This window comes from Lygodium microphyllum, chromosome 8 (genome assembly GCF_053477565.2).
Source record: "Lygodium microphyllum isolate KBCC chromosome 8, Lygodium_microphyllum_v1.1.10, whole genome shotgun sequence".
Classification (NCBI taxonomy): domain Eukaryota; kingdom Viridiplantae; phylum Streptophyta; class Polypodiopsida; order Schizaeales; family Lygodiaceae; genus Lygodium; species Lygodium microphyllum.
In genome coordinates this window covers 16,654,504-16,726,592 of record NC_141142.1, presented here as the reverse complement: position 1 = coordinate 16,726,592, position 72,089 = coordinate 16,654,504, and the positions used below count along the sequence as shown (strand labels likewise).

At 40.7% G+C, this 72,089-nt stretch overlaps 1 protein-coding gene across 2 annotated transcripts; it reads right to left on the bottom strand.

The window, feature by feature from the left end:
• Window positions 1-35,991: 35,991 nt before the first annotated feature.
• LOC148032019 (UMP-CMP kinase 3-like) lies at window positions 35,992-40,932 on the bottom strand. Of its 2 annotated transcripts, none has more exons than XM_087682641.1 (10): window positions 40,709-40,932; window positions 39,701-39,775; window positions 38,849-38,950; window positions 37,917-37,980; window positions 37,568-37,685; window positions 37,337-37,493; window positions 37,096-37,176; window positions 36,883-36,990; window positions 36,724-36,801; window positions 35,992-36,286 (listed from the first exon to the last, which is right to left on the bottom strand). In XM_087682641.1, the coding sequence occupies exons 1-9, from the start codon at window positions 40,781-40,783 to the stop codon at window positions 36,724-36,726; spliced, it is 858 nt and encodes a 285-aa protein (XP_087538767.1). In that variant the 5' UTR covers window positions 40,784-40,932; the 3' UTR covers window positions 35,992-36,286. The 2 variants fall into 2 exon arrangements, with proteins under 2 accessions (XP_087538767.1, XP_087538768.1); XM_087682642.1 differs by having other exon boundaries at window positions 35,998-36,286; window positions 38,849-38,938; window positions 40,709-40,930.
• Between the last annotated feature and the right edge of the window lie 31,157 nt (window positions 40,933-72,089).

Sequence of the window (72,089 nt, the reverse complement as noted above, 5' to 3'; positions counted from 1 at the left end):
AAAACAGAGGCACATTCCCAAACAGTGGGCACTGTAAGCCAACTCCCGAAAGAAGCAAAGTATTTGTCAATGGGTGAATACCTCCTACCTGAACCCGAATTGACTTCTGAAGTCACCTCTCTGACAGCACAAGATAGAAGCATGGATGTATTGTTCTCCCTGTTACATGGTTGTAGAAGAGCAAGATACAAACATAGAGGCAGAGATAGAGACAGAGGTAGAGACAAATGCAGAAGTAGAAGCAAAAGACATAATAGAGATTCTATTTTTCTCTTTTTAAAAAGACCCCACAGAGGAAGAAACAGAATATGAAGAGGACGAAGATGACAGTGATGAAGAAGTTTATGAAAGAAAACTATAAAAGTCTATCCTACTCGCAAAAGGCACAGATAAGGAAGAAGTTTCAAAAGCTCCAAAAGCAAAAAACCCATGTTGTTAGACAGAATAACTTTGGTACCTTTTGGACTGACTAATGAGTCACATCATGTGCAACATATCCATAAAAAATAGATTAAGAAGAATAAGCATTCCTTCAACAATGGTTCTTGCTGCCCTAATCCACCCTTCTCATGAGAAGTTGATGATGATGCATCTTGCCAACAACCACCAGTTCGATAGCTCAAACAAAACTCAGAAGGTTCATGTTATGTGACGTTCTTGGATGCATCCTCGGAAGACAAGTCCTTGAGCCAAGAAGTAACTAATCCCCAAACCAAACCCAAAACAGCAATGATACCCTTTCAGCTTTCCAAGGAGCAATCTAAGTCCCCACTGAAAGAGGAAATCGGTTCCAAGGAATCATCAGAAGAGGAGACTACTCCCTTGAAGGAGTTGAAAGTTATACGCGGAACATTCATCTGTAAAGTGGAAGGTGAAAAGAAATTAATGTTTGTGAATGAAGATGGTATCGAACGTCACCTAAAGGTGGGTATCAATCTTCCAGAAGAAGAACTATTGGTCTTGCATGACCTACTAAAGGAGAACTTGGACATGTTTGCATGGTTGTATAAATATCTGAAGGGTATTGATCCTACAATGTGCCAACATCACATCGATGCCAAGCCTGTGAGGCAAAGACAAAGGTGCATGAATCCAAATTACTCCACCCTAGTGAAAGCCAAACTATTGAAGCTCCTTGAAGTGGAGTTCATCTATCCAATGGCAAATAGTGAATGGGTTTCACCCATAGTGGTAGTATCCAAGAAGAATGGAAAGCTACAAATATGTGTGGACTTCTGAAAGCTAAATTCCAAGACCAAGAATGATCATTTTCCTAAACCTTTCATAAACCAATTGTTAGATATAATGGCATGCCATGAACTTTATTCTCTCTTGGATGGATTCAATGGATATAGTCAAGTCCAGATCACAAAAGAAGATAAATCCAAAACAACCTTCACACTAGAATGGGAAACCTATGCTTACAGAGTAATGCCATTTGGGTTATGTAATTCTCCTGCTACATTCCACAAGGAGTGATGATGGCCACATTCCAAAACCATTTGCATAATTTCATTGAGGTGTACCTAGATGACTTCTTTGTCTATAGCCTAATCCGTGAGCATTAGGGACATCTAGAGCAGTGCTTTGATAGATGTCGAGAGTATGGGTTCTCTCTCAACCCTGACAAATGCACCTTCATGGTCTCTTTAAGAGTTCTTCCATGCCACATTGTGTTTGCACAAGGGATCGCAATAGACCCTACCAAGATTGAGAAGATTGACGCTTTAACAGTGCCAACTAACCTCAAACAACTGAGGGGATTCCTTGGCCATATGGGCTATTACAGAAGATTCATCCCACACTTTGCCACAAAGGCAGCCCCGCTGCATAAGCTCCTCAGAAAAAATGCAGAGTTCACATGGACCACTGATTGTGACGAGGCGTTCAATACCTTGAAGTAGTGTCTGATTGAAGCACCCATGTTGCATCCTCTTGATCGGACGAAGGAGTTCCATGTGCACACTAATGCATCAGTTGAAGGCCTAAGTGTGGTCTTATGCCAAAAGGGCCCCTCGAAGTTAGATCAACCTATCTATTATGCAAGCCAAAAAGTAACTGATAGAGAAAGGAACTATACGAGCTTGAGTGTTTGGAAATGATGTTTGCCTTGGAGAAGTTTCGACACTACCTACTGTCAATGCATTTCAAATTCTATGTGGACCATGAAGCCTTGACCTTCTTGATGAACAAGGCCAATGTGAAGGAAAGAATGATGAGATGGCTCCTTTTGTTTCAAGATTTTGATTTTGAAGTGGTTACCAAACCCAGTCGCTCCCATGTCCTGACTGATTATCTGTCACAAATCCCTCATAGTGACGAAGAAGAGCAGGATGATCTAGACCTTCTTGATGCTTCTCTTTTTCTAATCAAAACAATTAACCCATGGTACGCAAACATAGCCAACCTCTTGGCAACCCAATAGTATCCCCCTGATATCTCTAGCATGAGAAGAAGAAGCTTCTATTGGAATCAGCCCCCTACACCCTATTAGGTGGTGCTCTGCAAGAAAGGCAAATAAGAAATATTGCACAAATGTGTTGCAGGAGAAAAGATTAGAATCGTATTGAAAGCATGCCATGATGAGCCCTATGGAGGACACTTCGCAGGAGAAGCGACACCAGAAAGGCTTTACTTGTAGGATATTGGTGGCCGACCCTCCATAAGGATGCCTATGACTACTGCAAATGTTGTGATGATTGTTAAAGAATAAGAAAGCCTACCAAATCTAGCACCATGCCACTGTAACCTATCCTTCCTCTAAAGTCGTTCAAGAAGTGGGGAATCAACTTCATGGGCCCCAATGATCCGCCAACCTGAAGGAAGCAGAATAGATACATCTTGGTGTGTACAGACTATGTGACAAAGTGGTGTGAAGCCAAAGCTCTCAAGCGGGATGATGGAAATAGCATGGCCTTGTTCCTATATGAGAATGTCATCACATGTTTTGGAAGTCCCCTAGAGCTTGTCAGTGATAGAGGTACTCACTTTCTCAACAAGATTGTGGAAGAATTGACAAAGTTGTACAAGATTCGCCATCGCAAGTCTACACCTTACTACCCCAGATCCAATGGTTAAGTCGAAGTTACCAATCACATCCTCTATTCAATCCTGACAAGGACGATTGCCACACATCTTCATGATTGGAAATATCGACTTACAGAGGCCCTCTGGGCATATAGAACCTCCCATAAGGCTGCTATAGGACAAAACCCTTTCTAGTTGGTGTATGGTACAGAAGTTGTCTTCCCTATTGAAGTCAAGCTACTCTCTCTGCGTGTGGCTATCAAAGAACGCTTGGGAGATGACGAGTCCCTACAATGCCATCTCTTGCACCTAGAATGTCTAGATAAGTCTCGCATGATGGCCCTACAATGCATGGAAGCCACGCAAGCTCGCAAAAAGGCCAATCATGATAGCTTTATCAAGCAAAAGGAGTTTCAGGAAGGTGACTTAGTCATGGCCTATGATTCCTGATTTGGCAAGTTTCTAAGCAAGATTCAATAACAATGGATGGGTCCATATAAGGTACTTGTTATTAGCCCTAATGGCTCTATCCAAGTATAGATAGTCGATGCTTCTAATGATCCCTTCCTGATTAATGGCCATCGCCTCAAGACGTATTATCCTCCTTGGGGATCCCGATGACAATCACCGTCAATAGCTCCCTCCTTTGCATATTGCTCTTGTTAGCCCTCCTGCTTATCCTAATGAGGTTATCTCCTTCTGTTAACCCCTCACAGCCACTTTCCACCCCAATGTGGTTTCCTTTCCATCTGATCCAGCAAAGGTGGCGACAATGGTTCTGATACATGGTGTTCCTGCCATTCTCCTCTTTCAAAAAAAGAAAAAGAATATTTTATACACACACACACACAAATCGATCATGGGAGGAAAGGACTTCAGTCCCCATCATGCCGACCTATTCTTCGAGAAAATGTGAAAATATCCTCTATATATATATATATATATATATATATATATATATATATATATATCGATCATGGGAGGAAAGGACTTCGGTCCCCATCATGCTGACCTATTCTTTGAGAAAATGTGGAAATATCCTCGAGAATAGGGAAAAAGAAAAAAATCAAATCAAAATTGTTATGGGAGAAAATGAAGAAATTCCATGTCATAACATGCCTTGTTCCAAGAAAAGGTGGCACACACCCTTGGATGGAAAGCTAGCTGTGGAAAAGTGGTAACACCCTGCATTCCAGGACAACTGAATTACTAGCAAAACTATTCCAAAAGTAGTTCCAAAACCACTTTCCTAGGTGGCCTAAATCTTGTAACCCCATCAGTGCTTCTAACTCCTCCAATAGATGATATTTCCAATATGCAATCCAAGTACCAAACTTGTTGGCTATCTCTCTAGGTACACCTCTTCATCAAAGTGATACAAGTTGACATCATCAACCAAACAAAGCCAATCTTCATCAATAAACCTTGAGCAATGAGAGCTTTCATCCTAATCAAATGGGGATGTGAGTATGGATTGCCCTCTGTAATTATCACTAAAGCATGAGACACAGGGTGGGGCGAGTGACCAGTCCTTGCCCTATCTCCAACAGAGGTGAGATGTGTGAATGGAGCATTGCATGCACGGATGGGCCTCTCAATACACAAAGCACGAATTGTTCCTATGCACAGCACTAAAAGGTCCCCTGGCCTTCCTTCTCGCACTGTATGCCAGCACAGGGTGGAATGCACAATTGCACCATTAATTGCGCACAAGGCATACAATCTTTGCACAAATGGCAGTGAGGATTCAATCAACAGGGTGTGAGGAACAGGTTGCCCTCCTGTAATCATCAAAACAAAGCGTGAGACAAAGGGGGGGCTGAGTCTGATTGATTTTCCTTTCCTCAACTAAGCGGTGAGGATTGAGGGACGTTCCAACACTTGGAGATACATATGTTCTCATTTCCCTATACATACACGACAGGATGAGCCTCCTCTGCCATCACTATACACACATCATCTTGTTTGGTGCATTGCATAATAAGGCTCCCTAGCCTTAAATGGGTTGGGACACATTAATGCACCATCAACTGTGCACATTGGCATGCTCTCTCTAAACCATTCTTCCTGTCCATCTCTCAACCAGATGTGAGTTATGGGTTTCAATCTTTATTTTTCATGTGAAGTGAGTCATGGTGCGAGCGACTTATCTATCATTTCAACATGAGTGACTATCAAGAAACCGAGTGATAGATACCTCGCCACTGACAACCTAACCAACGTTTCATCAATAAAGTTATTTCTTGGGTGCTACTACGTGGTCTCTACCATGTTGGACGAGTGTGATGTGGTGACCCATGGTACCTCCTGCCGACGACTACAACTTTGCACGCATAGCAACAGTTCACCTCAACCATCTGCAAATTGGGACCAAGTTTTTCTAACCCTACCCCTTTTGCTTACTAGAGTCAGTTATGTTTTAAGTGTGGGGATATATGTGTACAAGTTGTGATCAAGTGTTTGATCAAGTCTATCCGATTTATTAAGGTCTTAAGTGTGGGGGCACGTCCTTCCGCATCCGCTTTACATAGCCTCTTGAAAATCTCCTTATGAAATGATTTGAGCATACCATATCTTGGCCATGCCCTGATGGGGTCCCTTTGCCACCCACTGATCCCATTTTAACCTCGTCTTGGGGTCCTTCCTTGTCAGTGTGGCTTTATCATTTATTTTGTCGCTTTTCCATATGAATGCACCTTACGTTTACCAAAACTAAAATCTGACCTACATCTCTATTTGTCCCTTCAAACTAGCTACTTTTCCTTTTTACATTCCTCAGTTCTAAGCCCCAAATCATGAGTTATTAATTTTTAAAGGATTTTATATCCATTTTACATGTCTCCATGCGAATGAGCCTTTTTCACTTCAAAACAATGATTTGATGATACATTCTGACCTATACCTTTCCCTTGACATTCTTCTTTTTTTTTTCATCATTCCAATTTTTGGTTTATCCATTTTTTTTTGTATTTTCGAGTATTTTCATGTACATTTTTTACTCTTTTTTCATGTGCACTTGCCCTACACACTTTGGAATTCAATTCTAATTAGACAACCTTATACGGCTTACTCTCTTGCACAGTTTTTCTTTTTCCTCCATCCTGTTCCAGTCCACTGATTTTATTTTATTAATTTCTTAGTGCATTTTTGTGCTCATTTTTTCCCCATGTGAATGTCCCTTAATGCCATCGAAACTATGTTCTGACCTCCCATCCCTATCCCATAAGTCTCCCCTGACATTTTTCCTTTTTATTATGCTCCATTTCAATGCACAAATTTTCTCGTATTAATTTTTCGACTCTTTTTATTTATCTTTTATCGTTTTTTCCATTCAAACGTACCCTACCACCCCCAAAACTACATTCTACCTTCCTTACCCATCCTGTTTGTCACTTTCTTGCGGATATCTTTCATTTTCATTCTTCTTGGTTTTGACCGTCGTATTTTTTTGTATTAATTTGTATTCATATTTTCAAGTGTGTTTTGTCCATTTATCCCATGCAAACAAGTCTCATCCCTGACGAAACCGTGTTTTGATGTGACAACATCTACCACATCATCTCAAATATTTTGCTTTTGGCTGCCCCTCATTTTGACCAACAGATTATTGATATTAATTTTAGTATATGTTTTAGACTCAATTTTTGCCTTTTTTCCATGCAAACACCCTTAATTGTCCTCGGACATCCGTTACATATTTCTGCCCTCTTCCTCTAATACTCCAACATATTTTTCATTTTTGTTGTTTGTCCATCCGATGCTCGCTTAATTGTTATTAATTTTACCGTACTTAGCATTTTGACATTTTACGTGTTTCTGCGTGAACATTTCTCCGTGAATGCTCGCGTTTTCGCAATTTCCTCACATTGACGCTTCTGTCCCGACATCCTTCTCCCGCGCACACACCCCAATTGCTATGTCAAACCCGCTGTCGCAAATCCCCCCGACCACAATGGTGTGCAGGCTATAGGAGGGCGATCCTTATGTTTTATTTTTTATTTTTTTTAACAAACCAAAAACCTTCCCTCCTCCAACCATCCCCTCTCAACCCTCCACCCTCCTTGCCTCTCTCTCTTTCTCTTTCTCTCTCTCCCCCCACCCGCATACCCTCCATCTCCATCCCTCCTTCCCCCACCCTCCTCCTTTGCCTCCTCTCCTCCCCCCACCACCTACTCTTCCCTCCTCCCCTCCCCCTCGATGGTAGCCACTCCCCACCGCCGGCACTGCTACCCCCACTCCGCCAATGGTCGCATGGTCACCGCTAGCTGGTCACATGGTCGCCACCATCAATGTTGTCACGGCACCGGGCAGCTGGTTGTGTGTTCGCCGCCTCGGCCGCCCCCGGCTGGTTGCATGGTCACCGCCTTGCCCAATGACGCCTCCACCTCGATTGCTGACGGCTGGTCGCATGGTCACCACCATCAACATGGCGGCCGTGCCTACAAATTCGATGACCGCGGCCACCGGTGCGATCACCTGCTGCCCTGCCTGGGCTGCTACAGTTGTTGCCTCCTCCTACCCTACCTCCCGCCACCTCCTCTTACCCTACCTCCTACCCCTGCCACCTCCTCCTACCCTACCCCCCAACCCTCTCACATTTTTGGATCGTTCGATATAATTTTTTCTAATTGAAAATGCCAATAAAAAATTAGAGAACATTTAAAAACCTTCAATTTCATAAAAATTTACTCAAAAAATCCTTTAAATATGTTTTAAAATCAAGAAAAAACCCTAAAATTCCAAAAAAAATCACACTAAATTCCTTTACATTTTTGGATCATTCGTATATACTAAAATTATTAAAATTAATTGGAAACAAATTAATTGAATAGTAAACCCTTATTAAATGTATATATCTTGGAAATTTCTTTTTGAACTCCAAAAAATGGCTAGATAAATTCTAAATGTTTTTGAAAAACATATTGGACTTTTGTGCTTAGCTTTCAACCTACATTGTTGAATGAACAAAAGAAAAAAAAATTATCACACATCCATATCAAAATCAATTAAGAAGAAAGACAAAAACTCATCAAAAAAATCCAAATTGACAAATAAATTGAAATACACATAGTACAAATAAATTCAACACACTTCATGGACATAATTAAATGAAAACTTAACAAAAAAACATATCACAATTTATTGAAATTATTTGCCATGGTGTTTGGTTTATTTCGCTTACATTGACAAAATTTTCCAACTCGTTGGATTTTCTTTTTGGAATCCATTGTGGTTGCATCATCTCAGTTTACTGATAGTGCATTTAGACTCCTTCAAGTACTCCGTTCCTTTCCTTATTTTTTTTATTTTCCTTTTTGCACAAACATCACAAATAGTATTCTTCTTCAAAGGTTCCTAGCTTTCTCTCATAATCTCTGACTCATAAATAGATTATTTTGCATAGATTTGGCTATCTTTGACACACACTATTTCTCATGCTCTCTCTCTCTACATTACAATCAGAGAATCAAGAATAATCATCCATAACCCCTCTTTGGTCATGGATACCCCTCCCAAGAGGTATGTATTGTATGAAAGGTCACTAGAACCACTATAGTGTCCCTTAAGAGCTCCTACTGTCGCTGTCACTTCAGTCTTTACTTCAAGTCTTCAGCAGTTATTTCTTCGAGCTAATTTGAGCTTATATTCTTATCTTTCCCTTTTTGGAAAACTTCCCCAAGCTACACATTCATCCCATATCACTCTTACATAGGCATACAGAACAGAACAGAACAGAGACATGGGCTCTACAGACGGTCAACAAAAGGTTAACAGAAGGCATCAGAAAGTCCTTAGCTCAACTTAAATCACTCAAAGCCATCAATAATCAATCAATAAACTTCCAAAAACTCTCAAAATTCATCAATATTATTCCAGCCCTTCATATAGAAGAAAAACAGAGCAAAACATAAGGTCAACAGACCCAAACAAAACCAATCAAACACTAACATGGCATCAACAAAACATGTCAGAACATCATATCTCCAGTATAAAACATCATGAGCTTCCAAAACATAATCAACCTCATCCAAAAAACTCCCAAATAATTCCAAAACAACTAAACATCATTCAAAATCCATCAAAAATCAAACATTCAATCCACAAAAACAATAGGAATCAATGAAAAAATCAAGTCATTTCAACCCTCAACATATCGCCACACTTAATCAGGGAGGGTCCTCGTGACCTTTGAAAAAGAGAATAAAAGTTCAAAATATTGCTCAACTAGATTTTTCTCAAGTTCTTTAGGAACACCATTCAAACATGACCCCAACTCATAACCTTAGCTAACAAAGAATACAACAAAAGAAAAACACCTTTATCCATTATCACAACTTTGAAAGATAAAAGCATGACAAACTTTTTAATGATATAAGAGGTTTGTTTTCTTCTGCTATAAGCATCCATCCCATAGATAGAATCACAAACCACCATTAGTTATCTTCTCAATCAGCTTCATCTTCATCTTTAACTCCATGCAAGAGGAATAAAATAATACATATATACCATAGAACATATACACAACTCACATGGACACAAGACAATATAATCTAAATGGCACACGCTCCCAAAAATGGAAGAGCAAGGAGAAAGATTTTCACTAAAAATGATCAATACATCCAAGAGTGTGTCCACATACTATGTAGAATGAAGATATTTTTTCTTGAACTTCATACTCAGCTTTAGATGTTCTAGACTCTTGTTCTCATCCACAAAATGTAGAGATACATTCTAAAGAAATTGTAAACAACATACCCTTTCCAACATGATAATAAACCTAGTAGGAAAAGCTTGTGAAAAATAATATAGAACATCCATTTGAGCAATAATCACATCCTCATTTGGATTAATCATCAAGTTTGCAATACTCTTCCTAGTATTCAAGTGAGACTGTTGATGCATAAAAGCAAGATACCACTAAAAATGAGATGCCAAGCGTACCGAAGTATCCTCAAAAGAAGCATGTGCTCTAGCAAACTACAGATAAGAAGTGGAACATTGCGTTGAAGTGACCCAAGAACCAGGAATGATAAGCCATCCTGGCAAAGAATCATTCAATGTCCACTGTCGTCGACGAAGGATATCAATGTTATACCCAAGAATATCCATAACGGATTGGGAGGAAGATTAATATAATCTAATGGAGATGGTAAAGTGATAATAGGAGAATAATGAAGAGGGGGGTAAGATAAATCATAGAATGAAGATATCAAAAGGGATAATGAGGGTGGTAAAGAAGGGAAAGAAAATAGAAATTTTTGAAGGGATTCTGCTGGAAAAACAGAAGAAATAGATTGAACAACATAAGTAGATTCAACAGGAGTAGGCGATGATATATGATTGGCAATAAAGAGGCATTTAGTAAAATCTAGAATGTGAAGGGAAACAACAGGGGTAAAAGATAAAATAGGAATACTATCCGGATTAGATTTGAGAATAGCAATATACTATGGTAATCGATAGAGGAGATTAAGGCATACGATAGGATATCATAAGAATCATAAGGATAGATAGAGCATCGGATATCAAAAGCTAAAAAGAAATCTACATTGAATAAAGGATTGTTAGCAATATGGTTTAACAGTTGGGATCTTATTGGCTGAATATCAGACTTGTGAAATACACTCCATCGATGGCGACCAGGCTTTAGAACATCATCCTCCAAAGGAGGATGCCAAGCATATCCTTTACACCACAATGTCTATTGATGATAAGTCTTCAAGCCATCAATCAAATTCGTTTCAGATGAATGGACATACACAATTGCCTACAAAATCACATCTCCTACATAAAGGTTCATATTTGTCAAATCTATCAAATACTGCTTTGAGTAAATCACTGGAGGTTCTAAATCCACATTACTCGAGGAGATATACAACACAAAGCACTGCTGCTGATACTCAATCCAAAAGGATAATGGGGGTGACACCAATTCAACATAATGGACAAAATCTTCCTGGACACCATTCATGCGCTACTGGCGCTGCTCTACCTTTGCAAAAAATCGATCACACAATTTAGAATTTTGTTGCAAATGATCTAGTTCTTCCTTAGACAACAAAGAAGACATCATGGGGGCTAGAGGAGAAATAGAAAAAGTGGCAACTTTCTAATTAAGTTCATCAATAAACTTCTTTTGTGACTCGACAATCTCTTGAGAATGCTACAGTTGGCCCTCACAAATACCAAGCTTGCAAGTTGATTCAATCATTTCCTCAAGTGCGACATTCTTCTCTTTGATTAAGGACACATTTTCTTCCTCTAAAGTGGAAACCTTAGCTTCTAACTCTTTAATCATGGCCTGTTGTGAATCCATCAAAGCCATAGATGCAGTCATTTGTGTATGGATATCACTCAAAGCAGTCTTTTCAAAAGCTAAATCTGCAAGAGCTTTGCTAAGATGACTAGCCAAAGAATCCACCTTGTCTTGCAATGAAGTATGCACTCCCGTATAAATAGTATGAAGACATGAAGTCATGGAAGTCTTCAAAGCATTTTGAACACCAAAAACTAGCTGTGACAGCATAGATCTAGACAGTAGTATTTGCAAGGAATGAGGAATTTGTGGATCCAGTTGTCCTTCCCGTTGTGAGGCAAAAAGATTTGATACAAGACAAGAATGAGTAAAGGGAGCTACTAGACACTTCAAGGATTGGAATTTGTACCACAAGGGTTGAAACAGGTAGAGGATTAGAAGAACCATGTGTACGGCACTTCTTTCAAATGATTCTGGTGGGGGATACATCCACTAGATTTGAATTAACTTCCATAGGAGAAGAAGGAGTATGTGGAGGAGACTGTTGTGGAAGAGAAACATGATTAGGCACTGGAATGCCACCTAGGGGAGGTGCAACTGAATGATTTTCTATAGAAAAACTCCATAGGGCACATTATTAAGTTCACCTTTTGTGACTCACTAAAAATGTTGATCCATCTTGGCCAACAAAAAGGTTAGCCAATTACCCCTTCCTCCAGGATCCCAATAGAGGCCATGAAGAGTTCTCTAGACAAACGCTTTGAAACAAGCTTGCTTGACATAAAGCGGTCCTGGAGGAATTGGCATAATTGTTTCTATAAAGGAGAGGAAATATGTGCCATTGATACTCCTAAACTAGTGATAGCTTTATGTGCTACCAAAGGACTAGAGGTTTCCTTCTGCAAACAAGGCAAGGATCTCTATAGTGGATAATAATTGATTACCACTAGGCATAGGGAAAACTGCAAAAAGTAGGAACAAGGCCTCATTGATAGTAATAGGGGATGGAAAAATTTGACAGCCATAAACCAAGCCTGATAGCTTCTTGTAGGTCTCCAGGAAAGAATAACAGAGCTTTGCATCCGCTAGAGGGAACTTTAAGGCCACAAAAAGATGAAGGCCAGCCTCTTGAATACAATCAGCATCTAAGAGAAGAGAATAATCATGAACCGGTAACAGTACATGTTGTATAACAAGTGGGGGAGTGGAAGAAGATGCCATTTAGACCACACTAGAGTATCCACACACAAACAAAACTAGGAAAATAAGGAAGGATTCCTGGCAGCATGTGGGCACCCACAAAATCTGTTGTGCAAAATCCCACTTCCAAACAATCCAAAAGAAATAAGAAAATCCTCATACACAAAGAACAAGGCGACCAAGTAGTAGACAGCCTCTTGAAAGTTACAAAAAACCAAATCCTAATATAAAAAAGAACAGGGACAAAAGAGGGTTTGGCACTTGGGTAAGATTTGTGTTTTTTTTCCCCCTTTTTTATGTGTTTTTCTCATATATTTGTGTGTATGTGCTTTAAGTTGGGTTTGGTTTTATTTTTCTTTGATTTTTTTTCCTTCTTTAAGGATTTTGGTATTTGTTTTGTTTTTAAGGCATTAAAAACAACCATTTTTGAACATTTTTGCCATGTCTTATTGTTGAAGTTGTTTTTTTCTTCAAATAAATCATTTCAAACATGTTTTCTAAAATTTTAATGTAATTTTGACAAGTCATAATCATAATGGAAATTTAATTGTAATTTTTTTATTTTTCAAAAATATATATATCATTTTGAAGGTTTGTTAATGTTTACCCTTTTTAATATTATAATGTTTTTCTATTTTTCATTGGCATTATCCGTTAATATGAAATATTTTGATTTTTCATAAAATTGTAGCTTTTTCTCTATGATTTTTCTATAATTTTCTTCATTTATTTGAATTTTCATTGAGTTTTGACAAATTTTAAATGTTTTTATGGTTTTTCTTTTTCAAAATTAAGGAGAAGGGTAATATGGTACCTGGTCACATGGACGACGTGGACTACGTATGAATAGTTGCAAGCTCTTCTCCACGTGAACAAAACCACACGCGCATCCTCGCGCATAAACAATTGCAATCATGAACACGCGCAATGAGGTCAAAAACCCTACACTCGAATAAGACCTTAGGAAAGGAAAATACACACGATGGCGGAAAAAATGGGTGGGCACACGTTGAAAGGGGAAAAAAAGATGAGGGGAATGTATTTTTAAACATGAAGGGGGGAAGGGTTTTTTTATTTTTATGTTTTTTTTTGTGGTTATTGGTAGGGGTTTGTTTGGGTTTGTTTTTCTTTGTGTTTTTTTTTTTTTAATTATGTGTTTTTGTGTTTTAAGGGGTTTGTTTTTTTGTGTTCGGTGAAGGGTGATTCGGTTTTAGTTTTTAAAAAATGAAAAATAGTTGGCAATATGCAGTTTTTTTGTTTTTGGTGTTAATTTAGTTTGGGTTTGTGTAGCATGTTTTTGTTTTTTGCTTTTTTGTTTGTTTAAAAAATGTTTTTTTGTTTGTGTGCTACGTTTTTTTTTTTTGCTTTTTGCTTTTTGTTTTTTTTTAATAAAGAAAATGGCGGGTGTGTGGATGGATTGTTTTTTCTGTGTTATGGTTGTTTGTCGTTTTTAAATTAGTATGTGTATTTGTGTGTGGTGATTTTTTTTGTTTGAAAATATGGTTTTTGGTGGAAAAGATATATAGGTAAGTTGTTCTTTTTTGTGTTTTTTAAGTCTTTTTTGTGAAAAAAATAAAGGAAATTTCGAAAAAAAATTAAATTTTGTTTTTAAATTCTAAAACAAAAGGGGTAATGGTACCGTTTGAGGGGGTGTGGACGGGTGGTGATAGGCGGGAGGTAGTGTGGACCGTTGGGGTGGGCAGGCAAAGGAGAATGGGCAGGAAGGGGGACGAGCTGGGTATGGTGGGCGGGTGGGAGGAGAGGGTAGTTGACGGCCGCTGGGGAGGAGGAAGGGGCGGTTGAAGGCTGCTGGAGAGGACGAAAGGGTGGTCCACACCAAGTGGCGTCAATCGAGGAGGCACGGCAAGGGGCGCATCGGGAGATGAGGGCGGTGGCAACGACAGTGTAGCAAGTGGCCAACGAACATTCGGGTGGTTGCGAGCGGCGTCAGTCGATGAGGCACAGTGAGGGCGTGTTGGGGATGAGGGCGTTGGCGACGACAACGCGGTGGGTGGTCGACGGGCGACATCGGCAACTCCTGGTGGCTGCCTGGGGCGTGGGTTGGTGACACAAACAAGAAGGGAGGCGAAGGGAGTAGGGAGGGAGGGAGGGAGGGAGGGGGAAGGTGGATGCAGGTGGGGGTGGGGGAGAGGGAGAATGTGTCCGTGGGGGTCACGTGTGGGTGGGTGGGGGGTTAGAAATAGCATGGACAGGCGGAGGTGATAGGGGGCGATGGGCGGGAGGAAGGTGGGCGGGTTATGGTGTGGTTGTTGTTGGTTTTGTGGAAGGTGAAAATGAAGAATCCCCCCCTTTGTGTCGCGCATGATTGTGGGTGGCGGGGAGGGTAAAAAAATTTGCGACAGCGGGGGCAACATAGCGGACGATGCATACACAAGGAAAAAGGACGTCTGCACAATGTGGCGACGTGTGGAAAATCGCAAAAACGTGGGCGATCGTGCAGAAACACAAGAAACAATGAAACGTAAATTACAAAAAAATTAGTAACAAATAAAACGAGCACCAGATGAACCAATAGGAAAAATATGTCGTAGGGCAAGAGGAAGATGGTGGAAAAGTGAAACCAGAAGTGACAATTAAGGGTGTTCGCATGGGAAAAATGTAAAAATCAAGCTTGAAAACACACATGAAAATTAATAACGATAAATCCATCAACCAAAACGAAGGGCGGGTAAAAGGAAAAATATCAAGGATGATGTGGCGGACTGGTTGTCACCTCAGAACGCGGTTTCGAGAGGGATAAGACTTGTTCACATGAAAAAAACAAGAAAAACACACTCGAAAATGAGAATAAAATTTAATACAAAAAAATCTAGCCATCAAAACAAGGAATAATGAAAACAAAAAATGTATGCACAAAAGTAACAGACATGATGGGCAAGGTCAACTAGCGGAAGGGCATGTTCGCATGGAAAAAATGGTAAAAACAACAATAAAAACGGAGTCAAAAATTAATATGAAAAAATATGTGCATCAAAACGAAGTGTAACAACAAGATAAAATGTCACGAGAAACCTGTGGGATAGGGTTGTTAGGTCAAAATGCAAATCTGATGGCATTCGGGGGAGTTCACATGGAAAAAATAAGAAAAACGAGTACGAAAACTCACAAAAAATTTAATAACACAAAATCGAGGGGGCCAAAACAGGATGGAGAAAAAATGAAATTTATTCAGGAAGCAAGCTAAACAAGGCTATCTAAACAAAAGTGAATTCCGAGGTGTTTAGGGCAGGTTCACATGAAAAAAGACTGAAAACACACATGAAAATACTCGAAAATATGGAAAAAATAATAACATACAAATTGTACATCAAAATGATGGGTAGTAAAAAGAAAAAATATCAAGGGGAATGTATAGGTCAAGGCTGATGTCTCATCAAATTGTTGTTCCAAAGTGAAAAATACACATTCGCATGGAAACACGTTAAATTGGTAGAATTTTCTTTTTAAATTAATAACTCATGATTTTTGGCTCGAAACTAGGGGCTGTAAAAAAGAAAAGTGGTGAGGTTAAAGGTAGGAACGGGGTTGTAAGGTCAAGTATTTATTTTGGTGAACATAGAATGTATTCACATGGAAAAACACTAAAATAAAGAATAAAGCCAAACATTCAAGAAATGATCCCAAGACAAGGTGAAAATGGGACTATGGGTAGGGAAGGGACCGTGTTAGAGAAAAATCAAGATATGGTATTCTCAAATCATGAGGTAGATATGTTTTCATGAAGGTACACAAAGCAAACGCGTAGGGATGCATCCCCACACTTAAGACCTTAATAGATTAAATGGACTTGATCAACAGGACCTAACATTGACTCACAACTCATACATGTACGTCCCCCACACTGAAAACATGACCGACTCTTGCAATCAAAAGGGATAGGGTTAGAAAAACTTGGCCCAATTTGCAAATAATCAAGGTAACCATCGCTAATGCGTGCAGAGTTCTAGTTGTCGGCAAGAGGTACCACAACTCGCCACATCACACTCATCCATCATGTCAAGGACCACACAGCAGCACCTAGGGAGGTAGCTTTGTGGATGACACATTGGTTAGGTTATCGATAACAATGTGTACAACACTCAATTTGGATAGTTGCTTATGTTGAAATGATAGATTAGTCACTCACCCCATGGCTCACATCTCTCGATAGATAATAATCGAACCCATAGCTCACACATGGTTAAGAGATTGATAAGAGGGATGGTTCAAAGGGATTATGACAATGTGCCTAGTTGATGGTGCATCAGTGCATCCCAACCCACTTGGCATAGGTTCAAGAAAGAAGGCCAAGGAGCCTGATCGTATAATGCGCCAAATAGAGTGAGGTGTATAGTGATGGCGAAGGCCCGGTCCCATGTGTGCGTAGGTAAATAAAAACGTACCTATCTCCAAGTGTCCGAACATCCCTCAATCCTCACCTCTCAGCTGATGAAGGGAAAATCAATCACGCTCAGCCTCCCGTCTGTGTTATGCTTTGTTGATGATTATAGGAGGGCAACCGAGTTCCTCACATCCCCTTGATTGAATCCTCACTGCCATGTGTGCGAAGGTTGTATGCCTTGTACGCAATTGATGGTACAATAGTACATTTTGCCTTGTGCCAGCATATGGTGCAAGAATGAAGACTAGGGAGCCTTATAATGCCGTGCACAAGAACAATTTGTGCTTTGTGCATTGAGAGACCCATCCCGTGTATGCAACGCTCCATTCACACATCTCACCTCTCTATTGGATAGAAAGGGCAAGGACCAATCACTCACCCCACCCTCTGTCTCACGATCCGTTGATGATTGCATAAGGCAACCTATACTCATATCCCCATCCGATTAGGATGATAGCTCTCATTGCTCGAGGTTTGTCAATAAAGATCACCTTTGTTAGGTTAATGATGCCAACTTGGATCAGTTGATGAAGAGGCGTACCCAAGGAGGTAGCCAACAAGTTTAATACTTGGATTGTATGTTGGAAACATCATCTACTGTAGAAATCAGAAGCATCGATGGGGTTGCAAGATTCAGCGTACTAAGGGAAGCAGTTTTGGAACTTCTTCTGGAAGATTGGTGAATGATTCAAGGATCCTAGACTGTGAGGTGTTACCACCTTTTCCATGCCAGCTTCTCCTCCAAGGATGTGTGCCACCTTTTCTTGGAACGAGGCCTGTTATGATAGGGAATTTCTTCATTTTCTCCCATAACAATTTTGATTTTTCTTTACTTTTCTTTTGCCCTACTCCCAAGGGTGTTTCCACCTTTTCTTGAAGAATAGGTCGACATGATAGGGATGGAAGTCCTTTTCTCCCATGATCGTTATATGTTTATTTTTTTTCTTTTTTTTCTTTTGAAAGAGGAGAATGACAGAAACATCAGGTATCAGAACCATCCTGGCAATCGATGTTGGATCTGATGGAAAGGAAGCCACGTTCGGGTGGAAGGTGGCTGTGAGAGGTTAATAGAGTGAGGCCACGTCATCAAGATAAGCAAAAGGGCTATCAAGAGCCATAGGTAAAGCTTTACCAACTAATGCACAAAGAATGTGGGAGCTATCGGCGGTGATTGTCAGGATCGCCAGGGAGGGTAATACTTCTTGAGGCAATAGCCATTGATCAGGAAGGGATCTCTTGAAGCATCGATTATCTGTACTTGGACGACATAGCCATTAGGGTTGATGGCAAGTACCTTATAAGGGCCCATCCATTGTTATTGAAGCTTGCCCAAAAACTTGCCGAATCGAGAATTATAAGCCAAGACTAAGTCACCCTCTTTGAACTTCTTCTACTTGATGAAGTTATCATGATAGGCCTTCTACGAGCTTGCATGGCTTCTATACATTGTAGGGCCATCCTGCAAGTCTCATCTAGACATTCCAAGTGCAAGAGAGGATGTTGCAAGGACTCGTCATCTCCCAAGCATCCTTTGATAGCCACATGCAAAGAGAGTAGCTCTAACTCAACAGAAAAAATTGCTTCTGTACCATACACCAACTAAAAATGTGTTTGTCCTGTAGCAACCTTATGGGAGGTTCTATATACCTAGAGGGTATATGTAAGTCAATCATCCTAATCACAATTATGTGCAACAATCGTCTTTGTCAGAATCAAGCAAAGGATGTGATTGGTAACTTCGACTTGGCCATCGACTCTAGGGTAGTACGTTGTGGACTTGCGATGGTGTATCTTGTACAACTCTATCAACTCTTACATGATCTTATTGAGAAAGTGCATACCTCTGTCACTTTACGAGCTGTAGGGGACTGCCAAAATAGGTGATGATGTTCTCCTATAGAAACACAGCCACACTTTGCCATCATCTCGCTTCAGAGCTTTGGCTTCACACCACTTTGTCACATAGTCCGTATAGACTAAAATGTATCTATTCTATTTCCTTCTTGTTGGTGGATCAATGGAGCCCACTAAGTCAATTTTCCACTTCTCAAATGGATTTAGGGGAACGATGGGTTGCAATCACATGGCGCTAGATTTGGTAGGATTTTTCATTCGTTGACAAGCATCACAACGTTTGGAGTAGTCATAGGCATCATTGTGGAGGGTCGGCCACCAATATTCTACAAGCAAAGCCTTTCTAGCTATCGCTTATCCTGCGAAGTATCCTCCATAAGGCTTGTCATAGCATGCTTTCAACACAATTCCAATCCATCTCCTACAACATATCTGTGCAATACTTCATCCTTGCCTTTCTTATACAGAGCGCCACCTAAGAGGGTGTAGGGGGTTGATTCCAATAGGAGCTTCTTCCTCTCATGGCTAGAGATACCAAGGGGATATTGTTGCATTACCAGGAGGTTAGCTGTATATGTGTACCAAGGGGTAACAGTTTCAACTAGAAACAAGGAAGCATCAGGGAGGTTAGCGTCATCTTGCTCTTTCTCATCGCTTTGAGGGATTTGCAATAGATGATCAGCCAGGATATGGGAGTGACCGGGTTTGGCAACCACTTCAAAGTCGAACTCCTAAAACAGAAGGAGCCATCTCATCATTATTCCCTTTACATTCACTTTGTTCATCAAGAAGAATAAGGCCTCATGGTCCACATAGAATTTAAAATGTGTCAACCCTAAGTAATGTCAAAACTTCTCCAAGCCAAACACCATTGCCAAGTACTCAAGCTCCATCACTGTATAGTTTCTTTCTCTGTCAGCGATCTTTCGGCTTGCATAATCGATGGGTTGATCTAACTTTGAGGGGCCCTTTTGGCATAAGATTTCCTAGGCCTTCTAGTGATACATCATTGTGCACATGAAAATCCTTTGTCTAATTAGGAGGCTGCATAATGGGTGCTTCAATAAGGCACTGCTTCAAGATACTAAATGCCCTATTACAATCAGTGATCCATGTAAACTATGCATCTTTTCTAAGGAGCTTATGCAAGGGGGTTGCCTTTGGTGCAAAGTGTGCGATGAATCTTCTGTAGTAGCCCACATGGCCAAGGAATCCCCTAAACTATTTAAGGTTGGTTGGTGTTGTTAAGGCTGTGATCTTCTCAATCTTGGCAGGGTTTGTTGCTATCCCCTATGCAGAGACAATGTGGCCTAGAAGAACTCCTGACGAAACTCCAAAGACACATTTTGTCAAGGTTGAGAGAGATCCCATACTCTCCGCATCTATGAAAATACTGCTCTAGGTGTCCCCAATGCTCGCGGATTAGGCTATAGACACAGAAGTCATCTAGGTACACCTCAATGAAGTCATGCATATGGTTTTGGAATGCAGCCATCATTACTCATTGAAGTGTAGCATGAGTATTACAAAGGTCAAACGGCATCACTCTGTAAGCATAGGTTCCCCATTCTACTGTAAGGATTGTTTGGGATTGATCTTCTTCTGCGATCTGGACTCAGCTATATTCACTGAATCCATCTAAGAGGGAATGAAGTAATACATATTCGTAACTTTCCATTCTTCTTGGGTACTACCATGATGGGTAAAACCCATTCACTATTGGCCATTGGATAGATAAATTCAACTTCAAGGAGCTTCAGTAATTCGGCCTTCACTTGGGCAGAGTAATTTGGATTCATATGTCTTTGTCTTTGCCTCACAAGCATGGCATCAGGCTCTAGGCCAATGTGATGTTGGCACACTATAGGATTAACACCCTTTAGATTTTTATATGCACATCCAACATGTCCAAGTTCTCCTTCAGTAGGTCATGAAGGACCAATAGTTCTTCTTTTGGAAGATTGATACAGACCTTCAAGTGACATTCGATACCATCTGCATCCATGAATATTAATTACTTTTTACCTTCCACTTCACGAATGAAGGTCCCACAAACTGCTTCTGGATATAGACCCGACTCCTTCAAGGGAGTAGTCTCCTCTTTTGATGCTCTACTAGAACTGGTGTTCTCTTTCAATGGAGACTTAGCTTGCTCCTTGGGAAGCTGAAAGGGTATTAGAGTTGTTTTGGGTTTGGTTTGGGGATGAGTTACTTCTTGGCTCAAGGATTCTTCCAAGAATGCATCCAAAAACATCACATAACAGGAACCTTTTAAGTTCTATTTGGGCTACCAGGTTGGTGGTTATTGGCAAGGTACATCATCATCATCTTCTCTTGAGAACAATGGATTAGGGAGAAAAGAGCCACTACTAAATAAAGGCTTATTCTTCTTAATCCATTTCTTACAGATATGTTGCACATGATGTGACTCATTAGTCAACAGTCCAAAAGGTACCAAAGTTATTCTATCTAATAACATGGGATTTTATGTTTTTGAGGCTTCTGGAACTTCTGGAACTTCTAGAACTTCTTCCTCATCTATGCCTTCTACGAGTAGGATAGATTCTTCTAGCTTTCTTCCATAGTCTTCTTTTTCTTTGTCCTCTTCAAACTATGTTTCTGCCTTTGTGGGAGTTTTGTAAGAGAACTGACTCTCTGTTATGTCCTATGCTTCTGTGTCTGCCTCTACTTCTCTCTTTGTCTCTACCTCTACATTTGTCTCTGGCTCTACTACGGCCATGTAGTAGGGAGAACAATACACCCACGCTTCTATCTCACTATCAGAGGTAGCTTCAAAATTCAATTCACGTTCATGCAAGATGTATTCACCCATTGACAAATGACCTTGGTTTCTTTGGTAATTGGCTTACAGTGCCCATTGTCAGGGACTATTCCTCTGTTTTCTTAGGAAATATCTGTTTCATGGCTTCTTCATTTTCTGATGTGCCATTTGTTATCTCATTGGAAGAGTCTATTACAACTTCAATAGAAGTGGATCCATTACCTTTTTGTGATCCATACAACTTCAGCACCACTTTGTTGGGTCCTCTGCCTAGGGTTAGAGTTTCTTTGAACCAATCCGTTTATGCCCTTGCTTAAAAAAGCCATAGTCTTTCCATCAGCATGAGAGTATGAGGTCATATAGGAATTTGATTTTACTACCAAATAAGTCAACCAATAATCTCTTCTTGTGAGGGTTGTCTTCACATATGGGAGAATGCCCAAAGACTTAATTTTGCTTTGGTCTGCTAGTCTGATAAGCCACTACATAGACTGCATACCTTGCAAGCCTAGAACCTTCATTATTACATTTGTCATTATGTTCATTGATGAATCTCCATCAATCAATGTGTCTACTATAAAGCATCCTTCAATCCACACACCAATCTCTAGGGTATCTAGATCCAAGAAAGTGTTAGCTACATTCACTTCTTTCACAGGCTCTGGCTGGACTTGGTGGCTATGGGGAGGGAGCTATCCTTAGGCCTCTTCTTCTTGTCAATATACTTTTGAATTTCTTTCAACAACTAGGAGACAACATTAGAGGTGTCTAGGTCTTTCATATTCTTTGATCGGATCCATAGGCTTTTCCAATCGGCTAGGGAATGGGGCAACACCCACTTTTATCTTTCCTTTATCTTCTAGGAGCGGCAACATCTGTACTTCTTCTACTTCTAGAGGTACTTTGGCATCCTCTATCTCTTAGACCTCTAGTCTTGTCTCTGCTACTCTCTCTGCATCTCTATGTGGCACTGGAGAGCTCTATATTGAACCATTCTATTCTGTATTGTTCTACTTCTCCTTGGGAAGGTTGAACTTCACCATCTTAGAAGAGGGAATATTCTCCTTTGGAACTACAGTTTCTCCTTTCTTTGCACGCATTATTGTGGCAACCTCCAATTCCACCAAATTGGAAGCAAGTTCTTGGGTCTTCTTTTGAGTCTCAAGAGTAACTTTTGCAGGAGTTGGACTTGAATAGCCTTTTGCAGTGTGGCCTTCTCCTTTGCATTGACTGCATAAGGATTCGTAGTCCATGGACGTTCTAGGGTTTGGATAGTTTGGTGAGATTTGTCCCTTTTCTCTGCATCTGTAACACTCCACTTCTGATCTCTAGCCACTGTCAGAGTGTCGTTCTCTATAACTTGGAGAGGGAAACATCTTTGGGCCAAAATTAGGACTGAACTTCCTAGGATTTGGTCCAATGTTTTGTGTTATCATTTTGGACTCCAATAAGTTGAGTCTTGCTTCTTCATATTTCTTCCTTTGTATAGTTCTTCCTCAAATAGTTGAACAAAAGACTCTATGAATGGTTGGTTTTTTAGTACATTTAGTAGCTAAATATCCTACTTGGTGGTACTTTTGCACCATGTATTAGATCACATCACATCTCTCCCATCTCCCGCAGGAGTGGATACGTGTGTTGTATTCACATTCAGCGTCTGTAGCTATTCTGTAATCACATCCATCAACTCCTTCTTGATGCTTGCAACTAAATTGGACATGTAGTCCTTCAAAATTTCACCTCCTAGAGTACTTGCAATAGGGTTTTGGGAAGCCTATATAATTAGTGCATACACTGGTTGGGTTGATCTAGAGGGTCCTCTATTTTGATTTTGATTCAGAGCTCCTAGTGAGACTGAAGGTTGCTGGTTCCAATTGGTAGGGTTCCATTGTTGTTGTTGAGTCGCCTTTGGGAGAACTGTTTGAGGCCATAGTTATTGTGGTTGAACCATCATTTGGAGTCACTACCGTCTGTGGCCACTGTGGATTCAATGCACTATACTACATCATTGTTTGCATCTAAGAATAGGGGTAGGGAATTGTCCCTGGGACCACATTTAGTGGGAATGCCATTCCTGGCATGGGAGGAGGTAGGACTCATCTTCCTAAGGTCATTGACAGCCTTTCTTGAACTTCATCATATAGTCTTGCACCTTCCACTATAGCTTGCAGGTTGACTAGTCTTCTCAATTCCACAAACTTACAAACTTTTGGTTATAGGCCTCTAAGGAAAACTCCCTTTTAGATGTCTTCATCTAAGTGATGGTTGGTCCATCTCTTCAGTATGGATTCTATTCTAGAGACATAATATTCCACTTGTTCACTAGAGGACTAACTTAAGTTCATGAACTCCTCTTCAGTATGGATTCCATTCTAAAGACATAAGCTTCCACTCGCTCACTAGAGGACTAACTTAAGTTCATGAACTCCTCTTCAGTATGGATTCCATTCTAGAGACATAAGCTTCCACTCATTCAACTTAAGTTCATGAAATTCTCTTTCATCCTCTCTTCAAAACCTTCATGCCTAAACTTAGTGAGGAAGTCCAATCCCATGTGCCAAAAGTTCTTGTTGCTCGTCTCTCATACCACTGAAGCACCACGCCTTTGAAAGTGGCAGAGAATATTGCCAACCAATGCTGGGAGATTCTGGCATTGTTAGCTACACACGCTAGCATAAACTCTACTACATGAAGATCAGGGTATTTATTGTACTCTCCTTTAAAGATGGGCAATGGGACTACATTTGTTGGCCTATCATCAATATTTCTAGGATGGATTTGACTAGAAAGGGGACCTTGAGTCACCATGGGGACTTCTATAAAGAGTGCTGCTACGGCATCAAAGGAGACTTCTCTTGCTATTTGGTTATGGGCTTTAATTTTTGCCTTCTCTCTTCTCACGTACCTCTAGACTCATTCTAATGCTTACCTCTCGATCGCATCATTCATCAAGGAGTTAGCTCCACCCAGTTGGTCTGTACTCCATAGAATAGAATCAGAGGGACTTTGGTCTCTGGGGGACTCTCTTATCAACATTTCTTCTACTTTTTTCTTTTCAACGTCTCTAAATTTAGCTTTCATTCCTCTACAGAGGGGGAGATATTCAGTTCTGAAGATATCAAAACTTATTCTTCTGAGGATTGTTGTGGTGCCATCATCATAGTAATGCCAACTTTGATAATTTCAATAGTTTATGTTGTGAAAAATACTCTATCTACCAACTTCAAGTGGGTTGCTAATTGGACAAATATAAGAATTTCAATGCACCATGTGTCCCACGTATCCTGTTGTTGAGCATCCACGAACAAATTCCAACTTTTTTCTTTCTTGTTCTCGTGAACCTCCACTGACCACCACTCCTGAAGCTTCTTCACGATTTCCCACTTGATGATGTCTAAAAACTTCTCAATGAATGCTAAATCTCCCATGGATGATCATTCTCTCTGTTTCTACACTTTAGTTTGCTCCCAAGCAACTTGCCACCAAGATGCACGTCTATGTTGCTTCAATAGAGAGGAAATAATCCACCATATAGAGCCTGCATCATGATGGCAATATGTTTCCACCATTATGGAATGAACTTATTATAGAAAGTGGCTTTGGCAATGAGAATCTCTAATTCTTCAGTTAGAGAAGTAATTTTGCAAGCATCCATTGAATTCTTCTCCTTTAGCAATTCTATTTCCTTCATTTTCAGTCTCTTCAAGTGCTTGTTAATAGCAGTTTTTCCTGATTGTGACACCAAAAACATCTAGCCCCGAGAGGAACGCCGGAAAAATGGGAAGAATACTACAAGAAAATCTATATTGTATCATCAACGAACATCTTTCTCATATTTGATATGACCATAACAAAAAAAAGAACACTAGAAACAAGAAATCTGCAAGCAGCTTCATAGAAACAATTCTCCCACGGCTTTAATTTGAACCAATTTGATTATGCTCTTCATAGAATTAATCAAAAAACCACAAAGATCCAATAGAATACACCACTTTGAATGGAAATCATCACCTATTATTCTTCTTCAAAGGTTCCATAGCTTTCTCTCATAATCTCACTAGATACATTATTTCACATAGATTTGGCTATCTTTCACCTCACTCTCTCACACATGCTCTCTCTATGTAGTACAATGAGATAATCAAGAATAATTATCCATAATCTCTCTTTGGTCTTGGATACCCCTGTGAAGAGGTATGTCTTATATGAAAGGCCACTAGAAGTACTACAATGTCCCTTGAGAGCTCACTACTATCACTGTCACTTCAGTTTTTACTTCAAGTCTTTAGCAGCTACTTCTTCGAGCTAATTTGAACTTATATTCTTCTATTTCCATGGTTGGAAAACTTCCCCAAGCTACACATTCATCCCATATCACTCCTACAGAGACATACAAAACATAACAAAACCGAGACAAAGGCTCTACAAATGATCAATAGAAGGTTAACATAAGACATTAGAAAGTCCTTAGCTCAACTTAAATCACTCAAAACCATCAAGAATCAACCAATAAGCTTCCAAACACTCTCAAAATTTATCAATAGTTATTCCAACCCCTCATATAGAAGGAAAACAAAGCAAAACAAAAGGTCAATAGACCCAAACAGAACCAATTAAACACTAACATGACATCAAAACAAAACATATCAAAACATCATATCTCCACTATAAAACATCATGAGCTTCCAAAATATAATCAACATCATCCAAACACTCAAAACAACTAAACATAATTCAAAATACATCAAAAATAAACCATTCAATCCACAAAAATCAACCAACAAATCAAGTCATTTCAACTCTCAACAAGAACTTATATGGCTCATTCCCATCATGGACAGTATAGTATTAATGGCAAGCATGGCAATCATGGATAGCATGGCTATAATAGGCAGCATGGGATAAATGCACAACATGGTATGTATGAAAAAAAAAAGTATATATGACTATCATGGTATGTATGGATAACAAGGTTTCCATAGGCAGCAAGGCCCTCATGATTCTCATTGAGTACAATGGGCAATCTCCCTCACCATTAGACTTGGAAGAATAGACATCCAAATTAGAGTCCTAATTCAATATATATCCCCGTATAGATTATAAAAATTTTATTTTTGCTTGTTTTCACTTGAAAGGATTTGCCAATACATGGTGGCACTATATCAATTGAGAGAATCATTAGTTCATTGATTAGGAAGACTCTAAAATGCATATGGTTCAAGTACTTGTATTCCACATGGAAAAAGAGTGATTGGCAAGATGATGGTACACCCTTGACCAAGGTAATCTCACTTGTACAAAAGTATACAAATCAATTTATGAACTTGACCATGTATGTGGAGAGCATTAGTGATGATGTCAAATTAGATAACTACATCTATGGGTTTGAACCAAGCCTATCAGTAGATGTTATGGCTCAAAATCTTACCACACTATTTGATGCAATTGAATTGGCTAAAAGATATGCAAGAAAGTATCATAATAATGAGAGTTTTTAGCAAGGTTATGGACAATCTCATACCCCATTGAGGTCAGCCCCATATGGGGGTAATTTCAGAGAAAATTCCATGTCTAATAGCAATCCCAAAATAACCACTTATCCCCTTCCATGCTAAAAGAAAACATGGCACTTTTGAGACAGTACTTGGCTCTAATGCTGAGAGTAAATATGCTGAAAATAGACATTGAACTGCATCATGATCCAATGGCTCAAGTTGCCAAAGGTTCATTTCCTCAAATGTTGTGAAGGAACAAAAGGAAAAAGGCCTATGTTTTAAATGTAGGGATAAGTACACTCACGACCATGTCTCCAAATGCCCTTACAAGATAGCCAAGGTCAAGGTTTATAGCATGTATGTAATAGAAGATTGGCACAATGATGTGGATGACTTACCTCTTAACAATGAGGAGCATGCTGAGGATATGGACCGTGAGCAATTTTATGTCTCAGAGAATGGGTTTTCTTTTGATCCAGGTGGTTTTCCATACCATATGCTTGATTTGACATTCCACCTAACTATCACCTCACTTTGCTCCATCTCCTTGGATGCTTGGACAAGTTCTAGGACCCTATAATATTCCTACCACAACGCTTCTTATCAAGAAACAAATCGAGTTAAGGTGTTTTAAACATTACTCGTTGAGTTGTCACATAAGTGACCACATGTAATTTTATTGATATCGAGTCTCACATTAAATCAATTCTGCAATCCGACATGAGAAGACGTCTTAATGATCCCAGCAAAGACACCTCATAAGTAATATTACGACGGCTTGATCATATAATTTTTCTCGCATTATATTCGATTTGGCATTCCTGATTCCATTTAATGCATCGAGGGTCACATTGATTTCGTAACCGCAAGACAATTCACAAAAGCCTCAATCGGTAGATGAAGTACATGCAACGAGCATGATATTGAGTAAGTTAAGTATCAAAGAGTATGACATGAATTTATATACTAGATAAGTCATGAAGTACATGAAGTAACTAGGCCAAAAACCACCAGAAGAAGTCGTTTTGAAAAAAAAAGAGACGTTTTTGAAAAAATATACCAAAATACATAATGTTTTTATGCTTGGAGGGAGAGAAAGCATTAAAAAAACATCCCCATGCCACCATCCAACAAGTAATTAATCAAAATGAATATTTAATAAAGCTCAATTGGCTCTTTACAAGTAGCCAAATGAATCAATCAACTGCATACTCCCCCTCATGCCTATAAGTACCACCCCTTTCCTTCACAAAAAAAGTGCTAAAGGAAGACCTCATGATGTCTCTACTTCTCTTATCCATTGAAGCTTTGAGCCTTAAAAGAGGAAAATACCAACCCCCCTTCTACCTCATTTCATTTCCTCTACCCCCTATTACGCCTTCCTCCCATACGACTAAATCGCTAGGTGAAACATTGGCAAAAATTTTCTAGACAACCACAACTCTCCCTCAACTACCATGTCAATTTCGCCTGACATGTGATTACTCCGCGAGGTCGCAGAAATTCAAAAAGCACATTTGAAGCAAGGGAATGCGACCGATGGAGAAAATGATGCAGTAGGAATTGGTGAGACCCTCGTCACAACTTGAGAGAGGTAGCATCTCATCTCACTGAAAGAAAATCAACTCTAAAGCTAGCTAGAAATAGTGCTTCAGGCAACCACATCCCAATTGCATCAGCTACCATGTGCAGTTGATTCAACGGAGCCACATGTCCTTCAAGAGCTTATTGGATTGGACTTCGTCTCCTATCCATCCCACATTGGTGTTTCCCACATCTTCATCCACAAGTTCCTTTTCCCTCAGCAATGACAATTCTTCCTATTTTCATCATTAGTTCAATTCCCCTTGCTTCATCAACCATTATCAATAGAAGAACCCATGGAGCAGTCTTCTAACTAAGTATTAGACTATGTATGCATGTGCACTCACATAACATTTGCATCATCATCATGATTTGAGGTCCTCAAGTGTGGACAACACTTTGCCTGAAGTTCAAACCCATCTCCCAAACTAACATGACATGTCATGTGCACAAATAGAAAACTAGCTCTATCTCCTAGGAAGTGATTGTATGAGAGGTTTTACTTTGCAAGTACAATTGTTAATGGAGAGAATCATGAGCCCTCACTTCTACATCCATATTGAATCTCCCATGTTTTGTAACCTCCTCTTCTTTTTTGGTGGGCCTTCAAGTTTATTCCTCCACAAGAACCATTAGTCAAGCGTCTCCACCAACATCCCCTTCTGAAGATGTGTTTCCAACCATATTGTTCTCATTGCCATCTACCACAATACCAACAACATCATTCGTACCACTTGCAGTAGGAATATCATCATCATTATCCACATTTCTTCATCAATCTCACCAATATTACTCCTCCATCGAGACCATTCCTTCTTCAAAGCTACTTCATTGACTATTTCCAGCATTCCATGTCTACCTTTGACGTGAATGGCATGGGATTGGCACTCCTCTCGAAGGGGGATAATGTTAACAGTATTTTGTGAAGGATAAAGTCAAAGAAGATCAAAGTAAGGTGGAAGTTGAAGTGTTAGATTTATTTGATAGTGGATCATATTTTGGAGCACTTCAATGATTATTGTGGATACTTGTAGCATCTGTGTACTTCATAGACATCAGATTATCATGGTTGTATTATTTTGTGAGAACCAAGCCCACAATACTCGTGCATATTGTATTTATCCATCACATTGTATTTGTCGCACCCACAACTTTTGTGTGGGTAGTGCATATGTATTTGTCATCATATAGTTATAGGCTAGGTGCATTTAGGTTAAGAATTAAGTATGCTTCAAGGATTGATAGCCTAGATCCCATAAAGTGGGTAAGATGCCTAAAAGAAGGTGCAAACTCTATTTTATAGTTGTGGAACCTAGAATGTAAAAGGGGTGCAAATCCTAAACTGGAAATGGGTGCCATCCTAGAGAAGTGACCTAACCCTAACCCTAATTTGTATCTATATAAGGGTGGGAGGTCTCAATGATATTTACCCTTTTGACACATCCATGCTACGGAAGCTCTATCAATGCAACCATTCAATCCTTCTATTCTATCATCTTGCTTCCATTGTTGAGAGTCAGAGAGTGTGTTTTTCTGAGGTTATTGAGTGAGGGACTGAGGGAAGGTGAAGCTCTTTGTCATCTTCTTGCTTTCGTCTTCTTCTCTACTAGCTTCTCGACTCATTGGTGTACTCGATGCTAGATATAAAGGAGTAATGGTATTGGATTGTATTGTTTGGATCATGGAACTATCTTCAAGCCTTTAAGCTTTTGGACTACAATCCAAGAAGGTAAGTTGGTGAGTTCACTACAACTCGAAGTTAGTCTTGTATTCTTGGTTTCTTGGGATGGAGAGGAGGATGCATGGTTAGTTAGAGTGGAATGTCGAAATACAAGGTAAGAGATTGTCATCAAAGTGAGTTACAGCTTCTGAAACAATAGAAGTCCATTCAATGTCCTAATTGTTATGCATTTAGCCCAACAATGAGCAATCAAAACATGTTTATGTTGTAGAAGACCTTACCATAGAGGAAGAGGTACAATTGGTGGCCCTCCTCAAGGTTATCTCAAACATGTTCGACTCAAATTATTTAAATCTTGAAGATATGTCATGTAGTATAAAAACTCATACAATATGTAGCGCAAGAGCCAAGAAAGCAAAGGCCATACCCAATGAAGCTAAGATATGTGTGAGATGTGAGGGATGAGCTAGACAAGCTCTTAAAGGTAGGGTTCATCTACAAGATCAAGCACACAAATAATGTGTCACTTATAGTCATGGATGGTATTCAAGAAAATTGAAAATTATAATTGTGCATAAATGCATGAGTCAATGCAACAACAAACAAGGATATCTACCCTCTTCCATGCATGTGATGCATCCTAGATTATGCCCTATACAATAAAATGGAACACAAGATAGAAGCTCACTACTAGAATCACGTAACACTATACTAAAAATATACAAAAGCACTTATGAAGCTATGCTAAATTGAGGTGTCAAAATTCGTGTGTTGATAATCTCACTCTTGAAGCTCACATTTTAACAAAGACATCAACTTTAGGCTCACTCTTGAGGCTCGGTTTTGAAATCAAGATCCTTAAGAGCCCAACTTTTGAACTCATAACCTTCACAAGCTCTTTTGAGGATCACTTGACCTTCTCCCTTGAGGCTTACTTTTGAAAATGAACATAGCACACTCCTAGGTCCACACACAAACAAAAAAAAAAACTTAAGTAGACAAAATTTGTCCCCATTTCTCCCCTAAAAACAACCAAATTGTAAGTGTTTGTACTCAAAGAGCTAAGCTTGCATTTTGCAATGGATCCATAGTTGGAGTATATGACAAGCACCTCAACTTCTAGCGATGAAAACATCTACATCGTGTTAGTTATGTGGCTCGTTGCTAGGAAGGTGATTTAAAGACTCAAGCCACATTGTGTTAGCCATGAGGGGGTTGGTAAATGCAAGCAAGCAATCCCAATGGTGTTTTGTCCTCCTTCTTGCTCTTAGTTAAAGTTTGCTCTTCATTATGGGAGTCATGAAGCCCATCCTAGACTTCAAGTGGAGATCGGATCCTAAGTCATTTTGAATGCTCATACCTTCTAGTTCAAATTTTTCCTCTCAATTCCAAGTCAATTCTATCTCATATGCATGTTTTGAGGGTAACGCTCCCATGTTCATGGATTCTACACTACTTGTTGCACCTATTGCACTAGACCCTTAATATTAATGATTGCTTGCCTTAGTTGTAGTGGTGATATCTCACTAAGTGCATCTTGGATGAAGGTCCTATCCAAAAATAGGAGTGTTGACCTCAAGAGCATATCCTCAATGATTCCTATAGTTAAACTAGATAGTGTTGATTATCACCAAGTCATTGATGATTTGGATCTCTTTATTTCACTCTAGAGCACAAGCTCTACTATCAAAGTTAGAGATAATAATGCCAAAGCTACCTTATTATGAGATTCCCTACTCTCCCTTGGTATGAGGCCTAGTAATCCTACACCAATCACCTTACACAAGGCTCAAACTTAAAATTAAGCCTTATGCAATTTCATGCAACTATATAATTTGCCTCATTTGTTCATTAAGGATGTCAAAGATCAAGATCACTCATGATGCATAACAATCTAACATATTGATCACCTTACATGAGGCTTAATTTTGATCATGATGCATAACAATGTAACATATCGATCACCTTACATGAGACTTAATTTTAGAATCAAGATTCATGCAACTCTGTTGGCTTGTTTCTTCATCAAATGATATCAAATATCAACAACCATGCCTAATAATTTAAAATATTGACCAGCTTATGTGAGGCTCAATTTTAAGATTGAGTATGAGATTGAATCTCGTGCAACTTTGTTGGGTTGTTTATTTGACAAAGGATATAGAGATTAAGGCCAATACCGAACAATCTAATATAGGGAGATTGCCTTAAGATTGAACCTCATACACCTCATGCCACACTATTTGCTTATTTTTAGAGTTGGTGTGAGTTTCCAAATACAATTTTAATGAACCCTTTGTTTGTGTTCCATAACTCTCAAAACTAAATTTATGCCACAACTTCAATGAATCAAGTTCTCTACAATGTGTCAAATATGTTTAGATTGAATACTTGATCCTTGTGAAAGGCATTAGACAAATTAACTTCCTGGAGCCCAACAATGGACTATATTGAGGCTTGACCCACACTTTAGTCAAAAAGTTTACAAGATAAGGTAAATAGAGCTCTAAGTGTCAAATTTTGGATCATGAGTTTGGCCTTTAGGATTCAAGCACATGAAATACAAAGAAATGTAACATCTAATCTAAATCAATATTATACATAATCAAAAGATCTTTTGAATCAAAAAAAAATTTCAAAAAACACAATAAGAGTATATAGATTTTAACCATATTATTTGTACAATTTCTCAAGTTTGTTTGAAAAATGCAATTAAATGTGTCAAATTTCTTGAATGGGTCTTAACAAATCAAGGAACTTACAATTGTAGTCCTTGGAGGGAGAATGGGCACTTCACTAGGAGAAGAATCAAGTAGTACTTCTTTAGCACAAACCTATAGTGAACAACAAAAGAAACCAAATTAAAGTAAGGGTAGTCCAACTAACAAAACTTGATCCAATAAGATGGGCTAGCAATAGCACCAACCTATCTTAGGGTCATATTGGTTGCTAAGAGTTCATGTTGGACACTATCATTGATGAAGCAAATCTCAATTCATTGGCATAAAATATATTGACCTAGACATAATCATCATACAAACTAAAGCATGCTTGTATTGTTTTATGTTCTACCCGACCTTGAGGATGTCCAAAAAGAGGTGTTTCTCATTCATGTTCTAAAAAAAGTTGTTATATGTGGATTACATGGTGAAGAGGATTTACTTTAACTTATCATGGGCCAACACTGTTGATGTCTTCAACCACGCCTACCAAAGCACCAAAGCAAAGCACTTAAAATTTTACTCATACCCCTTGACTTAGGGTCTCAATTGCGACAAGTATTTCATGAAGGTGATATGCAAGATTTGTAAAGGAAAAAATGATCTACAAGCCAAGCCAAGCCAAGCCAACCAACTAGGGAAAGGAAAAGAGAAGAGTAAGCAAGCAAAAGGAGTTGAGAAGGCTGAAGTAGCAAGGCCTCAACCATAGCCTCAAAAACATGCATAGAGAATTAAAAAAAGAACCCACAAAGGATGTGTAACCAAGGTACGAGAGAAATGAACATTGTGCACGACAGCAACAAGTGATATGCACAAAGAAATGAAAAGTTGAGCGGGGAGTTTTGAGGTGCAAGATCTAAAGCATGAATCCTTCCATTATGAGAGGTCTGGAATTCATTTGTACAAGGTGATGGCAATGGGGACCCGGGCATAATGGTTTCGAGGCTATCTCAATTTTCCAGGAGAGAAAGAAAAGCTGTCATGATGGCAGCAACTAGTAATGTGAGTTAACGCCCTTGTCAAAGCATTTCTAGTTAGAACTTAGAAGAGGTTTGATTCAGAGATCAGCCATGGCCCTAATAGAGAGGAGATTGTCCGAGGCATTGATTTTCACACACGTCGCTTTGATCAAACAAACGCATGGAATCAAAGTCTAAACCGGAAAGCCTTGTGAGCCATTCATTTGTCAAACCGGAGAAGTGACTACCTAACTGACTAACTTCACCGACTGCACGAGAGCCCAGGAGCCACCTGGAAGACGACAGAAGATTCCATCCAAGAGATAATGTAGGGAACTTCTTGATGATGTTGGGCTCAATGATAGTAGAGTACTTCTCCGTCTCATCGGAAAGTCCTCGGCTAGCATAAACGACTGACTAATCGCTATCGCATGGGATTCGTTTGTTGTATATCAGGAGAGCAATGCTGTCAGCGGCGGGAAATGAAACATAGAAAGGTTTTTCTCTAATCGAGGAGTCAAGGATGGGAGCTTTTCATAAAGACGGCAAATCCATGAGTAGACCAATTCCCATTCCTATGTCCATGTAAAGCACCCATTCCCACTCCCAGGTCAAAAAACTAGCCTTGGTGGTATGTACTACAAAAGGATATGTCAACCCAAAGGATGCTATCATTGTCCCCGTCTTTACTTTTAAGCTCTCAATAGGGATCATGTTCTTCTTCTTTTTTCTGCCTAACGCAACGTATCAATATACCGAATGTCTCAAAACATTGAACTCTTATCCCATTCGGCTGAATTTTTTTTTAATACGTTTAAAAACATATTCTTGCCTGCTCTTTCATTTCTACAAACCCAAATTGTCGCATGTTAGGTTTACTGATGACATTGAATTGCCTCCATGGATTGCTTCCAATATAAAACTCATGAATCTTGTGAAGTAATTGCCTCACACTTTTTGCATTGAGTTTTGTGGCAACAGTACTATACTTGTTCTCATTGTAAGAGGCACAAGCATCAATGTAAGAGAGGTGGACTCTACAACTTTGGGATTTATCTTGTTGGTGATTTTGAATTTGATCTTCTACTAGTTGGTACATTTGCCACCTCCATTGCACTTATGTGCACAATTCTGCCCTTTTCGAGCATAGAACAATAGTGCGAACGGCTTTGCACATTTGATGTTGGACCTACCCTCCACCGTGACATGCTCCCTCTCAAGCCATGGATCTTCTAGGCATTTCAATCACACCTTTGATGCACTACTCTATTGCTCCTACTTGTGATAGACAAGCAACACCATGTACACTACAGCCTCACCTGCAAAAGTCTCTCTTGTGGTTTCACATTAGAAGTTTCTTTCACTACTTAGCAAGCAAAAGCTTCATCGATGAGCTGCCTAGGCCGCAACTTGGTGCCTATTCAATGGACATGGTACCTAATACAATTTTTCTTTGGAGGTTTCCCTAGATATGGTCTTCCATTTGCTTCTACTACTACTGAGTACAACAAGTGATTTGTACACTTCCATCTAAGGCAATAGTCTTCAAGAAGACTTTGATATGTCGGGTTTTAAACTATAGGCCATCCACCTCTCTCCTTATTGACTTCATTCCCCGTGTAGCTCGAGGAGGCATGTAAGCATTGGGGCATCGTACCCCTTGAGGACTCGTTAAACATCTTTCAAGCACATCTCAATGTTGATCTATAGCACTCAATCTAGTTGCATGCTGGAGCATAAATGCATGAGTCTTTTTGTTCCTGGTTATCAACTTGTGGCTCCCAAGTGCCTGGGGCTAGATTTGGGCAATTTGGGCCCTTCCCATCATTTGGCACTAACCCCACTCTGATTTGAGAACCCAAACGTTAATTACACTTGCTGTCTCATATGGCATCCCACTTGTATCTCTGTGCATAGATACGCTTGTAGTCTCAACTATCATTCTTGGGTTGCTGAATGTGTCTCACTCCCCTCCTTATCCCTTTCTCTTCCAATATCTTAACAGCCTTTAGATATTCTTACTCAAGATGAGCATTATACAATTTTTTATAAGGCATGAAGCATATTGCAGGAAAAAACTCTCAACACACGAAAACTGGACTTCGCAAGTAAGCAATGTGCACTGTATGATTTAATCCTCTCCAAAAGTAATTCTGAAAATCGGCCAATGAGCCTTAATTCATCCATCCAATGCAACCATAATGAGCAGGACTCACATCCCTTAATGTGGATGGTCCAGCTTAATAAGCATACCAATCATTCAGCACTGATGCTACAAATTCATACACGTGTGCCAGATCAGCTCATTCAAAACTGGACTGCAACCTGGACAAAACAATCATAAAACAAGCACGAGTCATCAAATCTGAAGTCAAAGACAAGCATCAGAATTTGAGCCAAGGAACACATCCAAAATAACCAGAATGATCCCCCTACACTCCCCAAACAACCCCCCGATGCACTAAGCCATACAAAGCAGTAACATATAACCGTTTTTTCCCCTCAATTCTCAACCCCATTCACGTCCAGTTCCTGTGAAGCTTTGAATAACTTCTAATCCACTTAAAGTACCAGATCATCACTAGCCTGCTATCCTCACAGGAGACTTCTATATCATTCCTCCCATAACACACACATATCCATGCACCACCACCACACCCCCCCCCCCCCCAAAAAAAAAGGGGGGGAGAATTAACACAACAAACTGAAATTTAAAAGGGTAGAACAATAAAGAAGGCAACTGAACACAGCAATTCACTTACCTACTCAGCAGACTGAAATGGCTGAAAGAGTGCTTTCACTGTCTCAAAAACTTCCTCTCTTGCTCTTGCAGCATCCACCTGTTGATTGAAATGTTAAATATATATATTCAAGAGTGGACTGCAAAAAGGCAGATATGGAATCAAACACGATTACATTACCTTCTGAACCTTCCCAATGCTATCATAATGGTTGATTACTGGTAAACTTGATTCAACAAACACCTTGAACCGCTTTCTAATAGTTTCGATGTTATCATCTACACGGCCCTGAAGTGGTAGAAGTATGACCATTCAAAGAAAATATAACCATAAGAGAAGCTGAGCTTTTTAAACTGTCTACTTGTATAACCAGAGAATGTTCACGAGTGACACCTGATTCCTGCCAAGAAGGCGCTTCTCCATTTCCTCTTCAGGACAATCAAAAAAGAGAATAAACTGAGGCTGGATGCCGGTCTACAAGCAGCAGATATGTCATAAGCACTTAGAGATACAAGAGAACAAACAGAAGTTTGAGGAATATCCTCGCTTTTTGTATTTCTTCTAGTTGCATTCAAACAAAATCTATCATTTTTCCAGAGACAGAAAGCACCATTGCAAACAGCAAAGTACTTACAACAAGCTCAAAAGCAGCACGGTTTTCCTCATTTCTGGGGAAACCATCAATCAAGAATTTGTCATTGCCACTCTTAAGCATTGCATTTTGGAGGAGTTTCACTGTCACTTCAGACGGCACAATCTTTCCTTCCTTTATCATGTTTTGTATCATTACCCTAAACATGCAACTTATCAGTTTACAACCAAAGCTTAATATGACACAGACCTTGCTGTTTCTCAGTACAATTACCCATTTTCATTGCCCGAGTTGATTTCAGCACGCAGTAGATCACCAGCACTCAGATGCGTGAACCCAAAATGTTCGACTATCAATGCACATTGAGTACCCTTCCCACTGCCAGGACCACCTGAATGAATGCATTAAATGTCAAAATACCAGAAACCTAAAGCAGGTTAAAGCTCAAGAGAGAAGAGGCTAATTTTCTTTCCTCAAAAGTAATACTATAGGGGACAGGGCAGACAGTCATAATTTTCTTTATGTAAAAATATCAAGATATCCCTGAGGGTAACTCATTGGGATTATGAGCAGTTCAGCATGCAGAACAAGAGTTACAAGGCTTACAAGAAATAGTACAGACCAAGGACAAAAATAACTTTTGCTGTCCCAAGAGATGAAAGGCCATGAACATTTCCATTTGCTTGCTGCACAGGTCAAAGAACAATTGGTCAGTGCAGATATTGACACTTGGCCCAATTAATGACATGGTTCAATGATTTTACAAAAAATAAACTTTTCTCAAAACAAAACATTGTTGTAGTTAAGATCTGAAACAATCTGTTTTTCAAAAAAAATTCTAGGATTTCTGGAGTCAACATTGCAACTTTAAAAAAACTTGGTATTACCTGTCAAGGTTGCTTGAAGAATCTTTAAGGTAAAAACAATCTTATAAAAGGGCACAGGAAAATGCACAAACATGGCCATTTTCCTTAGTAACTTTCCAAACTTGGGCAGTTGCCCATCACATAGAACAAGTTTCTTGTAATCTTTAGTTTAGATGCAGTTTCTTGCAGTGAAATCTAGAATTCTGACTAAACAATGAGCACATCCCCCAACTTTCAATGTTCATACTCACAACTTTTTTACAAAACTTGATAAAAGCTGCATCTAGATTCTAGCATCCATTCCAAACTTTAAAGACTCCTAACATTCTTCAAAAGTTCTCATTGATGAATGAAGAATTTGAGAAGTGTTCAAGGATAAGAGTTGTAGTTTACTTTTGAGACCTCAGACCCCTACATAATTCTGCAACATAATACTTAAATAAATGAAGCAATTCAAGAATGAGAAATATTTATAACTACCTGCTTTTCCTGAATTACAGTATGTGCTTCAACTCTTTTCAAATTTTCCACAGTTTTTGAGTCCCTAAAAACAAACTTCAAAAATCTGAAGACTGAAAAGGTTTTCATTGATAAAGTGGTGGCCTAAGTTTCGATCATTCTAGACCATGCAGGGTTCACATTCCTCGTGATGACTAACTGAACTAATGTGGCCAAGAAGATGTATTACCTCTTGTGGTGCTGCTCGCAGATCAGCTTCAGCTATGGTTGAAGCCATCAGCTTGGATTCAGTATATGGCCAGGGCCTCCTTCGTAGAAACTGCAAAACCAGCTGAGATATTTAAAAATATGTCTTAAAGCTTGGATAACTTTAAGCAGTTAAGACTATCAACCATGAATGTAAAGCTTGGATAAGTTTGAGCATTTGAAAATTCACACTGTTTAGAAAATTTGCCACAAGCAAGATCTGATACAGACTGACTTGAACATAAAACTATATACAATATACACATTGCCATGTAAAAAGTCATTATACACTCTACACACTCTCCAATTGAGTTCTCTAGCTGTTTGAAATTGGGAGAAAACCAATCAGTATAATACTTGCACAGAAAGTTTCTTTGCCAAGAAAACAGTAGTAGGTCTAAAGTAATGGGCAAGAATTTGAAATCCCCTTTCAGCTCATTCTATGTGAGTCGTGACAAGGTCTGTGATTAAATGAAACAGCTACATTCCCACAAAACAAAGGCCGCTCATCAGTGCAGCCATGGCATTTTAGATCCTAGCATTAAAGGCATAACATATGACGCATAAACTCAAGGGTCAGCCCCACAATTACCCCACACCCAAATAAAACGAAAAAAAACAAACTTCATTCTGTACTCAAAAAATTCCAGCAACAAAAACTATAATGTATAGCATTGTCTATGTGCAGATTACAGCAAATGGTAGAAACAATGGTTTTGTCTATTGGAAAGTCCCAAGCACATGATGTGGATTGTACAAAACTTTGCTGCAGAGTCACTTTTAGAAGAATTCAAAATGAAACTTTGTAACATTTTCTCTTCCATACAGACAATACCTCAGGAGCTGCAAGAAACCTGCAATCACCAAGAGAATAGGTAGACCAGCTTGAATCAGCAACCTTCCGTTTAGACTGCACAGCCACCAGAAACACCAACTCTTACTCAGAACCCTAACTTGCACACTTCCAAAGGCTAGTCTTGCTGTTAAACTTCCCTTAAACAGCACAAAAGTGCAAAAAAAATCTGAAACTATCCGAGAAGTTCATGTAAAGATTGGAAATTATCAAATACTTGTTTCCTCTTTATGTCCAAGCAGTTGTAAATGGTATGTTACAGATTTTATGCATGCGATGCATTTGCATTACAGGCAAATCTAGATGGTGTGCTACAGATTTGATGAGATGTGAACTGGTCTTAACTGCCACAACCTTAGATCTTGTTGTTCAGTGATCGCTGCACTCATAAACATGGAATTTTTCCACGACATGTAGAATTTAGCTTGTAATTATGACTAGCATCACTGATGTTGCAATATGCACATTAGTAAAGATGCAGATCTACCTAGTCAGCTTACAAAAGAAAAGAACATTGTCATCTGAGAGCATTGTCTCATGAGAACATGTCTCGTGACATATGGTCAGTGCATTGCATCTGCAATGACTACCAGATTGGAGCCAGTATGCATTTAATTTTCACCCGATGCACCATTCACAGAGCGCAAAGTTGCGACATTAGTTAACTGATCAAGGATGCCACCAAAAAGCGAAGTATATGAACAGGCTAATACCATCTGTATACATTGAATTATTCGCAGATTTGAAATTTAATGGCGATGTGAACAAGCAGCGGTGACTGTTTGGGGCATCACACATTTATTAATGCAACATACAATGCATAAGGATCAGATCCAGGAAAAGATTTTACACCTAACATGATGCATAATACCGATTATGTGTAAAGATCAAAGACACCAAGGTAAGATGAATGTCGAAACTTGCTCGGACAAACAAATTTTCATTTAATACAATGAGAAGGAAAAGAAAAAACAGGAAGAAGAACAGCACCGTGGGAGCTGATCTGCTGCTGGTCGAAAGTGCTCGTCTGAGACTAGAGACAATGCGAGGGCGGACAAAGCTCATGCTCCTCTGCGAGCTCCCTCCATCTTTGATATATGGTTTGAATGTCAGATGCGGCTATGGTGGAAGAACGAAACCTTGATAGTAAGAAGAAGAGAGAGAAGAAGGCAAAATTTCAGTTCAATCCTATTGCTGACAAGAAAACGATTTCCTTACAGACACTATTTATGCACCATTTTCCTTGTTTGATTATTTAAAAAGCAATCTTTTTTCCACACGTAAAAAGTTTTTGTGAGAGTAGTCTATCAAATTGCCAAATATATTTTATTGTATTACTATATTATTTTCGTTATAGGTTTAAAAAGCCCCGAATTTTTAGAGGGTTTCCTGAACCTACCCCTTTTCAAACCTCCCTTTTTCAATCAAAACCCTTTCCCTTCTCCTCTTTTTCACATGTAGTCCCTCATTTTCTCTTCCCCCTCCCTTTTTTCATTAAAGCTTCCTTTAGAGAAATGTGAATTCAATCAAGAGTTATGAGCGCCACGCCAAACTGTCACCACACGCAAGGAAGACAAGTTACCGTTTCCCGCCACCTCAAGGTGGGAAGAACTGACCACTCCCGCTTCTAGGTGGAGGGCATGCAACCCTCATTACCGCCATTGGAAGCCCTGGCCAACACCTCTAGGGGTGTGGACGGAGCATTGTCCCTTGCTGCAGGCTTTCTCCCTTTTCGTTCTACTCCTCTGGGGGCAAGCCCTGCTCCGTTCAATCATAGCATGTCCCCACAACTTTGCATGAGTGAAGATTTGCTACCGGCTGGAATCCGTCCCACACTTGAGTTAGAACGAGTATCATCACAGGAGCCGTCCCCTCTGCAACAAATATTGCATCCCTCACCTCACCCCTCCTTGTCATATGCGCATGTTAACCCTCTATTTAACATCTCTCATGCGAGTAGCTCTTTCCTGCCTCAAGGTCTAACCTTTGGTTCATATTTTGCAGGTTCCTCAACAGTGGCTAGTCATGGAGTACCCCATGCCGATGGCCTGCAAGGAAGCTCTCCTCCGTAGAAGGGAGTACATGGCGCAAACTCCGCTGCGAATCGCTACGTTCCCACCCTGAAGAAGTATTTGCCAAGGTGAGGCCCAAAGTGGAAATGCCCAGGATGCATGCCGAACGTAAGAACTCCTCCCCAAACCAAGAAGAGGAAGGTATGTGCTCCGTTACCCTGGAAGATGTGGTCCCAAACCAACCAAAGTGCATGTTTGGATAGAGCTCCCCAACTTAGCTGACCCCTTCCACTCCCTATTAGGCACGATAGCAGCCCCACTAGGTAAAGTTCTTGGGTAGAGGTCCTCCTCCAACATCAATCTGAGGTGGCATCCTCAGATCTTAGTGGAGATGGATATTGATAAGAAGCTAACTGATAAGATAATAATCAGGAATTCGAAAGGCCACCCTATTCGTACACAACCAGTTATCTATAAAAACCTCCCCAATTCTTGTTTCAAGTGCATGAAGTAGGGACACTTCATTAGGGATTGCCCTGAATGGGGCAAAGATCAGAAGGAGGAGAAAGAAAAGGAGCCACCCCTCCCCCCCAACGCATGGTGATGAGGAGGGTTTCCAGAGAGTGCAAAACAGAAAACATCCTAGCAAAAAATAAGAATCAAAAGCCGCTAACAGTTAAAAAGAACAATAACACTAAGATTAACTCTCTAAATAGATACACGGCCTTGCTTGAAAACTGTGTAGATTTAGCCCACGACACTGATGGGGCAGGGAAATCCTCCGAGGGGATCTTTGACCACAAAGATGACTTTGTTGATGGAATGCAATTCTTTCAGGATAGATGTAGGAAGATGAATTCAAGAAAGAGATTAACAACTCAAATATATCTAAAATAGAGGGAACTTTGGTTGAGGGGGTTTGGATAATGAGATCTCAATAGCGGAGGAGGAGTCCCTCCCCACCTACGATTCACCGACAGACATGGGACATCACCCCTCTCCCCCCCCCCCCCCCCCCCATCCTTTCTGAAATTGGGAAGCCCTGGTATCAATAAACACAGGTTATCCACCATGAACGTTGGGAATATCAGCCCCCTACCAACAGGTAAGGGCCCCAAGGCTAAAGGTTTATCTCTAAAAATAACAAGCAGTAATGTTAGACAAGATCAAGATAATCAACTTTAACTGTAAAGGGCTTACTGACCCCAATCATCCCCAAATCATCAAGACCTCGCTCTTTCAAGACAATCTTAAACCGGATGTTGTATGCCTACAAGAAGTGAAGGTGGCCAATCCCCCTCCTTTCTAAAAATTTGGAAATTATTTCACGCCAACTTTGATGGTTCTGGACGAACCATCTGGGTGGAAGCAATGGAATTGCCATAGGAATTTCAGGGAATTTTTCCCACCTTATCAAAGAGGTGCTCAAGGACTCTGGTCACTCTTGGGTGTTAGTTGTCCTCAAAGGTTAGGAGGATTAGGCAGTCACTTCAATCTATGCCCCATCCTCTACTAGAGATAGGACCAACACCTGGAAATCCCTAAAATCCATACCATTCCCCATGTTTCTTGCAGAGGACTTCAATATGGTGGAACATATTCAAGATCATTTTGAAAGTAAAGCCAACATCACAGGGGGTGCAGGATTGCTAGAATGGAATGGACTTGTGGGGTTCCATGGGTTGGTAGATATAGGACCAATAGGGAAATTTACATGGACAAATAATCAAAGCCCGCCACATATAAGGAAAGCCCGACTAGATAGATGCTATGTATCCACAACGGTCCTCGTATCCTTTGCAGACTATGCCCAAACCACATCTCACACTATATTGTTGTCAGACTATGAACCAGTGATCTTGTCCTTCTCACAAGCGACAACTGCCTCATGTAGAGCAGGATGGTCTCACCTGTGCATTTTCAAATACCATTATGTTCACAAAGGCATTGAAAACATATGGGCTAAACACTTCCCAGTGACATGCAGCCCAACTCAAGCCTGTGCAGCAGCCATCAAAGACAGTCAAAAACTTCTTAGCAAGGCAAAACGAACACAAACCAAGGTGAGGCAAGAGCAGCAGGCTAAATTGTACCAGGAAATTTCTATCTTAGAGGATCAAATAATGAAAGGAGAACCCCACCTACAGGACTTGCTCCTCTCTAGAAGGCTAGCCCTTAGACAGGAAGAGGCCTTAGACGCCAAGAACATACACCTATTCTTTAGGGAATGGTGGGCAGATCACATTGATAGACCGTCTAAAGTAAACTTCAGGCCAACCAGGCTAAAGAGAGGTTACCCTTGCTAGCAAAACCTAATGGCACCTTTGCATCGGACCAAGTAGAAAACCAAACGATCACATTCAACCATTTTTTCAATCTGTTTGGGAAAGCAAGCAAGTCGACAATGGAGCAGACAGCCGCCAAAGCCACGAATTCCCAATACATGAAAAAAAGCTACTCCACCCAAATTAACGCCAATTCTAGACATGGACCTCTCAGCAATTGAGATAGCAAACTCGATAGACTCTCTAACGAAGGGGAAACCCCTGGGCCTTGATGGGCTTCCCAACAAATTCTTCCATGAATTCAAAAGCTTGATGTTATCCCCCTCTTGGAAGTATGGGTTGAAGCAGTCAGGTATGGGGCACTTCCTATCTCGATTCATCAAGGGGTGATTAAACTAATCCATAAGGGAGCAAAGGAGCAGTTGAGCAATTGGTGGCCAATAAGGTTTCTTAACTCTGCCTATAAGATCTTCACCAAAGCCTTGGCTAGGAGGCTGGTTCACCACCTACAAACCTAGATATGGAAGGAACAAAAGGGCTTCATTAAGGGATGATACATTCTAGACGCCATCATCAATTTGTGAGAGGGATTGGAATTTGCAAAGAAACAACACCAGGACTTCGTCTTTCTCGAGATTGACTTCAACAAGGCCTATGACAGATTGGAGTGGGATTTTATTCTACAATCCTTAGTAGATATGGGACCTCTGCTAGGGAATGCTACCACAACCATCTCAATCAATGGCACATTAATGGACTCATTCCACTTGCACAGATCTATCAGGAAAGGAGGCCCACTAGCCCCCCTCCTCTTTGCCATAGCGGCAAATGGATTAGGATGGCTCTTAGAGCATTTCAGACTCCAGGGTAAAATCGGGGGCATCAAACTTCCCAATGACAAGGAAACGTTACTCAACTTGTTTGCAAATGACACAATTGTCACACTCAACAATGATACAGAGTTCGTCCTTACATTTTGGAAATGCCTGGATATATTCTGTTTAGCCTTAGGCTCAAAAATTAACCACACCAAAATAGGAATCAGAACTCTTATCCAACCCCCTCCGCAATGTATCCTGGATGCTGAGTGCCAAATAATCCCGGAAGGAGAAGTATTTAGACTATTAGGCATACCCATGGGTTTTGGAGTGACCCTAAAACAAAGATGGCAATGGGTAATGAACAGAATCCACTCCAAGCTAGAGAGATGGAAAGGATTCCCACAAGGGGTTGCCTCACGCAGTGTTATTCTCCAACACATCTTGATTCCCACCTGTGTTTATTTCCTAGCATGCTGGCTCCCCCCTAAGGGGACTCTCAAACAACTCAAATCCTTATTTAGAAACTTCCTTTGGGGAGGGGACCCTTATAAATACAAATGTCCCAAAGTTGCTTGGAATACGTGCACTCTCCCCAAAAACAAAGGGGGGTTGGGACTCACATATCTCCTCTCTCTTTCAAAGAAAGTAGCAGCAAAATGGGTCATCAGATGTGTACTCAACCAGGATGAGGATTGGGTGGTCCTTCTACTTAGTCAGGTCCAAAGTTTCAATGTAGAATAGCACTCATGGTTTAAAAACCTTCCAATCTATACAATTATATCCTCACCAGACATATATATACCTTGTACGGCTTCCCCACTGGTCAAACGTATCTGGGAAGCGTGGCAACAATATAAAAGGATGATTACTATTCCCCTAAGGCACATAAGTTAAGGAGATGGAGTGGAAATGGCTCCATATGTCTAAGCCTCACTCTACCTCCAATTGAACCTCATCAGTATGGGACAGCCTCCAAACTCAACAGGAAGGGAATCTGAATCTGGTTGGACATATGGGACTTGGACAATAGGACCTGGAGGGAACCGGAGGAACTCAAAAGACAATACATGCTGAACAATGAGGACTTAAGGTTCATTCTGGATCGAAAAAGAATCTAGCAAAATTTTAACCCAATGCTTATTCAATGTAATGTGCATGTTAGGATAAAGGATTTCAGGTGGACCATCAAGTCCTTCCTGCTCCCCTTGCCCAATGTACCAAGGGACAACGGGAAACTGGGCTTCACCCTCAATCAAAGATGGATGATTAACTAGTCTAACTGTCAATGGGAATACCGGTTCCAACAAATTTGGTCCCACTACCTTCCACAAAAGATCTCACATCTACTATGGCTTATACTTCATAAGGCGGTATGGACTCAAGTCAAAGCTAAAAGAATCGGGGTAGGCAATGGCATTTGTCCACGATGTAGGAGGGACCAAGAAACCATAGTGCACCTGTTTACTTCATGTCCATGCAACACGTGTTATATCAACTGGATATAAGAGTCCATTTCTCCTAGCCACCCATATAAAATGACATGGAAATAAATCCTCCTGGGAGAAGCAAACGGCCTCTCCCCCTCCCTGTGGACCTTGATACGTGGCATTTTCTTATGGTCCATTTGGCTGGTTCGCAATGAAAAAGCGTTTAATGGTAAAGATGTTAATTTGCCCCCTCAACTGAAAGTGGATCTTTTTTGACAAGTTCAAAGGAATGCTCGGAGGGTAGCGACCCATGATATGCAGATCTTCCACAGATGCTCAAGAACCAAATGCTCAAAAGAGGAAAAAGAAGCAAAAATTAGGAATGAAATTGCTAAACTGTTCCAGAGCATTCTAAATGCGACAATAGCCAGGGACTACACCATTTGGATTCCAACCAACGCCTTCTCTACCTTGCCTGATTGGAGCTCTCCACCGACAATAACTCTAGCCCCTGGTAACCCCTCCACGAGGGGTGACACAATAGGTCAATTGGATAGTAACCCTCATGATATCATCTCCAATAGCTCTCATGATAGCCCAAATCAAGATGTGCAGCTCTCCCCGACTTCTCAGCCTCTAACCCCTCACGTACTGGATTAGGGCGATGGTTCGCATGCAGTACCTCAGCATCTAGACACCCGAACTCTCCCTGCCTCATACAAGTGGAATAGCCCCAATTTTTGTATAAGGTGCTTACCAAGTGGCTATCTTGCCATGGCTTTTAGTCCTTAGGTGGTTGAAAGGGGCAAGTCCCCCAACTATACAAACTTTCCTTACTTACTTTTAATACATTTCACATCTTTAACAAAAATAAATAAATTAAAGCTTCCCCTCACCTCCCTTTTTAAAATTAAAACCCCCTCCCCTCTCTCACTTATTATTTATCTCTTTCTTTCCCCCCCCCCCCCTTTTTAATTAAATCCATCCCCTCTCTCTCTCTCATGTGTAGGGCCTAGGTTCTCTCTCTCTCTCATAGTTAGATTAAACTTTTTAATGTAAACTTTCTTTTTAATTAAAATAAGGTATGAGAGAGAGAGAGAAAGAGAGAGAGAAATATACAAAGAGCAAAAAAGAAAGAAGAGGAGAGGGAGGGAGAGAGGGGAAACAAAGAAAAAGAGAATTATAGAGAAAGAAAATATAAAATTTAAGAGAGAGAGAGAGAGGAAAAGAGACGAGAGGGGGAGAGAAACAAAGAGAAGAAAATAAGAGAAAATAAAAAGAAGAGAGAGAATTTGAACACAAAGAGAGAATTATAGAGAGAGGAAAGATAAAATTTAAAAGAAAGAGAAAAAATTTAAAGAGAGGAAAAGAAAAAAAGGAAAAGAGAGGAGAGAGAAAGAAAGAGAGAGAAGAAGAATGAGGAAAAAAGGAAGAGAGGTGTGAAAAAAGAAGAGAGAGAAAATTCTTTTTAAAATTTAAATATTTTTTGAGAGAGAGAAGAAGGAGAGAGGGGAAAAGAGAGAGAGAAAATATAAAATTTAAAAGAGAGAGGGGGCGAGAATAAAAAAAGAAAATTAGGAGAAAGGGAAGGAAAAGAAAAGGGGGCGGAGAGAGAGAGAGAGAGAGAGAGAGAGAGAGAGAGAGGAGAAGAAGACAGAGAATATAAACATAAAGAGAGAATTATATATAGGGAAAAGATAAAATTTATATACTTTAAGAGAGACTGGAGGGGGGGGGGAGAAAGTGAAAGAAGAAGAAGAAAAAGAATAGGAAGAGAGAAGAAAAATGCAGAGAGAAGAAGGAGAGAGAGAGAGAGAGAAAAAAAATCTCTCATTTTCTCTTCCCCTTCCTTTTTTCATTAAAGCCTCCCCCTTTCCCCCCCTTTTTTAAATTAAAACCCCCTTCCCTCTCTCTCACTTATAATCTCTCTCTTTCTTTTCCCCCTCCCTTTTTAAATTAAATTTCTCCCCCCCCTCTCTCTCTCGTGTAGGGCCTAGGTTCTCTCTCTCTCTCTCTCTCTCTCTCTCTCTCTCTCTCTCTCTCTCTCTCTCATAGTTAGATTGAACTTTTCAATTTAAACTTTCTTTTTAATTAAAATAAGGAGATATATATATATATATATATATATATATATATATATATATATACAAAGAGCAAAAAAGAAAGAAGAGGAGAGGGAGAGAGAGAGGGGGGAACAAAGAGAAAGAGAATTACAGAGAGAGAAAATGTAAAATTTAAGAGAGAGAGAGAGAGAGGAAAAGAAAAAGGAAAAGAGAGGAGAGAGGGAGAATAAAAATAGAGATAAGAAAAGGAGAGAGAAAATAAGAAGAAGAAGAGAGAGAATTTGAATACAAAGATAGAAGTATAGAGAGAGGAAATATAAAATTTAAAAGAAAGAGAAAAAAATTCAAAGAGAGAAAAAGAAAAAAAGAGGAGAGAGAAGGAAAAGAGAGGAGAGGCAGAGAGGCAGAGAGAAAGAAAGAGAGAGAAGAAGAATGAGGAAAAGAGGAAGATAGATGGGAAAAAAGAGAAAAGAGAAAAGTCTTCTTAAAATTTAAATATTTTTTGAGAGGGGGGAGAAGGGGAGAGAGAGAGAGAGAGAGAGAGAGAGAGAGAGAGAGAGAGAGAGAAGATAAAATTTAAAAGAGAGAGAGGGAGAGAAGAAAAATATGAAATTTAAAGAGAGAGGGAGAGGGAGAGAATAAAAAAAGGAAAATTAGGAGAAATGGGATAAGAAAAGGGGGCGGAGAGAGAGAGAGAAAGAGATGAGAAAAAGAGAGAGAATATAAATATAAAGAGAAAATCATATACAAGAAAAAGATAAAATCTGCATACATTAAGAGAGACTAAGAGGGGGAAAAAGAAAGTGAAAGAAGAAGAAGAATAGAGAGAGAGAGTGGAGCCCCAAGAGGAACACCAAGGAAAAGGGGATTCTACTGCAAGAAAATCTATCTTGTAACATCAATAAGCTTTTATTTCATTCTTTTGATCATCAAAACAAAGAAAACAACAATTCTTCACGTAGCATCATAGTAGATATCTCCCACGGATTTGATAGAATCAACCATAATCTTCAACATCTTCACAGAATCCTTCAATAGAACAAGGAACACAAAAGAATACACCATTTTTGAATGGAAATCAATCACATGGTTTTCATCTACAATGTCTTCATAGTTCTCTCTCTCTCAATCTCTCATATACAGTTACACTGTTTTGATAGAATTGACTATCTTTGACTCTCTCTCTCTCTCTCTCTATATATATATATATATATATATATATATATATATATATATATATATATATATATATATATATATATATATAATAGTATATCATCTCCTCACTACAATAATCTATAATGACTCTCAATAATCCTTCTTAGTTCGTGGATATATCTCTCAAGAGGTATGTCTGATGTGAAGAGGCACTAGAGCCACTACAATGTCTCTTCACAACTCACTACTGTCACTGTCACTCCAGTCTTCTCTTCAGTCTTCAGCAGCTGCTTCTTCCATTTGTTTTAGATCTTTTGAACTTAAATTCATCCTTTCCAAAAGTTAATCAAATGGATGGTTCTTGGAAACCACAGAATCAATCATTGAATGCCATGAATTGTCAGGGCAAGTAGCCACTTCAGAAGAATAACACTGGAACATGTCTTCTATCCTCAACTCCAAATAGTTGATATATAAGACAGCTTGCAAAACCACATCCCCCATATACCAGACCAAATCTACATCATCTGAAATCAACAGATCACCACGTAGATACATGTAAGACAGCAACATGGTATCCATCATCACAGAATCTTCAAAAACTATACGGACAACTTCTGTCAGCAAATCAGAAGACCAAGACTCACTCCAACCATCCTCTGGAAGAGGAAGATCCATCATTGAAAGCTTCATATAGAAGGCCAACTTCTGCAACTGATAGTGAACAAAGAAAGAATGGTCCGGAGGAACATACTCCTAAAAGTGCTCAAATGTAGACCATGGCAAATCCATCCTGGATTGCAATCTTTCCACTTTATCTTGAAACAAGGGACACAATGTGGCTAGTCTCTGGAGAACTACCAAGTCCTACTGAGATATAGAAGGAATAATAGGAACATTGGGGCTTGGAGGAATGGACCGTGACTATACCAGTTGGTCCTGCAACAATTGATTAATCTGGGGAGCTTGTGATTCCAATGTATTATGAGCAGTTTGCAAAGCTGACAGTTTTGCATTTAAAAGAGTCTGAAACTCTTGAGCTTCTTTGGACATTCTCTCTTTCTCTTCCAAAACTTTAGTGATCTGTGACTGAGCTTCTGCTAATTGAATCTTCAAAGAAGATATTTCTTCTCTCTGGGTCTCAATCATTTGGGTATGCTGCTCCATCTGCTCAAACAGATTGGCAAGAGTGTCTTTAGCAAAGGCTAACTCTGAAGGAAGGATTGAGGGAGTTTTATCTGCCACACGCTTCAAGTGCTTCTGCTGAATGACCAATGGAGGAGGGGAATCAAGATCCTCTATGTCAATAGGTTCTGACTCTTCTGAAGGTGGAGGGGGAGGTACTATATCAAATGGAGGAGGTGGTAACACACCCTTCTTAAGGCTTGAGTATGTCAAGAAAGCATCTAAGTAGAAACCATAAGTGACATTTGTGACATTCCCTCTGGTCACTTTGACAAAATGTTGGTCCATCTTCGTAAGCAAGTAAGTACTACAATCAATGGCCACCCCTTTTAACACCATCCTAGAAGCTGTGAAGAGCTCCTTGGACAAATAATGAGACGGTGGCATAAACCTGTCTTGGAGGAACTGGTAGACTAACTTCCAAAGAGGATCAGTGATCATGGAAAAAGACACTCCAGAAGTATTAATCACTTTCTTGACATCCAGAATCTCTTGGTCTGCTTCTGTAACAACATCCCACGTATCTTGCTGTTGAGCATCTAGGAACAAATTCCAACTCTTTTCCTTCTTATTTTCGTGAATCTCTACAAACCACGACTCTTGGAGCTTCTTCACAATCTCCCACTTGATGATGTCTGGAAACTTCTCAATGAATGTTAAATCTTCCATGGATGCTCATTTTCTCTATTTTTGCACTTCAGTTCATTCCCAAACAATTTGCCACTAAGATGCAAAAATCTGCTGCTTCAACAGGAAGAGGAAATAGTCCACCACATAGAGCATGCATCATGATGGTAATATGTTTCTGCCATCGTGGGATGAACTTCTTATGAAATGTGGCTTTGACAATGAGAATCTCCAACTCTTCAGTGAAAGAAGGAACTTTGCAAACATCCATTGAATTCTCCTCTTCTTGGCAATGCCATTTCCTTCATTTTCAGCCTCTTCTGATGCTTGTTGATGGCAAGTTTCCCCGGCTGCGCACCAAAAACATGGAGCCCCAAGAGGAACACCAAGGAAAAGGGGATTTTACTGCAAGAAAATCTATCTTGTAACATCAACAAGCTTTTATTTCATTCTTTTGATAATCAAAACAAAGAAAACATCAATTCTTCACGTAGCATCATATTAAATATCTCCCACGGATTTGATAGAATCAACCATAATCTTCAACATCTTCATAGAATCCTTCAATAAAACAAGGAATACAAAAGAATACACCATTTTTGAATGGAAAACTATCAGAACATCACAGAGCTTCATATCTCCACTAAAAATCATCATGAACTTCCAAAATATAATCAATATCATCCAAAACACTCTCAAACACTTCCATTAACAATCATACATAACTCTAAATCCATCAAAAATCAATCATTCAGACCTCAAAAATAACAAAAATCAGTCAAAAATTCAATCTTTTTTCACTCTTAATAGAGAGAGAGTGAGAGAGAGAGAGAGAGGAGAAGAAGAGAGAGAATATAAACAAAGAAAGAGAGAGAAGAAGAATGAGAAAAAAAGGAAGAGAGATAGAGAAAAAAAGAAAAGAGAAAAGTCTTCTTAAAATTCAAATATTTTTTTTTGAGAGAGAATATAAAATTTAAAAGAGAGAGAAGGAGAGAAGAAAAAGATAAAATTTAAAGAGAGAGAGGGAGAGAATTAAAAAATAAAAATTAGGAAAAAGGGGAGAAGAAGAAAAGGGGGCGGAGAGAGAGAGAGAGAGAGAGAGAGAGAGAGAGAAGAAGAAGAAGAAAAGAGAGAATATAAACATAAAGAGAAAATCATATACAAGGAAAATATAAAATGTACATACTTTAAGAGAGACCAAGGGAGGGAAAGAAAGTGAAAGAAGAAGAAGAATAGAGAGAGAGAGAGAGAGAGAGAGAGAGAGAGAGAGAGAGAGAGAGAGAGAGAGAGAGAGGAGAAGAAGAGAGAGAATATAAACATAAAGAGAGAATTATATTCAAGGAAAAGATAAAATTTACATACTTTAAGAGAGACTGAGGGGGGGAAGAAAGTGAAAGAAAAAGAAGAATATATATATATATATATATATATATATAGAAGAAAATGAGAGAGAGAGAGAGAGAATAAAAATTTTATATTTTCGCTATAGGTTCGGAAAGCCCGAACTTCTAGAGGGCTTCCTGAACCTATCCCCTTTTCCAAACCGCCCTTTTTCAATCAAAACCCCCTCCCCTCCCCTCTTTCTCACGTGTAATCTTCTTACTACTATATTATTTTTGCTATAGGCCCGGAAACCCCAAATCTCCAGAGGGCTTCTCGGTCTTACCCCCTTTTTCAATCAAAACCCCCTCCCCTCTCCTCTTTCTCACATGTAATCTTTCATTTTCTCTTTCCCCTTACTTTTTTCATTAAAGCCTCCCCCCCACCTCCATTTTTTAAATTAAAACCCCCTCCCTCTCTCTCACTTATAATCTCTCTCTTTCTTTTTCCCCTCCCCTTTTTAATTAAATTCTTTTCCCCCCTCTCTCTCATGTGTAGGGCCTAGGTTCTCTCTCTCTCTCTCATAGTTAGATTAATTTTTTTAAAAAATTAAAATAAGGAGAGAGAGAGAGAGAGAGAGAGAGAGAGAGAGAGAGAGAGAGAGAGAGAGAGACACACACACACACAAAGAACAAAAAATAAAGAAGAAAAGAGGGAACAAAGAGAAAGAGAATTATAGAGAGAGGAAATATAAACTTTAAGAGAGAGAGAGAGAGAGAGAGAGAGAGAGAGAGAGAGAGGAAAAGAAAAAAGGAAAAGAAAGGAGAGAGGGGGGAGAAGAAAAGGGAGGAGAGAAACAGATAGAAGAAAAGGAGAGAGAAAATAAGAAGAAGAGAGAGAATTTGAACACAAAGAGAGAATTATAGAGAGAGAAAAGATAAAGTTTAAAAGAAATAAAAAAATTTAAAGAGAGAAAAAAAGAAAAAAAGGAAAGAAAAAAAGAGGAGAGAGAAGAAAAACAGAGGAGAGGGAGAGAGAGAGAAGAAAAATGAGAAAAAGCGAAAGAGAGATGGATAAAAAGAGAAAAGTCTTTTTAAAATTTAAATATTTTTTGTGAGAGAGAGAGAGAGAGAGAGAGAGAGAGAGAGAGAGAATAAAAAAAGAAAAATTAGGAGAAAGGGGAGGAGAAGAAAAGGGGACGAAGAGAGAGAGAGAGAGGAGGAGAAGAGAGAGAATATAAATATAAAGAGAGAATTATATACATGGAAAAGATAAAATTTACATACTTTAAAAGAGATTGAGGGGAGGAAATAAAGTAAAAGAAGAATGTGTGTGTGTGTGTGTGTGTGTGTATAAAAGAAAAAATTATATTTTTGCTATAGGTTCGGAAAGCCTCGAACCTCCAAAGGGCTTCCTGAACCTACCCCCTTTTCCAAACCTCACTTTTTTAATCAAAACCCCCTTCCCTCCCCTCTTTCTCACGTGTAATCTCTCATTTTCTCTTTTCCCTCCCTTTTTTCATTAAAGCCTCCCTCCCCCCCCCTCCACTTTCCTTTTTTTGTATTAAAACCCCCTCCCCTCTCTCTCACTTATAATCTCTCTCTTTCTTTTTCCCCCTCTCGTTTTTAATTAAATTCTTCCCCCTCTCTCTCTCATGTGTAGGGCCTAGGTTCTCTCTCTCTCTCTCATAGTTAGATCAATTTTTTAAATTTAAGATTTCTTTTTAATTAACATAAGAAGAGAAAGAGAGAGGGAGAAATATACAAAGAGCAAAAAAGAAAGAAAAGGAGAGGGAGGAAGAGAGGGGGAACAAATAGAAAGAGAATTATAGAGAGATAAAATATAAAATTTAAGAGGGAGAGAGAGAGAGAGGAAAAGAAAAAAGGAAAAGAGAGAAGAGAGGGGAGAAAAAAAGGGGGAAGAGAGACATAGAGAATAAAAGGAGAGAGAAACTAAGAAGAATAAGAGAGAAAAGATAAAATTAAAAAGAAAGAGAAAAAAAATTTTAAGAGAGAAGAAGAAAAAAAGAAAAAAAGAGGAGAGAAGGAAAAGAGAGGAGAGGGAGAGAGACAGAGAGAAAGAAAGAGAGAGGAAGAAGAATAAGAATAAGAATGAGGAAAAGAGGAAGAGAGAAGGGAAAAAAGAGAAAAGAGAAAAGTCTTTTTTAAAGTTAAATATTTTTTAGAGAGAGAATAGAGAGAGAGAGAGAAGAGATCAAATTTAAATGAGAGAGAGAGAGAGAATTAAAAAAGGTAAATTAGGAGAAAGGGGAGGAGAAGAAAAGGGGGTGGAGAGAGAGAGGAGAGGAGAATAAGAGAGAGAATATAAACATAAAAAGAGAATTATATATAGGAAAAATATACCAAGTGTGATGGTCCAACTCTCAGAGACCCGCTCGGAACCCCGTCTAGGCCGCGGGGCAGCACTAGACCTATTCCACGAGTTTGCCATTTCGACCCCTCAACACATCACGGGGCACCCCAACACGTCACGGAACGCGACACGGAATGCGACACGGCACATGATTTTCCCAAGGGCCCATCTTGAGGGCTTTACATCATATTCATAGATAGAAAGCATTTACATGATCACCGGGGCTCAGCAAGGGACTATGTCACGGTGGGTGGGTGGAGCTATCAACGCGCTACAACACAACGCCACAACCATGGGTGAGGGAGTACAAGAAATTTACATACTTTAAGAGAGATTGAGGGGGGAAAGAGAGAGAGAGAGAGAGAGAGAGAGAGAGAGAGAGAGAGAGAGAGAGAGAGAGAGAGAGAGAGAGAGAGAGAGAGAGAGAGAGAGAGAGAGAGAGAGAGAGAGGAGAATAATAGAGAGAATATAAACATAAAGAGAGAATTATATATAGGAAAAATATAAAATTTACATACTTTAAGAGAGATTGAGGAGAGAGAGAGAGAGAGAGAGAGAGAGAGAGAGAGAGAGAATTTAAAAAGAGAATGAAGAGAGAGAGAAAGAGAAGAAGAAGATAAAAAGGAAAAAAGAGGAGAGGGAGAGAAAAGGAAAAGAGAGGAGAGATGGGGGAGAATAAAAGGGGAGAGAGAGAGAAAGAAGAAAAGTGGGGAGAGAAAAAAGGAGAGAGAGAGAGAGAGAGAGAGAGAGAAAATTTAAAAATTAGAAACAAAGAGGAGAGATAAATATGAGAAATGGATTGTTGAGTGTATCGCACGGCAACTTCGCTCACTGCTTTGTGGTAGGAAGCGGCCTACCTTTGAATTAGAACAGAAAAGTCTTTGGAAGAAAGGAATTTTCTTCTTCTTCTTCTTCCATAGAGAAAAGAACCCCCAAACCTTTACAGGTCTTTCTATAAAGTCACGGTGAAGATCAAGTTTTCAATGTTCTAATAGTTAAAGAGAAGACTAAAATACTTCTCCTTTTAATAAAAAGAAAATACACCCCAAGCCATTAGAAGACTTTTTATAAAGCCATTGTGAATACCAAATTTTCAATGTTGTAAAGTTAAAGAGAAGTTACAATCTTTTCTTAGTGTTGACTCTTGACATAACAACATGTGGGGGTTGGCATGTTTAACTAAAGCAGTACGCATAGCCTTTTCAGCTTCATTAGTAAGAACCCACCTAAACCTTGTTCAAACTACCTAGCTCAATTATTAGTCATGCTAATGATCAAATTTTCAACGTTCTAAAGTTCAAGAAAAGTTACAATCGTTTCCTCTACATTGGCTCCTAACATAGTAACATGTGGCGGTGTGCATATAAGTAGCTTATGTGTAGCATCGCCACCTTCATTAGTAAGCACTCAACTAAACCTTCTCATAATTATCTAGCTCTATTGTTGCATTGCCCCAAAAAGGAATGATTTTGATGTGCACTCTAAATTGCATGGAGCGAAGTAAAGTTCAATAGTCCACATGGTAGTTCTCTCTTCTTCTCCTCCTCTTCTCTCTTTTTGCCCTCCTATGGGAAAGGCCATAGCATTTTTTCTTCTTGGGGTTCTTGTTTCTCCTTGTCCAAAGACTAGTCCAACATAGAAAATGAAAGACAAAGAATGCTTCGACTATAAATGCTATCATTAATGGCATCTTGTTGAAACCCAATAATTGATGCTTGTATGTTGCTATGTTGTGGAACTCCATACTCGATATAAATGAAATCCCAAACCTAACCAACCATTGGGTTGGAAATGAAGACATGAGAATGAATCTCATCATGTGCTAAGCTACATCTACCACAATAAATCTTATAGCATTGTTGCATATCACTAATGGGGCCACCTCCTATAAGAAGTCTCCAAATAAAGACTTTCCCCTAGTAGGGAAATTTAGACCTCCACAATTGAAGCAATCGATCACACCCAAAGTTTGGAGATCCCTCTGAAAGGTGAGAAGGATCGAAGCTTGCATGTGAGCTATGGCGGGAGAGCAAGAGCAAGAAAGAGAGAGACAAGAAATGGGAACTACAACAGTCACAATGTGTGACCAGGCCTTCCTTTATTCAAACTGTCACTAAAAGAATAAAGAATAAAGTGACGTGACGGGCGTCCGCCACCTGCAGTGTGCAGTGGCGGGTACTGTCAGTGTAGTAATACATGGGGCGGCACGACGAAGGCGCCTTTACCCCCAACAACCTCCCACTTAAAGGCAAATCTGCCCTAGTGAGAGAGAAAAGAAAAAAGAAAAGACAGTACAAATGTACATAGGTATAAGGGATGAGGAAAGGAAACATCTCATCCAATGTCCATCAATCTACTGAGGAAGGCAAAGCGCTCAGTAGTGAGGCTTTTCGTGAGCAGATCTGCAGGATTCTCGTTAGTGGAGATCTTGACAAGGTCAACAGACTTGTCCTCCACAACACCACGTATGAAGTGATACCTCACCTCAATGTGTTTTGTCTTCGCATGGAAGACCGGATTCTTAGCCAACTGAATGGCACTCATAGAATCCGAATGCAGTGTAGGTATAGCATCAATCCCAAGGTCAGCAACTAGACGGCCTAGCCATATGGCCTCCTTGCAAGCCTCAGTGGCTGCAACATACTCGGCCTCAGTGGTAGACAAAGCCGTACACTTCTGAACCCTGGACATCCAAGAGACAGCCCCTCCAGCATAGGTGAATACATAGCTAGAAGTGGACTTCCTACTATCTACATGTCCTGCATAATCGGAGTCAGTGTACCCCACGACCCCTGTATCTTGGCTGCCATAGCAAATACACATATCTGCTGTGCCCTTCAGGTACCTCATAATACCCTTCACAGCATCCCAATGTCTGCTGCCAGGTGTAGCCATATAGCGTGCCACAACACCAATTGCATGCGCAATATCTGGATGAGTGGCTATCATGGCATACATCAAACTGCCCACGACTGAAGCATAAGGGATCTTGGCCATCTCGGCCCTCTGCTCATTTGTCTGCGGACAATCGGCCTGTGATACCTTCACATAAGAAGGTAATGGATAGCCAATAGGCTTTACGTCCTGCATGCGGAAGCGCTCAAGGACTTTATGAATGTATTCCCGCTGTGAGAGATACAAAAGCCCCTAATGCCGATCTCGCTTAATGCGCATCCCAAGTATATGTGACGCCTGTCCCAAATCCTTCATCTCAAAGCTCTTCTTCAGCTGAGATTTAAGAGCATCTAGCTCATCATGAGCTTTCCCTGCAATTAGCATATCATCAACATAGAGTACCAAGATAAGCAAACTGCCATCACGGGCTTTCTTCGTGTAAAGACACGGATCCATAGCACTCCTGCTGTAGCCCTGTGACTGCATAAAGGCATCAAACTTACGATACCATTCCCTAGGTGCCTGCTTCAAGCCATACAAGCTCTTCTTCAACTTGCACACTAGGTGCTCCCTGCCAGGTTCTGCAAAGCCCTTAGATTGATCCATATAGATCTCATCATGCAAGTCCCCATGTAGAAAAGCCGTCTTGACATCCATTTGATATAGATCTAAGTCAAGCTGTGCAACCAAAGCCAAGACTAAGCGCAGGGTGGTCATCTTAACTACAGGAGAGAAGACCTCATCAAAGTCCACACCATGTTCCTGCTTAAAACCCTTTGCTACCAATCTAGCCTTGTATGCCGGCTTGGGGTGTCCAGGGGTACTTTTCAGCTTGTACACCCACTTGCATGGCAAAGCCTTCTTGCCCTTAGGCAAGGCAACCAAATCCCAAGTCTCATTCTTATGCAGGGAGTCTATCTCAGACTGCATAGCCCTCTCCCAGGAGTGACTGTCACCCCTGCACATAGCCTCATCATAAGTGAAAGGCTCTCCTGCATCTGTAACCAAAACATAATGCATAGAGGGCTGAAATTTGTCAGGTAGACGTCTGTCTCTAGCAGACCATCTCACTGCAGGCTCTGCTGCCTATCTAACTACCTGTCCAACACCCTGGCCCTGTGGAGGAACTGCTGCAGGCTGTACTACTGGCTGTGCTGGAGCTCTAGGCTCCTCCTGAAAGATCACTTTGCGGATCTCAACCACCTTCTCAGGCTGCCTGTGCATCTTGTCTTCATGGAAGACGACATCATGGCTGCGTACTATTTTCCGCGCCTGTGGATCCCATAGGCGATAGCCCATCTCTCCTGACTCACCGTAGCCAAGGAATATGCATTTAATGCTCTTTGGATCCAATTTACTCCTCTTGTCCTTGGGCACATGGCAGAATGCCTCACATCCAAAGACACGGAGATGCACATAAGAGGGTGGCTTACCAGCCCAAACTTCCTCTACAACCTGGAAATCCAATCCACTGGAAGGCGATCGGTTTATGACATGCACTGCCGTACTAACTGCCTCAGCCCAAAAACTCTGGGGTAGGCCTGCATGGCTAAGCATAGAGCGCACACGCTCCTGAATAGTCCTGTTCATGCGCTCAGCCAAACCATTTTGAGGTGGGGTGTAAGGGGCGGTCAACTGACGCTTAATACCCATGTCATCACAAAACTGCTCAAAAGCATGCGAGACATATTCTCCCCCATTGTCAGTCCTAAGGCATTTCAGTCTATACCCAGTCTGGTTCTCAACAAGAGCAAGCCAACGCTGAAAGACTGCCAAGACATCGGACTTTTGCTTTATGGGATAAGCCCACACTTTCCTAGAAAAATCATCAATGAAGGCAACGAAGTACTTCGCGCCACCCATAGACATACAAGGCATAGGCCCACAAACATCGGAATGCACCAATGCCAAGGGCTCACTCATACGTGGCCTACCCGATTTCTTATGCGTAGACCTATTCTGTTTACCATAAAGACAATGATCACACGAGTCAAAATATGCATAATCCAAAGGCGGAAGATACTGCAAACCAGATAACATTTTCATTCCCTTCAAAGACATGTGCCATAAACGAGCATGCCAAAGTGATACATGTGGGATAGAACCCACTGCCAAAACATGGTCAATTGAGGACCCAGATACAACAAGAGGATAGAGCTGCCAGCCTTGGCGCCTCTAGCAAGCACAAGTCTGCCACGAGTAATCTTCTAGGCAGAATCCCCAAAACATACATGAAATCCTGCATCATCCAACTGTCCTGCAGACATAAGACTGCGCGTAAGCGCAGGTACATGACGTACATCCCTAAGCAAAAATGAACTGCCAGTGGAAAATTGCAACTGAATATCACCACAGTCCACAATATCAAGAGACCTATCATCTCCAAGTTTGACTGATCCAGATACAGTACGGTAAGAGTGAAACCACTCACGGTAAGGCGTCACATGGAAGGACGCACTTGAATCCAATAACCAGCACTGTGCATACATACTAGGTGTCTTAGTCAAGTGTGAAGCATCAGAAGAACTAGCTGCAAGTATAAACTCATCACCACCATCGGACTCCTCAGTCTGCGTGGCATTAATTTCCTCAATCTTGACGCTGGACTTCGCAAGTACTATGCTGCGATTAGAGGATTTCTCCTGCACTTTCTCTTTCCCCTTATCCTTGCGCTTCTCATTGCGCAACTCATGACACTGTGGTCTAATATGGCCCTTTTTCCCACAATGATGACAAGTGACATTTGCATTGCGCCCACGCGACTTACTACGCGACTTGCCATGAGATTTAGACCGACCCTTCTGCGAGTCACGGCCTTGGCCATTACCACGGTCATACCTGTCATTCCTGCCTTTAACTATCAAAGCATGACTACCATAAGAGGCATCCAAGTTTTTGCGATTCACCTCTTCCTGAAGAAGAGCACTCTCAACATCTGCCAATTTTAGAGTAGCACTAGAGGCACAAAGAGCAGTGCGGAATACATCCCATGACTCATTCAGAGTCCCAAGCAAGAAAAGAGGAGTTACTTCCTCTCCAAAGGTGATATCCTACGAAGTCAGGTTCTTTAGTATAGCATGGAACTGGCTCAAGTGAGCAGACATAGTCGCATTATCCTTCATGCGCAAATCCATAAGCTGCTTCAACCAGTACATCTGACTCGCCGGACTTTTCTTATCATAAAGATTCTTGATCTTATTCCATAGATCCCATGCACTCTGTGCTTCCTCAAATACATTATAATGTACCTGTTCAGTGAGAGACAATACAATCGTGGACTTGCATAGCTCATCAAGTTCAAGCCAGTCGTCATTGTCCATAGTTTCAGGCAGCTCCCCACTCAACCGAAGTGGCTTAATCTGAGATTTCTGCACCAAGACCTGCCAAATTTGACTCTTCCAATAAGAGTGGTTGGTACCATCCAACTTTGTAATGTTAAAGATGGCACCATCATGCGAAGATGACGCCATTATGTAGGCTGGAAATGCCCAAACAGTCCAAAACTGCTTGCTGTTTTACTGCAGAAACTACCCAAAAATGACCAAAACGGGGTCCAAAGGGCGAGCGAAGTGTGCCAAAAGTTGCTGCCCACTTAGTACTAGGTGCGGTACACCAAATCAGGATATTTCAGCATGAAAAGTACACCTCAGTCCACCAATAAGTTCTTGCTGTAATAAATTGCAGGTATGCAGTCTAGAGAGCAAACTGTACCAAAATAGGATCCAATGTCAAGCAAACAATGCTAGGTCCAAAGCCGGCATGAAACAGACATAAGCAAGGCCAATGACAGTGAAAAGAACATGAGCTCAACACCAAAGCATGTCAAAATAACATTTGCCAGTGAAAGGCACACCCCCAGACACTCTATGCAAAGTATTCCTGTAACTGCCAAAACCTGACACAAATAGGTGTCTGCTCAAAGAGAAAGATCCAAATATGAGACTTAGCTCATAAGCATCCTGTGAACCAAGAGTACATCAATGCATATCCATAAAGATCGGAGTATGATCCCAAAGTCTCAATGCGTATGTAGCTGCTCAAGACATAAACTGCTCCAAATACATGTAAGTGCTCCAATAGCATGCAACTGTCAGAGGTCAAGCAAGCATGTAAAATGCTCCCACTGGCACAAGAGGCGTACAAAGCGAGCTCAGAAGCTCAAACAACCCAAGAGAAAGCACCAGTGATAAGGGACCCTGTCAATGCATCAAGCGCATCCAAGAGAGCATGACATACATGAAGCACCGGTCGTATTAACCATGAAGTAATACATAAGCCCAAATAAGCTCTCGGTCAACTCAATGACATCCAAATAGCAACCAAGATCAGTGATCAAGTAAGCCGGGAATGCTCAAATACATCCAAATCCAAGCTCCAAATGTTGGTATGGCATACATGAACCAAATAGCATATGTCACGAACCAAAGCATGTAATGCAAAAGCCTAACTGTCAAGCAGAGACATGAGGCATAGGCGGTCCACGAGCATGCCAAGTCACTCCAAATGCCAGTGAAGATGGAGCTAATGTGAAGCTCAAAAGCATCCCATAATCTCATACATATGCTCCAAGTCGTCCCCAAATGTCAGAGACATCATGCCAAAGCTCAAAGCATACATTTGGTATCGATAGGTAAGTGCCAAAGCATGTAAAGTACCTTCAGCCCACTGTTATTCTAGCATGTATTTACTGTTCTAAACAGTAGTTTTCAGCCCCAAATTCAAGCCAAAATCATGGTCAAACCAAATGCATACATCCCCAATACATCCGGGTAGGAAGTAGATCGCATACGGGCATCAAATAGCTCCAATGGAATGAGGCATAAGCAACAAATGTCAGTGTCAGGGGTGCTGCCCTGTTTCCAGCACTGTTATGCAGTGAATGACAGTTTCAAAACTGAGAATGATCAGCTCCCAACCTCAATGTCAAGCCAAAGCATCAAAATGACATCCAAAAATGGCTAAAATGCCCTCCAAATAGGCCAATGATGAGTGCTCCATGAGCAACAAAGCATTCAGCTGTAAAACGTGGAGGTCAAAGTCTGAAAATGGGCGCCATATTCAGCGTGTTGAGGCCTAGAGTGCTGCTGCCAATCACGTGGAGTTAGGATGGTTGGGGGGGGCTCAATGATGGCCCAAGGTAGGCACATACCAAGCCATGAAGGCCCAATGCAAAGGGGAGGGAAGATATGAGCTATGGAGCTCAAGAAGAGTGGCTGCCCTTTGTTCCTACCTTGTTTCAAACTGAGAATACACTCAAATGCATGCAAATGCTGAAGCAATACCTCAAGGGCAAGGCCCTGATGAAGCTCAAGAAGGCCGGGATGGAGCTCGGGAAGCCGGGGAGAGTCGGGAGCTCGAGAGGTCAGCTATGGCTACCGGGATGGAGACCCAATGCGTGAAGCGAGTTGATGCGAAGGTCGGGAAGCATCGAGTCGAGCTCGAGCAAGAGAATGCCAAGCTCTGATACCAGTTGAAAGGTGAGAAGGATCGAAGCTTGCACGCGAGCTATGGCGGGAGAGCAAGAGCAAGAAAGAGAGAGACAAGAAATGGGAACTCCAACAGTCACAATGTGTGACCGGGCCTTCCTTTATTCAAACTGTCACTAAAAGAATAAAGAATAAAGTGACGTGACGGGCGCCCACCACCTGCAGTGTGCAGTGGCGGGTACTGTCAGTGTAGTAATACACGGGGCGGCACAGCGGAGGCGCCTTTACCCCCAACACCCTCATGGTGGGCCATACATTCGTAAGATATATGGAGCAGTGCTGGGGGTGGAGCTCATTGCATATGCAGAGAGAGAAAGAGATTGACGGCAGCAAGACATGATAGATTTAGATAGGGATTCTCTACATGTGACTGTGTCTTGACCTTGAGGGGTATGATTAAGCAAGTGAAAGTGGGGAAGAAGAGACTCTATTGCTGCTTTGTGGATTCAATCCTCCTATTAAATCCCTACATGTGCACTATTTTGTCTTGTACATCACCTTAGCTTCTTTTCACAGTTTCAAAATATAGCATTGAGCATCTTTTAGCACATCACACTTCGATGTCGAGTGAAAATTATCATTATACATGGTTTTATCTCATTGGGTGATTTTGGACTCAGAAGACATTAATATTTGATCATTGATCACAAGCAGCTTCCAAAAATTGGATTGAAAATTTGCCCATGTCTCTAGCTTGGAGCATAGCCTTGCCCACCGAGCCTACACCTTCCCATGTAACATAATCTATATACATCTAATACACTGAGCGTAGTTGAATCGATATAACCATCCAATTGGCTAGTCATGAGTCAATGTTAGTCTCATTGCATTCTTTCTTCTTCCCTTTAAAGGGATTATGCTAGAATTGAAGAGGCAACATCCTCATGGCTACGGGCACAAATGGAAAGTGGGAAGTGAACAACTTGGTAAATTGTTGTTGCATAGTGCTTGTGCATATGTTTAGGTTCAGGAGAAGCCTATTGGGTATCCTCCTTGTGTTGGGGTTTACTGGCAATAGAGGTGCACCAAAAGGAGGCACATTGTGAGAGGATATGGTGTCAATAAAAGAAAGCAATGTGGAGAGTGAAGAATATTTGAATATGATGGAGAGATATGAGAGGTGAAGCACAAACGAGTGTGATTGAATATATAGATAAGTGTGTGTGTGTGTGTATCTCCACTCCATATGGCGTAGCTCCTATACAATTTGCATCAAATGTTTTCTCTTCCATGTGCTAGGGGTAGGACTAATAGAGGAGATGCATGTTCAAAGGGACAAAAGGTTTGGTTTGGTTACATGTACATTGCACATGCAAAAGTGTTTGCAATGTTGGCTATACATGGGTAACCCATAAGTTAGAGCATAAATGTAGGTTTCGACATGGATGAGTGTGAGTTGCATATTGGGATATGACAAGCTACAAAAAAAAGGAAGGATGGAGCAACCTCCAATGTTGTAGTATTTAAGATGATCATTGTGAATTTCCTAACATGAGCTTCTTTGGAAAAGCAATTGCAAGTTTGAGTAGAGAGCCCCAACCATCATTTGTAGAGCATAAACAATGTGAAAATTTGTCCTCTCTTTTAGGGATCATACTTATGTCTTCTCACTTTTTGTTTCCCCACATCATGAGTGCATATCCTAGTTGAGTGTAATACCTAACAATTATATATATACATACTCATGGATGCATGTAGAACTCTTTATAGATTGATGCAAGATGACAAGAATATCTTACACACTACTCTTTTTGTTGTAATATATGGACTACAGTCTAGATTCATACTTTATCTCGTGGATGCTTTATTTGAACTAATTGTTTATTAGTAAAATTAAAATATTAGCATATTGATTGAGTTCGTGTATTTGCAAACACGTTTGCACATCGTAGTTAGACACATACACAAATGAAAAGCACTTGCATATGTTGACAATTTGAAGGTGACATCTAAAATTCCAAAAATACCATAATTATAAACGTGGTTGGCATCTATAATTTTGATCTAAGTTTAGATGAAATAAAGTCTATTAAGTATGTGAGTATTTAAGCATGGAGCTTTTACATAATGTGTGCTTTCTTGTTAGAAGATAAATATGTATATATAAGACATCACTTAGAAGGGAGAGTGACAAGCTCCTTAAGAGCCTAGCAATCACCTTGAAGATATGGTTTTTTAAAGCTAGTTTAAACATCAAAGTAGCAAATTCCAAATTTAAGCCATAACCTGATTGAGCTAGAGCCCCATGTTGATTCTTCCTTCTATGGAACAAAACATCATTCTTACTTTCTAGATATTCTTAAAAGTCACAACCCTTAAGATTTCTCAAACATTTTGGGACTCCTCATTCAAATTGTCCTTATGTTAGGTCAACTTGTTTCCAATACACCACATGATGCAAGCCAACTTCCTTCATTATCCTCATTAGTTGTAATCACAAAGGTCTTATTTCATACATTTTCAAAAGATATGAATGATATCCTTCTCCTTTCACTAAGAAAACACATATAGAGGGGAGATATCCTTCTCCTTTCATTAACAAAATGCATAGAGAGGGGATATATCCTAATATTTTAGATAGCATATATTTTGTAGGTAGTGTTTATAGGAAACCACCCTCCACAAAAGTGTATTAAGCTTATGCAAGCTAGTAGCCTTCCATACCGATTTTATATTCTTTCCAAAATTTTAGGGTGCTCTAGGGTCCTATTTGCTTTAGCTTTACAATGCCTTCAAGAACCATCCTGATTGAAGAGGCTTTTTAAAATTATCTCTACTTGAGAATTGACCAATGGATTACCCATTTAGTAGCATCCATTGCTTCAAGTAACCTTTGTAATGTTGATTCCATGCCATTGTCCTTGTCTATATGTTTAAATCAAAGACATAGCCGAGTCACATCTTCTTAGTGAAGGGAGCTCTCTAGCTCAACCCCCGAGACCTACAAACCGCTTATTGGTCAAGCGTTTCAAGCCAAGCGGCCATGGTTACCTCTCACATAGCTGACGCACTATCCCTACCCATGGGGTGTAGTGAGCTTACCTTGATGCTCGATTGAGTACCTTCCTCTGTCTTGCATGCTGATAGCTCCACGATCCTTGAGGCAAGCTCAAGCAACATCAATCCCTCTCCAAGATCCATCCTCCATAGCCACCAGAGACAAGAGAAAAGAAGAGAAGAGAAGAAGATGAAGAGAGGAGATGGGGAGCTTCTTCTCCTCGATCCCTCACTCTCACAAACTCACTCCCTCACTCAAGCACAAGTAAGAAGACAAGAGAAGAGAAGAAGAAGAATAAGCTTTTTGCCACATGCCCAGAATGAGCTTCTCATTCACTTTTCAACTTTATATACAAAACCCTAAATCCCTTTTGGGTGGTCATTCCCTTGTCCCTCTTTTCTTACATGGCTGACGGTTGTGGCATAGGTCCCTTTTCCCATTGTCATCCTCTCTTCCTAGGTTAGTCCTACCGCCTGTTCATGGTTACAAATTGCACAAGAGGGAGGCAGGTGCTCTTTTACAGAGGTTTCAGGTGCGCCTTTATATTTAAAGGTGCACCTTCTCGCTTTTGGCTTCCTGTGGCTTTCATGGTTGCGTCTTGTATTCCTGGTGGTTGTTCCCATGCTTTTAGATTTCTTCTGGGCCCATTCTCTTATAGGGCACCTTTTTCTTTTTTCCACCTTACGCTTTTCCTCTTGATGCCTCAGTTTCTACTTCCTTTGCTTTGCAATAAACATTACCCCCTCCTAATTGAGTGCCAGTCCCATGGCATTGCTGGGTGGTGAGTCAGACGGTGTTGTTGGGGTAACCAGGTGGCTTTTTGAGTTTGTATAGGAGCCCTGTTGGAAGGTGTGTTGGAGGTATTTATGGTTCTAGAGGGCCCTTGAGTCAAATATGATCCCTGGTGTTGGAGGGATTTATGGTTTTGAAAAGCCCTTGAGTTGGATATGAGTCCTGGTATTTGAGGGATTTATGGTTTTGGAGGGCCCTTGAGTTGGATATGAGCCCTGGTGTTGGAGGGATTTATGGTTCTAGAGGTCCCTTGAGTCAGATATGAGCCCTGGTGTTGGAGGAATTTATGGTTTTGAAAGGCCCTGATACGAGCCCCGGTGGAAGGTGTGTTGGAGGGATTTGTGGTTCTGAAAGACCCTAATACGAACCTTGGTGGAAGGTGTGTTGGAGGAATTTATGCCTTTAAAATTGAAGATAAAGTTGGACGAATTCCCGTGTGGAGAGAGGTGGATGTGCGAATCCATGTTTATGGTTCTGAAAGGCCTTGATACAAGCCCTGGTGGAATGTGTGTTGGAGGGATTTATGCCTTTGAAATTGAAGATAAAGTTGGACAAATCTCCATGTGGAGAGAGGCAGATATGCGGATCCATCTTTGAAATTGAAGATATAGTTGGATAGATTCATCGTTTGGCCCTTCGTGGTGGCTGCCTTCTCCTATGTGTGGGAGCTTTTACTCAACCGCCAAGACCCACGGACCGCTTATTGTTTCAAGCGTTCCAAGCCGAGCACTAATGGCTACCTCTCACATAGCCGACGCGCCATCCATATCTACGGGTGTAGTGAGCTTACCTCCGTGCCGTTCGAGTTACCTCCTCTCCCGCGCACTCCGGTAGCTCCACGATCCAAGTGCAAGCTTCAAGCAAGCTCGATCCTCCCGCTCCAAGCTCCAAGCTCCATTGCCGCGAGCAAGACAAGAGAAGAGAAGAGAAGAGAAGAAGAGAGGAGAAGATGGAGAGCTTCTCCTCCTCGGTCCCTCACCCTCACCCTCACACACTCACTCCCTCACACTCTCACACTCCCTCTCTCAAGCACAAGCTCAAGTAAGCAAGAAGAAGAAGAAGAAGAAGAAGAGGAGAGCTACTTTTGGCCACACACAAGAATGAGCTTCTCATTCACTTTTCAACTTTATATACAAAACCCTAAATCCCTTTTGGGCGGTCATCCCCTTTTTCCCCTTTTTACATGGCCAGCCATAGCCTAGGCCCTTTTCCCCATTGTCCTTCTATCTTCCTAGCTTCCTTTCCACCGCCCGTCTACATTTACAAATTGCACGGTGAGAGCTCGGTGCTCTTTTACAAGATTTCAGGGTGCGCCTTTTTATTTTAAAATGCGCCTTTCCCCTTTTGCCTTTGCCCTGGACTTTTAAGGTTGCCCTTGTGCTTGGCCTTTTCTCCTTTTCTTTCTTCAGTTGGGCTACCTTTTTTCCGCCTTTGCCCTGCGTCTTTTCCACTTCTTTTTGCTTTCTTCGTGTTGGGGTTAACACTATGCTATTCCAAATGAGCTTTTTCATTCACTTTTTGACTGGCGTTGTTGCGTCCTCCCCTTGCTTTGTTGTGTCTACATGGTGACATGTCGCATAATATGGGAAGTGCATTGCATGGATGATGGGGCCTTTGGAGCTGGTGGTCGAGGCCTTTGTTTGTACCTGGAAAGAAAAGAAGGTGCACTACCTAGGGTTGTTTCTACCTTATCGTGGAGTGCATGGCGCCCATGCTTGTGGAACTCGGAGATGGGTCTAGCCTCGTTGGTGTCCCACACTTGAGGACCCAGTTTGTGCATAAGGGAGATGCGCTGCAGGGGGACTAAGGGTGATGGATCGAACCATAGGCAAGAATTACCTTGTTAGGTATGTCTTGCCCTTGATGTGCCCTAAGCATGTGTCATGGGGGATGGGGCTAGGTATGGAAAACCTAGGTGCAGTGATTGTGGTGCTCAAGGTGCTCTTGGGGGGTTCAATGTTTCCACTTTTTTTTTTTGAGTAGATGATTATAGCTAGCATTTGGATGCAAGGGGTGCTCTTAGGTTCTACTGTGATCTTCCTCGGACGATTCACGAGGTGGTCTTAGGGACTTAGTCAAAAATGCGAGGCTCTACAAGTATTCCTTCTGCACATATCCTGTATTTTGCAAATTCTGCATCTCTCCAAACCATTTTGCATGGCTAGTCATATGATTGGATGCACCTGAATCAACATACCAAACATCATCATGTGTTCCCTTTCCTGTAACAGCATTCAGCATATGCTGCATAACAAACAGACGTTCATTTTTGTCTTCTGAAGACGATGCATAGTTTCCTTGCTACAACTTACCACTGCAAATATAATCTTTCTTAGCATAATATTGGGCTGCAATATGACATGTTTTGCCATAGTAGTGACACACAATACCAAAGTTGTTAGAACCTCTATTCTGCCATCCACCTCTTCCTCTAAAGTTACCATGACTTCTTGCATATCGCCAAATTGCTGATTCAATCTGTTTTGCTAGTTGTCACTACCACGTCCTGTACCATGGCCTCTTGAAGAGGACCTGCCACGTTCCCTTCCTGAACTAGAGTAGAAAGCTTGGTCCTGTTCACCACTTTTTTCAGATGTCTCACTCTGCGTGATGATCTCTTCAGTGATCATAAGGGAGACCAACTCATCAAAATCTGGAAATGGCTTTCTGACATATACGGAAGTTACAAAAGACTTCCAAGCCTTTTCATTGTTAAGTCCACCCAAGGTAGACGACACCAAATCATCATCATCGGGTATTGCATCAATCGCTGCCAAGGCATCTGCAATGCTCCTTACCTTTAGTGCATACTCATTGATAGACATCTTCCCTTTCTTCAATGTATTCAACTCTTGCTTGAGTTGAATCTTTCATGCCTTTGTACTTACCGAAAACATACTTTCAAGTATGGTCCAAGCTGCATATGAATTCTCTGCATTTCTAATATGTCCCAGCATATTATTGTCAATTACTGTAGAGAGCCAATACATGACCTTTTTGTCTTTTGCATTCCATTCCTTCCGTGCCTTTGTCTCTTCTGCAGTTGGAGGATCACTCACCTCCGGCTTCTTTTCTTCACCTGAAACAAACTCGTAGAGGCCTTTCCCAATAAGGAAGTTCGTGACACGAAACTTCCATGAAGGGTAGTTGTTCTTGTCGAGCTTCTCAATGATGGGGTTTCCACTGTTCTCTGCCATTATCACAAAACTAATACCAAACAGTAAGCAAATCTTCTGCAACCCTTGACCTGTAGTGCACAGCAATACACCAGACAACCTTTTTCATTGTCTGCTCAACAATACATGCAATCTGCAACTAGTTTGCTGATAAACCTCGTGCTTATTTGCTGGTAAACACCTTTGAACTTACAGATCTGAAATCTGTAACCTGTGCACCTGTATCCGACAGACACAACTGAAATTGCAGGGTATCTCGAACTGCTGTCTGCAACCTTGCGAGTCTAAAACGGGGCCTGAAATGACCTCGAATGGCCAAAATAGCTGCGGGTAACTCCTAAAGGGCCTATCCACAGAATACACAGCGCTCTTCGCGCGCACCAAATCTCACTACAATCTAAGATTTTTGCTCTGCCTTGCTTCCGGTGCCTCCACAGGCACTGTCCAAGAGAAGAAGTAGAGAATGGAAGAGCTTCTTACCCGTTGCTTGCTTGCTCGAATCCTTGGCTCCTCTCCTTTGCTTTAGCCTTCAAAACTAGCCTCAATCAGTGGTGAAACTCTAATACCATGTCAAGAATCGCGTGGGCTGTGCCGAACATGCACAGAATGCACAAGGAGAAGCTCACTCAAGAGACAAGAAGAGAGATGGAGGCCAAAACTTTTTCTTGGTGGTTTCTTCTTCTTCTTCCGCACACTTTACAATGTACACAAAGTATAGATAAGATACAACATAAAGGAAAGTGGCCTACTAAGTCAAACAATGCATAACCGACTACACTAGTCGACTGGTGCTATAATTATGCCAGCTGTAAATAGGTGTAATAACTTGAATATAATAAGTAATGAATCAGTGGCCATGTGAGAGTCATAATGACCACTGACATGCTAATTGTAGACGTGTGGACCAATCTAACTAGGCGGTCCATCATTAATGTCCGCATGTGTTGAGCTTGTCATCTCAACACTATCGTAATCCACTTTGTGTCTGCGAGGGTAGGGCATGTAAATAGGATCATTCCCTTCTTCCTGTAGTGTGCCGTAGAAGGCCATCCATGTATCAAAATTGGTGTCCCAAATCCTCCTTCGCCACTTTGGCTGCGCTTCATAACCTCAGACAATTTTGGGAACCTGATAGACCTTATCCTGCCAGTAGTCTATGGGTTCCCATCTCCATTATGTGATTACAATGCTCTGCTCCTCAACCCATCGGTTCGCTAGAGTATTGCCCAAACAAATGATCCTTTCCACTACCTCTAGGGGTAAGGCTCGGTCCAAGGCTTGTGGGTAGATGAAGGAGAACTCAAAGGGTTAGGATTGGAGCTCCCATAGTTGCCAGAGAGTCAGCTCTTGCGGCCAATTGATGGAATGGTGATCCTCGCGTAGTGGCATGGGTTCATCAGGCAATTGCTATGGTTGTGCTCACGCACTTTGCTGGGCTTGCTCCACAAGTTTCTGCCTTCTTCTTCTTGCAGCAATAACATGCTTGGGAACCTGGGCACCTTCTAGCTCTTCTAGGGGTAGATCAGGCAAGGGCGGACTAGGCTCTCTGATTTGCAGTTCTTCTTGAATGCTTGCTCAAAGTTCGGTCCTTCCTCGGTGTCTTGTTCCGTTGTGGGTTGGACTCGGGTTAGATGGGGCTGCTCTTGTTCCTCGAATCCAAGTTCTCTAAGCTCATCGGTGGAGAGGCCGGCTTGTTGCAAGTAGCTGCATTGCTGCTCCTTGGTTATACTTGTGTCGGTTGGGAGTGTGCGCT

Bases quoted from the DNA above. Each gene is read 5' to 3' on its own strand.
- LOC148032019 (XM_087682641.1), bottom strand. From the start codon at position 40,783: ATGAGCTTTGTCCGCCCTCGCATTGTCTCTAGTCTCAGACGAGCACTT. The intron at 39,776-40,708 runs GTGCTGTTCTTC...GTGGCTGTGCAG, and splicing joins GCAGCAGATCAGCTCCCACG to TCTAAACGGAAGGTTGCTGA. The intron at 37,177-37,336 runs GTAAGTACTTTG...TGCTGCTTGTAG, and splicing joins GTGCTGCTTTTGAGCTTGTT to ACCGGCATCCAGCCTCAGTT.